This window comes from Carassius gibelio, chromosome A19, assembly GCF_023724105.1.
Source record: "Carassius gibelio isolate Cgi1373 ecotype wild population from Czech Republic chromosome A19, carGib1.2-hapl.c, whole genome shotgun sequence".
NCBI lineage: Eukaryota > Metazoa > Chordata > Actinopteri > Cypriniformes > Cyprinidae > Carassius > Carassius gibelio.
The window spans coordinates 9853334-9925422 of NC_068389.1; the positions used below are offsets into that span (position 1 = coordinate 9853334).

The window sequence follows — 72089 nt, forward strand, 5'->3', positions numbered from 1 at the left end:
CAGACATGAGTTCAGTGTGCAAGCTCATTTCGTGTTTAGAGGGTCTCGATTGGTGGTACCTGGGGAACTGCGTGAGGCATTGGTCCGCATTGCACATGAGGGCCATCAGGGAATTGTTAGAACAAAGCAACGCCTGCGTGAAATGTATTGGTGGCCCAAAATGGACACACTTATGGCAGAGAAAATTACTGCCTGTCAGTTATGCCTTTCTCTGGATAAAACTGCGAAAGCCACTGCTGTTCCACTCCAGCCTGTTCCTTTACCTTCTGCACCTTGGGAAAAACTGGCAATAGACATTATGGGCCCTTTCGAGACTGCTGATTGGGACTGTCGATATGCTCTGACACTCACTGATTATTATAGTAAATGGCCCGAGGTAGCCTTTACTTCATCTGTTGCAACGAAACAGGTGACTGCATTTCTTACCTCTGTCTTCAGTAGACACGGCAACCCGACCACTCTGGTCAGTGATAATGGGCCTCAGTTCACTTCCCCAGAGTTTGCTGCGTTCCTGAAAAAGAGAGACATTAAGCATATTCGCACATCAGTGTATCATCCTGCTGCAAATGGAGCTATTGAACGCTTCCACAGAGTTCTTAAAAGTACGATTCAGTCAGCAATCCTACAATCAGCTCCATGGAAAACAACAGTGACTGACTTCCTGCAAGTCTACCGCGCTACACCACATGCTGTGACAGGTGTTTCCCCCTTCGAATTACTTCATGGAAGGAAAATGCGTACCCGCCTCAATGTCTTGAAACCCTCACCTTCTGGTCAGGAGCCTAAACAATTGCAGAAGCATGTTTCATCACGTCAGGATGTCATGAAATCTCGCTTTGACCAAAAGCATCGTGTGCGTAATTTTTCTTTTCAGAAAGGGGATAAAGTGCGCATTAAAAAGTCAGCACATGTACCAAAAGCTCATCCAAAATTCACTCCTCCAGTTGAGGTAGGTAAAAAAGTTGGCCCTTACACTTACCTCTTGGATGATGGAAAAAATTGGCATGCATCGTGTCTTGCACCTATAATGGGCTGAATAATGGACTGACCACTAATGCTGAAAAATTAAATCCCCTATCAGGTTCCATTGTCTGGAAATTCAGTGTCTTCTGATGCTTGTCCACGGGAGAAACTGACATAGACTTTTGCAACATACATTACACACACTCACATGACAATTCAATACTGAATAGTAGTTGAGTAGTTTGGTTCATGCTGCTTATTATTTAAAATGATCTTTTGCATTAAGTTAATGTGTTTCTTAGTGCATAGTTCATAGAGATGTAAAATTGTTGATACATTACAGATCTAATGTTCTTTATTTCTATTTCATGCCAGTTGTTAGTTACAGAAAGAATTCATTTAACTAAGAGGGGAATATGTGATGTCCTTACATTAATGCACCACTAGATGGTACTCAAGCCCCTTGAGTTAGATATATACATAGTAAGTAAGTGAGATGAGTAAGAAAGACTGCTGAGCATGTGCATGCATGTTAACCTGCTTGTTCATAGTAGTTATTTATGGAAGCATATGGGTAGCATTATTCAATTCGGGATGTAATATGCAAAATGACAATGCAATATGTAAAATGGCAATGCATTTCTGTATTTACATTTACATTTACCAATACATTTGTGCAACGTTTGGTGCAAAATTAAAACTAAAATTAAATGACAATTTTAATTTACCATTTCCTACACCAGTTTTAATATGTAAAATTAATATTAATTTTAACGCTTTATAAGTTGCAAAATTAAAATGAAAATGTATTACAGAAATGATTAGATATGTCTAACATGTTCAAGCAAAAACTGTGGCAAAATGATAATTCAAATGCTATTTTTCTTAATTGCATTAACACTCACAGCACATAATTCGTGCTGCTGAGACCTGCAAATTATTTCTAGGTTGTAGTATTGTATGAATATTCTCCCACTGATAAATACAGTGCAAATAGTTCTCTCTCTTTGGATGAAAGTGAAGTGGAAATAAAAATCAATAATAGACTGAATAGTTCCATGTCTGTAACATTTACCACTCTCATCTTTTAAGTCACAAGGCACTAGGTATGTGTGTGTGTGTGACATTAATAAATAATTGTAAAAATGAATATGGTGGTTACATTTCTAAATAAAAATAGTAAAATTAGCTCAATGCTGCTCAGTGCTCCTGTAGCCTACCCCAGAGCGCCCTCTCGCGGCTGTAGACGGTAATGTTTTCTCTTGATTCTGAATAAATGCGACTTATAGTCCAGTGCGATTTATATATGTTTTTTTCCCTCGTCATGACGTATTTTTGGACTGATGCAACTTATACCGAAAAATACAGGTAACATTATTATTATTATTTATTATGAGAGTAATTGACACAGACTAGAACTTTAATGTTTCACCAAATTCAGCTCAGATCTTAAGACTCGTCTGACTTGTGTTGCTGTATAACTGGCCAGACTTACCATCCCAAAAAATCTTATTTAATTTTATTTCCTAAATTTAACTATATTTATTTCCACTTCACTCTTATCCAAAGAAACATAACTATTTACACTGTTTTTATCAGTGGGAGAATATTCATACAATACTACAACCTAGAAATAATTAGCAGGTCTCAGCAGCACGAATTATGTGCCCAGCTACATCTGATTCAAATATTATGCTAATTAACAGTGAGTGGTGGTTTCAGACATTACAGTGCTTCACTCGCACTGACTCTTATTCTGCCTGAAAGAATAAAAAGACCGAGCTGAAGGCGGAGCGATTCGACCAATCAGATGAAAGCAGAGTTTCAGCTCCACTCACAAGTGCGAATGAAATATTTAAGCCATAAACCGAAATGATCAAAACGTACACGGAACAACTGTCTTGTCCATGTTTTCTCTTGAATCCTCTTCTTGAGTATTGAGTCTCTTGACCTTCTGCAAGCCCCACCTTGTTCACACAATGATTGACGTGGCGCGAGGGCGGGGACACGTGATCGGCTTGGAATGCATTTTCAATGTGCACTTTGAATTTTGCTACATTCATTGCGGGACACTGAATGAAAATGCAATCGTAAGTGTTTTGACTGTGAGTGTTAATGCAATTAAGAAAAATAGCATTTGAATTATCATTTTGCCACAGTTTTTGCTTGAACATGTTAGACATATCTAATCATTTCTGTAATACATTTTCATTTTGCAACTTATAAAGCGTTAAAATTAATATTAATTTTACATATTAAAACTGGTGTAAGAAATGGCAAATGAAAATTATGACATTTAATTTTCATTTTCATTTTGCACCAACCGTTGCACAAATGTATTGGTAAATGTAAATGTAAATACAGAAATGCATTGCCATTTTACATATTGCATTGTCATTTTGCATATTACATCCCGAATTGAATAATGCTACCCATATGCTTCCATAGTTATTAACGTTTGCTAAGATAAATACACAGTCTTGTACTTCTTGTCTACATGAAGACATAACAAACAGATCACAGGTATGTCCTTTCATTATCATCACTGGCCAGTAGAAATAAAAGTTTCTCGATCTCTTCACTTTAAAATAATGAGGAGCAGCATATTTTCCTGAAATAAAGGGGAGACAAAAGTATATGCTTTGAAATGTAGTAAAGAAAATGAAAGACTGAAGAGCTCCTGTCTGCATCATGGGTCATTTATGTTGTTCAAAGCAGGAAACTAGTAATTGCAAAGTGAGCAGTTTCTCTCTGAAGTGTTTCGACATCTAAACTTTTGCTCATGCAAAACACATATGGACACACATTTCCTAAATGTTTCCCCCGTTTGGATCTAAAGGTTCCTCTCAGTTCCACTCCAAACATGAAATACAAAACACATTTGGCTGACTTGTTTTTTTTAATCTAATGCTGACGCATGCCTTTCATTATTTACTTACTCAGCGTGTGGAGCATGGATCAGCACACGTTTCGTCACAGGGCACTGATTTAGATGGGTGCTCACTAACACCATATATGAAATTTCAACAAAGGTAAAAGACATTTCAAGTTATTTCTCATGTTCAGTTGGTAACTCATTTAATGCACCATTACTGTTAATAATTGTCTTTCTGAATGGATGTGCCATGTACCATTTAATCTTATTTCATTAAATAATGAAAAAAAGAAAAAAAAGAAAAGCCATACACAAGAAACTGAACAGTATTTACATAACTGTTTACCTCTGATTCACGCAATGTCCGAGCTGTTTGAACTCCTAAAGAGAGTGGGCAACATCCCACATGATCTGCAAGGAACAATGCAGCTCAGCAGCCCACAAATCCCACCTCCTTTAATATAAAAATAATAAGTTTGTCCTTTATTTTTCTCTGTAGAAATTCTTGAGATAACGCCATCTAACAATTAGTATGCAATACCAACAAAGCTTATTGTGTACCAGGGGCCACGTTAAAATTAATCTTAAGGATGCATTGTTTTCATTAAAATCAAAGCATAAATACAAGTCGAAAACATATCCTTGTATCGCGCTGGCTTGACACAGAAGAGTGTAAGCTACCTGCATTAGGCTCATATTCTCCAAAATGATGATGAACCACTGATGAAAGATGCAGTATTCTGATGATGTCTTTCATACTTTTCTGGACTTTGACAGTGTAATTTAATTGGCAGTCAATGGGACATTCACAAGCCTCCCGGTTTTCATCTAAAATATCTTAAATTGTGTTCAGAAGACGAACAAAGCTTTTACGGGTTTAGAACGACATGGGGGTAAGTGATTAATGACAAATTTTTCATTTTAAGGTGGAGTATCCCTTTAACTGTAACCCTATAGTAGGCCTAATATAAAAGGGCTCACTGTAGTTTAGAGCACAAGCTGAGGTAGATTTGTATCGGTAAGAAAATTTTAATAAAACCGATTTTAATTAAAGAAAGCACAATTTGTCCAGTAAACCACCTGCTGTACTGAAACTGTATTAAACCGTGACATCATGTTACAGGATTCTGTTTCCCCTGCTATATCTTTATTGAGATTATCACAAAATAAACACATATTGCCCTCATCATAAAATAACACTTGAGCGCACATCTCAGAGATGATTTGCAGAGAATAAATGACTGAGCATAATGTGGAAAGCACTTATAATGAGGTGATTTGTGTCCATTATGCAAATTATTAACTATGTCAATAATCTAGGTTCATCAGCATTCATTAGAATTGCTGTAGGCCTACACAACATTTTTTGTAATAGTATGCAATTACACAACAACTAAACAAATGCACCCACTTTATCAGAGGTCATGTGATTTCTAATAACACAGGCACTATGGAAAGCCTTTTTAACATTTATTCTTTAAGCTGTACTAGTATCTTTTTTCAAGATACTAGTACTTATTTTTTAGATACTAGTATCTTTTCCATTAACTACTAGTACTTATTCATTAGGTACTAGTGTTTATTCATGAACTACTAGTGCTTATTCTTTAGGTACTAGTGTCTTTTGTAAAGTTACTAGTAGTTAATCATTAGATACTAGTGCTTAATCATTAGATACTAGTACTTATTCATTAGATACTAGTGCTTATTTACTAGGTACTAGTACTTATTCATTAGATACTAGTACTTATTTATTAGGTACTAGTATTTATTAATTAGATACTAGTACTTATTTATTAGATACTAGTACTTATTTATTAGATACTAGTATTTATTTATTAGGCACTAGTATTTATTCATTAGATACTAGTACTTAATTCAATAGTGACTAGTAACTTTTATATTGTTACTAGTAACAAATTTAAATTTTTTGCTATTGACTTCTATGGGGATCCGTCATTGAGATATCAACTATTGAGATTTGACTAGTATGTATTCCACTAGTGACTAGTACTTAATTTTTATGTACTAGTAGTTATTCATTAGGTACTAGTGTGTATTTTTTAGATACTAGTACTCATTCATTAGATACTAGTACCTATTAAATAGACACTAGTACTTATTCATTAGATACTAGTAATTATTATTAGATACTAGTACTTATCAATTAGATACTAGTACTTATTTTTTAGATACTAGTACTTATTCATTAGGTACTAGTGCTTATTTATTAAAAACTAGTTCTCATTCATTAGATACTAGTACCTATTAAATAAATACTAGTACTTATTTAATAGATACTAGTACACATTTATTAGATACTAGTACTTATTCTAAATGTTACTAGTATGATTTTTTATTTTACTAGTAATTTATTTTGTTGAACTCTACTGTAGCCATTTGGACTAGTCATAACATAAGACGAGTAAAAAAGCAGATCTGACTAGTAAGATAAGAATAGTTACTAGTATGGATTAAAAAAGGTACTAGTATCTAAAGAATAAGAACTAGTACCTAATGAATAACTACTAGTATCTATTAAATAAGCACTAGTACCTAATGAATAAGTACTAGTACTTAATGGAAAAGATACTAGTTACTAAAAAATAAGTACTAGTAACATGAAAAAAGATACTAGTACAGCGTATAGAATAAATATTAAAAAGGCTTTCCATACAGGCACTGCGTCTCTATAAAAGCGAGCAGAGACCGCTATTTGGACCACTGGACCGATGACACAGAGACAACACACTGCAGGTTTGACTTTATGCTTAATAAGATCATTTTTGTATGTTTGTTTTTATTTAGCGTCTTAATGTAGGCTATTATAAGGAACTAAACATAAATATGAATGACTTTATTTAGTATATAGACATACATATAATTAGTAAAATCTTTTAAATAACTTACTGTTACTGTAGCCTACATGGTTGTCCCATGGAAAATAGATAAAGATAATAGAACATAGAAACATATTATTGAGAGGTGTTTGCAGAAACTAACACACACACACACAAAACAAGTCCGACTCCTGCAGACTAATGTGTGATTTATGTCGATAGATAGCACTGCTGATGACAGTGCGTTAAAATACAGCATTCTGTGTAGAGTTCAAACGAGTCGGATTCGCGTTGTGGAGCATATGATTCTATTAATTAGGTTTATGGACTGTATTGCTTGGTTCTGACTTAGTTGGGATCATCACGGGGCATCGGTAAGAATGCACAAAAGTCCAAAGTCCAATCACAGTTTTAATAGAAGGATCAAGCCATCAACATCCTCAGGGTATTGCATGAACATTAAGGTTGTGTGAGTGTGGTTTCTATAATAAAACAGAAATATAAATAATCAGTTTACAGTAATAAATGATATACATTTTACTCAAAAGAATAGATGCGTGAGGATACATGACTATAAAATGTAACAATTGACTAAAAATAGACACGTGACTATCGTCTTATAACCATATCTTAATCGAGTGTAAACTTCACAATCCACATAAATATGGCTTAATAACATCTGTAAATTGTAGACACTAAAGTAAACATATGGAGAAATATGAATCGTTATGATTATTCACGTTACAGCGCGCATCGGAACACACGTGCAAAGATAATGCACACAGTCATACCGCTAACATTAGCCTCACGGCAATCCAAAAACACTCAACATCTGAACGTTTCAACACATAATACAAAAAATAGCAATATAACAAGATTAAAGACAGTATGAGTGGAAATTAAACTTACTTTCAAAGTTACGCACACTCATCTATGGCTTGAATACACGCGAGCCCTCCACAGCCTTCAAACGAAACATAAGTTGCGTCAGACTCTGGGGGCGGGACTAAGTTGCGACTGTCAATCATTCACAACGCACCAATAAGAATTAACCTAGAGCCTTTTCAACAGATTCCAAAGATCGGAAAACTACCTTATATTCTTTCTACAGAGGCTTAATACGCTAGGGGGAATTGCCCAGAAATGAAAGGGGGGGTGAAATGCTATTTCATGCATACTGAGTTTTTTACACTGTTAAAGAGTTGGATTCCCATGCTAAACATGGACAAAGTTTCAAAAATTAAGTTTTACGTTTGAAGGAGTATTTTTGTTCCCAAAATACTCCTTCCGGTTTGTCACAAGTTTCGGAAAGTTTTTTTTCCGAGTATGGCTCTGTGTGACGTTAGATGGAGCGGAATTTCCTTATATGGGTCCTAAGGCACTTCTGCCGGAAAAGCGCGCGCTCCCGTATAGCAAGGCTGAGCAGCACAGATATTTCACTGATCAGAGCGATTCACTGATCAGAGCGAGAGCGTCGCGAAAAGTCACAAAAGAAGTGTGTTTTTGGTTGCCAGGGCAAGACAACCCTGAACAGATTACAAAAAAAAAAAGCATTAAGGGACCAGTGGATGGAGTTTATTTTTACAGAGCATCTAAGGAGTTGTGCAAGTGTTTTTGTTTGTTCCCTGCATTTCGAAGATGCTTGTTCACAAGGCCCAGTTTGACGACGGATTTGCGTATCGTTTATTTCTTAAGGATGATGCAATCCCAACGAAAAAGGGTCACGATCGTGTGTTGGAACCGCAGGCGGTGAGTAAAACCATAGACAGTAAAAGAAATGGACACAGCGACCCCATTGGAACTCAATTGAGACAAATGAAGCCCAGTTTTAGCGTTTTTTAGCACTTCCGTTTCTGATGCGCAGACTCAAACGAAGCTTGACGACGTCAGCAACCTGTCTGACAGATGTAAATCTTCTAAGTGGCTGTGCGTGCAAACTGGCATCGTTAATCTTGCAGAGACGGCGAGCTTGAGCGGGGAGTTCTTTGTCGTGAGTGAGCAGGAGTAAGTATTCTGATTAATTATTTTGTATAGTATTTTAAAATGTAACGCCAGTACGCCATATTAAGTTAATTGCCTGCGAGCTTCTCCTCCTGTCTGTACGGTAATGCGACAGAGAGACGAGTGGTCATGACGCAATCGTTAGCCTATTTTTTACAAAAACTGTTTATACAGGGCCATAATGTAACATAGAAGGTAATGGAGCCCTTTATACATTGTTGTGTATCTTTAGAAATAAATAATGGACAAACAGAGTCTTTAAACGCCTCAGATGTAAAGTTATTCGCTGTCAAAGTGACGCCAAAATGAATGTGAGTCAATGGGAATGCTAACGCAAGTGAAGTTCTGCTAAAAGATGGCAGCCCCCACCCGACTTCAACTTCCGGTAGAGTTCCTTGCCCCTTGAGTAAAACAGCTTCAAATATCTCTGCCTCCTTGTTAGTGCTTCCGCCTCCCCGAGACACGGGTTCGAGCCCCGCTCGGAGCGAGTTGTTGCTGTTGCTGCTTTCGTTCAGTTTCAGCCTCTGGATCTGATTCTGGAGCATAAATAAACGGCTGAATCTGACTGTTAGCCATGGTTTGTTTTGAATGATGTTTTTTTTTCACAGCTTCCACATGCTCTCAACGCAAAAGCCTATTCGCGCTCGTGATTCTTTAGCCCCGCCCACACGTCACGCCTCCAGCCAGTCGTGTTTTTCCGGGAAAAATCGGTACAGACTATCTTTCTCTTATGAATATAATAAAACTAAAGACTTTTTGGAGTTATGAAGGATGCAGTACTACTCTATATGTACTCAAGATTAACAGGATATTGAGTGAAAACGAGCATTTCACCCCACCCGGCGTTTTTCAACTGCTTTACGATTTGTTGTAACCCACTGGTTTCTAGATTAAGCTTTTATGCAGTATGGTAAAGTGGATACTGATTGAAAAAATACATGATTTGTTCTGTATAAATACTTACTTCTCCTCCCTTCTGAAGTGCAGAATTATGTTATCAAAGATATTGATCCATATTAATGTAGGAGTTGAATTATAAATTCTGAAAGCATATATCCTCTAAAAGGAAATGTTGTGATTGTTTCGGAGCACACTCGGATATAGACATCTTTAAGGCTAACATTTTCATACTAACTGCCAAAAACTTCAGTTCTGTTACATTTGGGACTTTTGGGAACACTATAATGAAATTTGCTTTGGATATGTTAGCCTGAAGGTTATCTATTAGCTTGTGTGATCCATAACAATGAGATAAAAATTCATTTAGAAGATGCATTAAAAATGTACAATCTCTCTACCTCTCTTATTCATTTGGGTTGAATAAAGTCTGGTTTTATGTAAGTTCAACACAAACCATATCATGTACTATATCATTGGCTGTTCCTCATTTCACATCAAAACACACAGGGAATACAAATACCAAAATCTATATGCAAGTAAAAACATGGTGACTAAATAATCGAATGCATATTGCACATATTTGTGATGTACATGTGTCTTTTATATTGATTTACGATATAAATTCTGTAACTTATGTGTTGTAGATTGTTAACTTCTTACAACTGCAACCTGCAAAACAATCAAAATGACTGCACAAGAATGGGGCAATAACCTCTCCCCTCCAGAAAACTGTCAGATTGCAGCAATAACAGATGAACCAATCAATTGCAGATGGACAAAATCAAGTCCTGCATAATTTTTTTTTTCTCATTCTCATTAGTCTCATTTGAGATGTACCTCGCCTCATCTAAAATTTAGATGAGAATAGGCAGCTGCAGTGAGGGAAGGTGTGAAATAAGTGCAGTAAAGATGGACAGTTCCCTGTTCACTCGACTTTGCGTCAGTACCTGATGCCATGAGGAAACTCTGAGAAATATTGAAGCCTTATGGAAGCCAAAATTCGATCAGATACGCATAGAATATATATATATATATATATATATATATATATATATATATATATATATATATATATATATATATATATATACATTTATTTGCATAAAGATTTTTTTTTTAAATATGACAACAATAATATATCCCATACACCGTGCTGTCAGGGTATTTCCAAAAATTCACATAATTTCTACATAAAGAAACATGATATTAGAGGTGCAAAATCAAACATGTTAGAAGACTAATGTACAGTATGGTTGTGTGAACCAATGAACATTAAGCTGTGTCATCAGCCAGTCATTTCCCCCTGTGCTTCTGATCATTTCATGATGATGAACAGTCTGGGAGCAACTCCAAAGCTGATGGGCCTGCAGTCTGAGTGGAGCACCTGATTCGTTGCTGATTGTTGCTCTGTCTCTCAACAATATGGGTAAAAAAAAAACAAATCTATTTTTTTGTTACTGATATAATGTAAGACTTGTTCTTATTTTTTAGTGCATTGATGTGTTTTCAAGAACAATTATTTTGTTCATTTTAGATTGCAGATTTCCCAATCTAACCATTGTGACAACTGGAAACTGTGCAGCAGTCCAGTTTGGACAGGACAACATTCTCCTTGGAGAAGAACAACCAAATATTGAAAATGTACAAATATCCAGGATTGTTCCTCTACAGAGGAAAATATCAGAACACCACGTCACGGTGATCAACTTAACTGGCTTACATGAGACTGAACTTCACCTGGACCCTGCTAATGATATCATTGGTCAACTTGTGCATGAAAACAAAATCAACACTTTCATCTTTGTAGTGCGACTGGGTCAGTTAACAGATGCTGATAAGATGGGTCTTGAATGGCTTCAGAAAGTATTTGGTGAAGAAGTTCTTCAGTTTGCGATGATTCTCTTCACCTATGAAGCAGAAGAGGAGTGTGACACCATAACAGATGATCTGAAGAAAAACCCTTTATTAGAGCAACTGCTGGAGAAATGTGGAGGAAGATATCACACCTGTTCCAAGATCATGAACAACCAATATGAGATGAGAGAACTGATGAAGAAGATTGAGAATAAACGGCAGCACTACACTGAAGAGATGTACAACACAGCAAGAGAGAGAGAAGCCCTGCAAAATAATGAATGTCAAAGTGGTAAATTAGTAGATTTGTAGACTATAATCTAACCTTATGATTTAGTATGATGTTATAGATATATTTGTTTAAAAAGATTAGCCTTGATATATCAGTTAAATATTTTCCAATTAGAATGAAAAACTCGAAGCTTTTTGATGAAATGTATATAACTGCTATTATATAGCAAAAAAAAAAAAATCTAATAACTGTAGAATTCTTGAAAGTTAATCTGGGTTTTTGTTTGTTTGTTTCAAAAGATGAACCTGCAATCAATAAGGACATCATGGATCCCACCACAACAACAGAAACAGAAGAAAAACACAAAGTAAGAGCTGAGTTTTGTGTGCAAATATAATAGCTGATTATTATTATTTGCTTGATAGTTACATCCTCAAATTACTCAGTGGTTTTATTGGGATTATGTGAACATTATATTATCCTGATGACAAGGAAAGTTAAGACGCAATTTGGAACAAATTTACCTAAATACAGGGGAGCACAAGCCTAATTTCAGTCTCAGATCGTGAGTCAAAAGCTTTAAACTAGCTTCTGAGCAAATTTGGTCCCGAGTAAGTCAGTCTCCAGAAAATTGAATATTGAAGGATACAATACAACCTCAGTACCTGAAGTTGATAAAATTCAATCAAGCTGAACAGCTCTCTCTTCATGTTGTAAATAAAGGATCAACAAAAGCATTTGATAAAAAGCTGATGTTTTTAGTTTAATTAAAGGGTTAGTTCACCCAAAAAACGAAAATTAGGCTGCGTTTTACACATCCCCAAGGCATCCTAGGTGTATATGACTTTCTTCTTTCAGACGAATCCAGTCAAAGTTATACAAAAAAATTGTCTTTGATCTTTCAAACTCTATCATTGGAGTCAGCGGGGTAATGCATTGCATCAGACCAAAAGAAGATAAATAAAAAGTGCCATTAAAAAAAAAAATCGATCCGTTTTTGTAAGAAAAATATCCATATTCAAAACATAATAATCACTTTTATCTAGCTTGCGCTCTGAAAAACGGTGGTGGTGGTTGGGATTAAGATGCAACCTTATTTTCATTTTTGGGTGACTAGCCCTTTAAGACTTGTATTCTGTAATATGATTACATTCTTCCTGATTACACACTGTCAGAAAACACTGTCATTATATGTCATGTTCACATAGGGATATAACAATTACCTGTTTGACGATAAATCATGATACAATTTCCCACAGTTAGTATTACCGTTTCATATTTTTATTGTCATTAAAGCAGTATTAGATTACTGCGATTTGAACAACTGGCAATAAATGAATACTGTCGAGTAGGGTTGGGAATCGTAAGAAGTTTTGAGGTTCTGGTTCCACTTAACGGTTCTGGTTCTGATTCCGGTTCCAATAATGCTAGTCGAACAATCAGCATATGCATTAAAATAAATATTTTCTATCACTTGTTTATCACTCTTGAAATGACCTGTACACTAAATAATCTAACCCTCATAACAATAGCAGTCTATTTATTTAGTGGTCCAATTTTAAGCCAGTATGTATATTAATGACAATATGGGACAAATATAATGTAATTTAGTGACGGCAGGTGCAGCGCGCTGCCGTTAGATGTACAGTCAGACAAAACGATGTGCAGTTATTAAAGGCGCGAGTGCACATACAGTCTTCGGAAACAATGTGTTCGGGAATTAAATACGGGACAGCGCAACGAGTCTGTGGAATGCGCGTCATTGGAATCAGTGTGCTCAGTAATTAAAGAGGCAGGGAGGCGTGTCTGTTATTCGGTTCATGACATCCTTTGCGGGAAACGCAAAATACTCAGAACACCGGCACAGGCTGCTCACAGCGCTTGGTCACGTGTTGCACCAAAACCGTTTTCGGAACTTAGAAATTGCTCACGGTTTTCGGTTCCCAACCCTAGTGTCCAGCATAAAGCACAGTTTTCAGTAAGTCTCAGGTGCCCACAGCAGAGTAGTTTCGTTTTGAGTCAAAACAGCGCAGAAAAACAGGGAGGTTGTAAAATACTGCTAAGGGAATTATTCAAATGGATATATGAATTAATTATATGAATGTACCTCTGAAGGTTTTGACTGTCTTCAGAAATGATTTGATGGCATTTTCATCTTTTTCACATAAATGTAGCCTACAGATTGCACATTTACATTCAGGAATGAAGAAAAACTGAAGAAATACTCTCTCTGTTTCTGAAGTGATTCCTCAGCTTTGCCATAGTAGAGAGAGACGTCTTTGTGAACAGTCAATCATTTAATATGGACTTGGGCTAATTGTAGTTTTCCAATAAACCATGTTAAAACTATTCTTCCAGTATTATGCATGTATTTTTTATTTAATATAATTTCTGAACATAACTGATTTTTTCAAGCATAGTGAAATAATGAGCTGCTAGGGCTGGGACAACGCGTTGTTTTTATTTCTCTAAAAAACGTTTGTAAAACGTTTCCCTTATGTGTGCTGAATATACGCGATGGCCGGATCAACATTCTGTCCAATGTTATATAACCAATCCAGGGGTTTTTCTGCATTGATCTTTTTTTTGGCGGCTGTCAAATCCTTATTTGATTAGTGAGTGATGTAGAATAGAATGACTGCTGCGCCTGACAGGGCGCGTACGAGAGAGAGCCCCGATTGCGCGCGCACACTCACAGTCTTCAAACAACACGAACGTTGCACAAACAATACATTTCAGTTTCTAATCCCAGAGTTATTATTAGGTGGAAAGAATTATTATTATTATTTTTTTACTTTTAAACTTAAAATTGTCTCTTCTAATCTGTTTCTTTTTCAAAAGTGCATCACAGCATTTGCTACCGTATCAATACATAATCATCCATATCGACACGTGAATCGACAAGGAATGCATCACAATATATTGCTGTATTTATATTTTGAACCGCGCTATTTAAACCTTGTTCCATGTGCCCCTTTTATACTTTGAGCACCTGCCCCTCCAAAGGTCTCTGCACGGCCCTGTTGGTTACTGTATTCTTTTAAGCTCTAAACAAGACATTTTTTATTGAATGCTAGACATCAAGTTGATGTTATTTTCATCTATTTTCATTTTCATCTTTTTTTCAGTAAGCTAGGCCCTATGTGTTCAGTAAGCTTGTTTCAGTAAGCTATGTGTTTTCAAGGCTTCAAGGTTTTATTGAATGCTATCTTTATACAAGTGCAAAGTAATGCATTCTTAGTCAGTCTTTTATTTTGTAATTTTAAGAGCAATAAACATATATTGCAATGTTAAGGAATTCGTGTTTTTTTCATTCAGATATAAATCAACATGTATAAATTGTTAGTAGTCAATTAATGGGGAGATAATCGAAATCGAATCGGTCTGAAAAAATTAATCGTTAGATTAATCGATGCATCGAAAAAATAATCGCTAGATTAATCGTTTAAAAAATAATAGTTTATCCCAGCCCTAGTAGCTGCGGAGCTGTGTTTCTGATTAGTGGAGTGAGGTGCAGGAAATGGTGAACCAGGAGCGGAGTGATTTTTGAACAATTGGAGCGCAGCGGGGAGATTGTTGCCCCTTCACTCCGCTCACATACTCTGGTGTGAAATGTGAATTTAAATGTCCGTGTGTGAAGACGTTGCACAGCGCAAATTTGTGAATGAATGTTCCGAAGTGAGGTAAACTTCAACAGAGTAGGGAGCAAGGAATGCTGTATGTCAATATGAACACAGTTCATGCACAGAGCTCACTTCTAACGAGCTGATGATCTCAGGTGTGTTAACAAAGAGAGACCTTTGAAAAATGCAGAGCTTGGGGGCACGAAGACTGGAATTGAGAACTGCTGACCTAAAGAAAGTGCTCCAAATAGCAATTCTGTTCCCTTTCAGTCAGTCACTCTCGATGCAACGTCGGTGACCGACGAATATGGGATATCACTTCGATAGACCAATCTACTTCGAGTGTAAACTAAATGAGCCAATGCACATTGGCATGCAATTATTGCATCCAGCTGCCGCTGATCACTGCGTGAGTATAAGAGGGCAGCAGGTGCAATGCATACTAGCTTTTCGCTTCGGAGCCGAGCGTTAGTATCGATTTGCTCAACTGTGGCCGGGCCTGTAGGCACTCGTCTGGTCTGACCGGCAGTGCCTATGTGGCTTGCGGGGAAGCTGCTTCCGCCTTACACGCTATGGCGTTACTGCAGGTGCACCAGGCTAAGGCACTGAAAGACCTGCACGAGGGTGGTCACGATCCAGCGCTTCTGGAAGAGCTCCGAACTGCCACTGACTTTGCGCTTCGAGCGATGAAGGTCACCGCGAGTTCGCTGGGTCATGCGATTTCCACATTAGTGGTCCAGGAGCGCCATCTGTGGCTGGGTCTGGCAGACATGAGGGACATCAACAAGGTCCGGTTTCTCAATGCCCCTGTGTCCCAGACCGGCCTCTTCGGCAACGCAGTCGAGATCTTGGCCCAGCAAGTCTCGGCTGCCCAAAAGCAGACTGAGGCGATCCGACACATCCTGCCCTGGCGGGCAGCTGCTGCTATCTCCACCCACCCGCCGGCTGCAGTGCCCCAGCCTGCTCGTCGCCGAGGGCAGCCCCCTGCATCTTCTCCTACTCACGCGTCGCAACTGCAGCACCCTCCAAGTGGTGCCGTTGAGCTGGGTGCAGGCAGGCTGCCCCTCCCGTCCTGGCCCCCGTCAAACTTGGCGGTGAGCAGAAGAGCAAGAGGCCCTGGGACGGGTGACCCAGAGAGAGGTAGCTGCTTTCTGGGGGATGGTGAAGGCACCTCTCCCTCCCCTGGAGGAGGGCCAGGCGGAGAATCTGGAGATCTCGACAGGAGAGTAGTTTCCTCCCTCTCTGGGTCCCAGGAGGGCACGGAGAGTTGCGGACGGCCAAGCACCGGACCTCACTCAACCTCCTCCTTCGCCAGATGGCAGCAGCGGGCGGTTCAAGAGGGTCAACAAAGGCCCTACTCACGCACCCTCTGCCAACCCGTGGAACCAGGTGAGCCCTGCACCCCACACTCGCACCACACTCCGGCCTGCTCACAAGCCGCCCGAGTTGGGTCCCTGTGTTCCACCTCGCTGCCCCACTGCGGGTACGGCTGTGGTTCTGCTGGTCCCACTTGTACGGTTCTTAGGCGCCTGGTCAGCGCTACCCAGCCTGTCTCACTGGCTTCTGCGAACCATCATCCTCGGCTATGCGATTCAGATTGCCCGGCTTCCCACCAAGCTCTGCGGTGTCCGCTACACTACAGTGAAAGCGTCCGATGCCCCTGTCTTGCGGAGAGAGATCGCAGTCCTACTGGCGAAGGCCGCTATAGAGCCGGTCCCTCCAGCCGATATGATGACGGGGCTTTACAGCCCGTACCTCATTGTACCCAAGAAAAGCAGTGGGTTACGACCGATCTTGGATCTGCGAGTTTTGAATCGAGCCCTCCTTCGGCTACAGTTGAAAATGTTGACACAGAAACGCATTTTCAGGTGCGTCCGGCCCCAAGATTGGTTTACAGCGATCGACCTGAAGGACGTGTACTTTCATGTGTCCATACTTCCGCGCCACAGACCTTTTCTGCGGTTTGCGTCCGAAGGACTAGCATATCAGTACAAGTTCCTGCCCTTCCGGCAGTTCCTGATACTAGCACAGTCTCGAGATCAGTTGTGCGAGCACTGGGATGTGGTGCTCCGGCTCCTGAGCCTGTTGGGCCTTCAGGTCAGCTGGGAAAAGAGCAAACTCTCGCCATTGCAGAGGATCTCTTTTCTCGGTATGGAGTTGGATTCGGTCGAACAGACAGCACGCCTCACAGAGGAACGTGCGCGGTCGGTGCTAGCCTGCTTGAATACGTTCAAGAGCAGGACAGCGGTCACGCTGAAATTCTTTCAGAGGCTCCTGGGGCATATGGTGGCCACAGCGGCACTTACAACGCTCGGCCTATTACATATGAGACCGCTCCAGCACTGGCTTTATGGCCGAGTCCCGAGGTGGGCGTGGAAGCGCGGCACTCACCGGGTCCTAGTTACACCGGCCTGTCGCCAAACCCTCACTCCATGGTCAGATCTTGCGTTCCTCTGGGCAGGGGTGCCCCTAGAGCAGATCTCCCGGCATGCTGTGGTTTACACGCATGCCTCCACCACCGCCTGGGGGGCCACGTACAACGGGCATGGAGTCTCAGGGGTTTGGGTTGTTAGTTGTTAGCAACGCACCTTGCCTTGAACCGTCTCAAAGGTCTCTTACGAGGCAAGCCTGTGCTGGTCCGATTGGACAACACTGCGACTGTTGCGTACATCAACCGCCAAGGTGGTCTGCGCTCTCGTCGCAACTCGCCCGCCACCTCCTCCTTTGGAGTCAGAAGGTTCTGAGGCCACTTCGTGCTGTTCACATTCCAGGCCTGCTCAGTCGTACAGCCGACGAGCTGTCTTGAGCAATGCTCGCGGGAGAATGGCAACTCCATCCACTGACGGTCCAGCTGATTTGGAGGCGGTTCAGAGCCGCTCAGGTAGACCTGTTTGCTGCTCCAGAGACCTCTCACTGCCAGGTTTTCTACTCCCTGACCGAGGGTACTCTCGGCATGGGTGCACTGGCACACAGCTTTGCCGCGGGACCTACGCAAGTATGCGTTTGTCCCAGTGAGCCTTCTCGCACAGACATTGTGCAAAGTCCGGGAGGACGAGGAGCAAGTCTTGCTAGTAGCGCCATATTGGCCTACTCGGACCGGGTTTCCCGAACTAGTGCTCCTCTCGACAGCCCCTCCTTGGCCGGTTCCTCTGAGGAGGGATTTACTAACTCAGAGACGGGGCACCATTTGGCACCCGCGTCCAGACCTTTGGAAACTCCATGTTTGGTCCCTGGACGGGACGCGGAGGTTCTAGGTGACCTACCCCAAGAGGTAGTTAACACCATCACTTCGGCAAGAGCACCGTCTAAGAGACACACCTATGCCTTGAAGTGGAACCTGTTCGTTGAGTGGTGTTGTTCTCGCCGAGAAGACCCCCGAAGATGCCCGATTGCGGTCGTGCTATCCTTTCTGCAGCAAGGGTTGGAGCGAAGGCTGTCTCCCTCCACCCTCAAAGTCCAGGTTGCCGCTATTGCTGCGTACCATGACCCCGTGAATGGGAAGTCTTTGGGTAAGCATGACCTCATCATCAGGTTCCTTAGAGGAGGAGGTAAAATCCATCCCGGCCCCCCTGTATACCCTCTTGGGACCTGTCTCTAGTGCTTAAATCACTAAAGCAGGGCCCATTCAAGCCTTTGCATTCAGTTGAGCTAAAGTTTCTTTCATTGAAAACTCTGCTCCTGCTTGCACTGGCCTCCATCAAGAGGGTAGGGGACCTGCATGCATTTTCGGTCGAAGATTCGTGCCTAGAGTTCGGGCCAGCTGACTCCCAGGTAATCCTGAGGCCCCGGCCTGGCTACGTGCCCAAGGTTCCCACTACACCCTTCAAAGACCAAGTGGTGAACCTGCAAGTGCTGCCCCTGGAGGAGGCAGACCCAGCCCTGGCTTTGTCCCGTCCGAGCATTAAGGTGCTACGTGGACCGGACGCAAAGCTTCAGGACCTCAGACCAGCTCTTTGTCTGTTACGGAGGCCGGCAGAAGGGGAATGCGTCTCTAAGCAGAGGATGGCCCACTGGATTGTGGATGCCATAACCCTGGCTTATCAGGCTCAGGATGTGCCCTGCCCGTTCAGGTTGCGAACTCACTCAACTAGAAGTGTTGCGTCCTCCTGGGCGCTGGCTCGTGGCGCCTCGCTGACAGATATTTGTAGAGCTGCGGGCTGGGCGACCCCTAACACATTTGCTAGGTTCTATAGCCTTCGTGTAGAGCCGGTATCCTCCTGTGTTCTCACCTCAAACGGGTAGTGGCACTGAGAGGCCCCGGTTAGTGTCGGCTTGCTAAAACTGCTCCAGAGTGTCCGTACTGTAGACCCTGTTGAGATCCTCCATCACCCTAGGCAGCTGGACACGGCGGAACGTCCGGCCAGGCCTTCCTGATGAATCTGTGAGAACCATGGAAGGCTGGGTTCCATATTGAGACCTAAGCGGTACTCGTATGTGTATAGTCCACGGTATAGCCTTAGACCCCGTGTTTCCCCGGCAGACTTCTGCCTTCCCAGAGGGTTTTAATCACCTCAAATTTCTCTGTATACTCCTAAACGGATGCTTTATGTTTATTTGCCTCCGAGACCTCCTTCGGGAAGGATGGGGCTTCCGCAGCGTCCCGGCTCCAAGCGGACCGGGTACGTTTTCCCAGTGTTATCCAATCTCACCCAGTGAGGTAGTGCTTTGACAATGTTGAGTGGAGCTACTTGTTCTGAGTCCGGGCCTACACCTAATAGGGGCGCAGGCGGCTCGCACAGGGCACTGGAAGGGGCAGCACCCATGGCGCTTTGATAGGGATCCCATATTCGTCGGTCACCGACGTGGCGTCGAGAGTGACCGACTGAAAGGGAACGTCTCGGTTACGTATGGTAACCCTCGTTCCCTGAAGGAGGGAACGGAGACGCCACGTCCCGTCGCCATGGTTGCTGTACCGCCGGGTTCCCGGCTCGGCTCCTCAGCGAAAAACTGGTATGCATTGCACCTGCTGCCCTCTTATACTCACGCAGTGATCAGCGGCAGCTGGATGCAATAATTGCATGCCAATGTGCATTGGCTCGTTTAGTTTACACTCGAAGTAGATTGGTCTATCGAAGCGATATCCCATATTCGTCAGTCACCGACGTGGCGTCTCCGTTCCCTCCTTCAGGGAACGAGGGTTACCATACGTAACCGAGACGTTATTAAGCAATTATAATTTTGACTTATATTTTATCTTTATTTAAAGGCTAAAATGTGAGGTTTACATTTTTATTAAACTTTTTCAAAGCTTTATTTGAACATTTACATTAGATATCTCAATCGCTATTAAACTGTTGTCATTCAAGTTGTCATTTAAAATCCGGACATCATTGGTAATGTTATTGTTTTAGTGATTATGCAAACAAAAAATGTGTTGATTTTTAAATATAAAACTTGGTTAAGTGATTTATGTGTATGTACTTTTTTAACATCTCTAACAATACTGTGATAATACTGATAACCTTGATAATTTTGGTCACTTAATTTTAATCATGATAAGAAATTTTAATATTGTTACATTCCTATTCATATATAATTAAAGTTAGAAAGAAATTCGAGTTAAATGACTAACATTTTTAACAAGAACAAAATTATATGCCCAAAATGGAAGACTCAAAGTAAAAGATTTAATTTAGCATTAATGTATTTTTCCTGGTCTTGCATGAAATAATGACATATATATGAACTTTTTTTCAGTGTTGGTTTTCAGAAGGGATAATGAAAAATGAAACCTAAAAGCTGTGAATTCTACTTTTTAGAGTATTTTCTATAGAGCAGGCACAGATGATATACAGCTTGTAACATAGCAGTGTATTTTAAAGCAAACACTCTGCAAATTATCTTGCATATAAATAATTTAAAACAACATTGTGCCTTTTATTTCACAGATAACTGCTGAAGAGCAGACAACTGAAATTGAGGGACCATATGAGCATGGAGAAAAAGAAAAGCTTACAAGGTCAAAAGCACTCTTTCTCAGACTTCACCTTGACAAGCATGACTACAAACTGACAGCCGCAGATGTTCTTCAGTTATCTGCACATTCGTTACAGTCCAATGAGTCTTGTGCTGAAGAGGACCTGATTCAGATGTTCATACACAAACTGCTGATGATGGACTATAAAGCAAGATGTATTAATGTTAAGACTGATGAGGAAGGTCACAGTGATTCATTTAAACAAGAAGCTGATTTTGATGATTTTTTTTCCGAATCAATTTCAGACCACAAATCGAGTAAAACTGATCCTATCCATCCAATGGATGTTCAGATGGCTGCGTTTTATTGTGCTGATAGTTTCCTGAAGCAGCTGATGGTGACTAAACTGTCTCAGTGTCAGTATGCTCTGCCTCTCCTTGTTCCTGATCCATTTACACAAGAGATTGAGTTTCCTCTCTGGACATTCAGACAAATCAACAAGAGCTGGAAAATGAAGGATGCAGACAATGAGATCATCAGTCATATCCAGCCGGTCTTCAAGGCACAAACTCCAATGGTGTCTTTCTTCAGGTTTGGCTCTGTTTCCTCATCCAAGTCTCAGCTGATGAGCAGTCTGATCAATGAGAAACACAACACGTTCTTCCACAGGAACTGCCCAGGAAGCAGCAGAGCCAGAGTCCTGATGGATGGAGTGGTGGAGATCACCTGGTTCTGCCCTGCTGGGAAAAACACGGATAAATTCAATGAATGCGTTGCATTCTGTAACCTCCACGGTGATGCAGCAGACAATGAGAAACAGCTACGGATTCTCACTGAAATGGCCTCAGTCAATGTTGTTCTTCTACCACAACTTCCTAGGAATGACAAAAGAATGAAACAAGTTGAAAAGCTCTTTAATGACTTAAAACCACTCATTTGTCTTTTTGATGAGAGGGATTCAGCTCTCACGGAGACACGGAGAGGAAAATACAAAATTGGTTTGAAAAACAGAAGCCAGTCAGATATATCTGAAGAACTCAGAAGAGCTATAAATTATTGTTTCTCATTATCATCTTCCACTTTCATTCTTGAAGATGTGTCCAAACTCTCAGACATCATAGTAGATGAGAAAAATAATGACGACTGCAGGAGCGGAAAAGAAGCAGCGCAGAAGATGATGGGATTACTCCGGAATAAAAAACTGTCTGAAATCAAAGAATCAGTTCTGCCCCATCAGGGGAAACTGTGGCATCAGTGGTGTCAGAAGAACAAAGAACTACATCGACCTCAACCTAATGAATTAGACACAGAGCAGAGTAAAAAAAAACGAGAACTGATGAAAATCCGTGAACAGCAGCATGAGTATGACATCAGTGAGTTTATAAAGATCTTCATTAAAGAAACAAACTCAGGTTCTGCAAAAAAGATGTTTTTCCTTAAATGGCTTGGAATCCTCATGGATGAAAATACCTCAGCTGACCTTTTTGGTCTTCATCAGAAGTATAATGAACAGTGGTCAGCAGTATTAAAACTGAAAGAGAACAATGATAAATCTGAACAGTTTAAGACTGAACAAACTAAATTTGAGGGAATATCTGAGGAACTTCAAGCTGCAGCGTTTGGCTTGGAGCACATCATGAGGGAGATTGGCCAGATATATGAATCATGTATATCTGTGCAGAAGATCAAGGAAGGCCTGGAGTTTGAGATCTCTTCTATGCCGAGTCTTGCAGCAGAGATGATGATCTCTGGATTTCCACTGGAGCTGATGGATGGAGATGCTGGTCACGTTCCTGTGATCTGGATTACTGCTGTTCTAGATGAACTTATCAAGAAACTTGGAGACATGAGAGTCTTTGTGATATCAATTTTAGGGGTTCAGAGCTCTGGTAAATCCACCATGCTGAACGCCATGTTTGGACTGCAGTTTGCGGTCAGCGCTGGAAGGACCACCAGAGGAGCTTTTATGCAGCTGGTCAGAGTGTCAGACGAAATGAAAGCACATCTTAACATGGACTATATTCTGGTTGTAGATACTGAAGGTCTTCGTAGTTCTGAAATGGCTGTAAGATCAACAAGACATCGTGACAATGAAATGGCCACATTTGTTGTTGGTCTTGCAAATTTAACACTGATCAACATCTTTGGAGAAAACCCAGCTGAGATGCAGGACATTCTTCAGATTGTTGTTCAGGCCTTCCTGAGGATGAAGAAGGTCACACTGAATCCCAGCTGTGTGTTTGTGCATCAGAACGTTTCAGACGTCACAGCTGGAGAGAAAAACATGGAAGGAAGGAGACGACTGCAGGAGACACTGGATAAGATGACCAAACTCGCTGCTAAAGAGGAAGTCTATGATGCAGAATGTTTCAGTGATGTCATTGAATTTGATATAAGGAATGATGTGAAGTACTTTGCTCAGCTCTGGGAGGGCAACCCACCCATGGCCCCAACAAACCCCAACTACTGTGAGAATATTCAAGAACTGAAGGAAACTATTATGTCTCATGCTCCTAAATCAGACAGAATGAAGCTGATAGACTTAAAAGATCGCATTCGAGATCTTTGGGAGGCATTACTGGATGAACGATTTGTGTTCAGCTTTCAGAATTCTCTGGAGATCGCAGCATACAGGAAACTGGAGACAGAATACAACCAGTGGTCCTGGAAGCTTCGGAGTGCCATGCTGGAAATTGAGTACAAACTACACAACAAAATAGAAAATGAAGAAGTTGATGAGGTCAAGGAAAGTGATCTTAAAGTAGAACTAAAAGAGAAAAGTGAGGCAGTGAAAAGCTCAATGTCAGAATTCTTTGAGAAAGACACAGATGCTGGAATACTGATTCAATGGAAAAATAATTTTGAGATAAAGATCCAAGAGCTTCAAGAAACCATCATAAGAGAAACAAATAGGAAATTAAATGGGATGCTTCAGCGGCGAGACTTGAAGAAGAAGATTGATTCTCAGAGGACACATTATGAAAACACTCTCTTTGAAAAGAGCAAAGAACTTGCATTAAAACTCAAAGACGAAGCAAAAGATGAAGAAACACTGAAGAAAGAGTTTGATTTGTTTTGGACAGAGTGTGTGAAGAAGATCATCACAGACACTCCAATCAAAGACATTGACATACTGAGAGAAGTGAAACTACTCCTCGGTGACATCTATAAAAGTGCTCCTGTAGACCCCTGGAGGGAGGGCAGTGAGTGCAGGGATGTTTTTTCTCTGCAAAGTTATTCAGATTATGTACAATTAAAGAAATCCAGTGGATATACAAGACATTTAAAAAATGTCATTAATGCCGCTAAAGAGAAGTTTGGTAAGACTCTCTCTAAAGAGGATGAAATTCAAATAACAATCTTTGTCACAGATGTTGCCCAGCAAATAGACAAAAGGATCATGTCATTTAACATAGCAAAAATGGGCTTCAACGTCAGCTGCATTCAACAACTCGTAGATTATATCAAGGCAAGAGTAAGAGAACACCAAGAAGGGTCAGTCAACTATGTGTTCAAGAATGAATTTTCCATCGACTTTATTTGCTCCATCTTTAAGAGAGCAAACAAAACATTCACTCAGCAACACAGACTGTTTAGAGAAGCCAATGACCCGGTTCTCTTTTTGGAGAAGAAGAAAGAAGAGTATTACAGTATTTTCCAGAAACACCTCCAAGGAGCTGCATCATCTGTCATTTTTGGTGAGATCTTGTGTCAGAAACTTAAAGAGCGCATTGAGCAGAGTGTCTACACAAAGTCTGCAAGAGATTTGATAGATGATATTATAAGAAAATGTAGATCATTAAATGGAAGCAGAATAAATCTGGAGAAACACATCCTGAAGTTTCTAGCAGAAAAGGAGAATTTTTCTGCATACATGGACTACATTAATTATCCAAGAGAGCACTTTGAGAATTTCATCAGAGATGAAGTCAGTGAATACATGACTCATAATTTCAGTGACAGTGTTTTGCCCAAGATGCAGAAGAACATTGAACTCCTGCAGAAGATGATCATGGATGCAGTACACAAATCTACTGAACATGTTCAAACAAACAGTGGAAATGTTGATTTGTGGTTGAAGACTTTCACACAGCAGCTCTCAGATGTTCTGATATTCTCTAAAAAAGACCTCATTGGAGTCAAACATGATGATGTCGATGATTTCAACCTTCTCAAAGAAGTGATAACAACAAAACTTCCTGCTCTAATGCCTGACATGAGCAAAGAGTCCAACACAGATACATTTTATGAAAAACTGGACCTCAAAGACAGACCGGATGAGATTCTGATTGACCAGTTCTGTCAGTGCTGTTGGGTTCAGTGTCCGTTCTGTAAAGCCACCTGCACTCAAACTGAAAACCATGATGGAGATCACAGTGTTCTTTCACACAGAATAACTGGAATCAATGGGCACTATTACTATGGAACTGATGAACTGTGTAGAGATTTTTGCTTCAAAGCAGTGGCAAGTAATAAAAGTTTTAAATCATCAGGTAAGTGGATACCATATAGAGAATACAAAATAGCAAGAGAAGTTCATGATGACTGGATTTTGAGGCAGGTATTATTAGGACCTTTTCCTATTAGGGTGTACTGGAGGTGGTTTGTGCGCAGATTCCAAAAAGATCTGGAAAATTACTACGAGAAATCCTTTGTGGAGCAGAGTTGGCTCCCAACAATGCTGAATACCCACTCAAAAAATCTGGCAATTGGTAGTTTATGCATATAGGCCTTTTGGATATATTCGTTAGAAACACCCTGTTATATTTTTTTGGAAAAAAGGCCAAAACCTTCCAGAAATAGCAGGGTATAGAATTGTACTGCTTATTATACTGCTTTTCTTTTATGTTTTATTCTCCCACTATTGATTAATGTTACTCATCCAAATGGTGTGGCTATAAAAATAGTTTTGAGATGAGAGAATGATGCTATGACCGTGGATGTGATCCAAGATGGCAGCGCCACTGCTGTAAACATCGGAAAAAAATCAAACATAAATGCATAATTACATGCAAGACAAACTTTTCTTCAGCTCCTCATCTTTTTTATTGTGAATCAAAACACAATGGACTCACAGCAACTGTGGAGAGCATCGAAGACCTTAAATGATTCTTAAAACATAACTTTTATGGACATAACATCACGCCCCACACTGGTGTCAGGAGGATTCTGCTGAAACAGAAGAAAGCACCACAACAGTAGATATTAGCTTACTGATATGGTATGTATCAACAATAAACTGGCTATTCTCACATCAGGACTTTAAGGAAATGAAGTCAAGTCTCAAATTTAGCCAGCCTCAAACAGAAACGTTTCAAACACAAAACAATGATTTACAAACAAAGATATTGGCTCTAACAACACAAATCAATTATCTTACCTCGGAGAATATCCATGAAAGAAACCATCCTAGACCTCCAATGTTAAAGTATGCAAGGAAATTAAATTTTCATGGAAGTACCTGAGATACCACAAGAATACCCAGAAGATGCTATCAAATGATTTTAGCACTCCTCTCTGAAACTCCTCATGACAACCATCAACACAATTACCTTCCACCGTTTCCCATTGGCCAAATTTTTTTTTTAACATTACAAAGATAAAGAACTAGTGAAAACCAAAAGAAAAGAACTACAAGGTATCAAAATTCAGGATGAATGACCAGTTTACCCGAGAGATACAAGAACAATGAAAAAGACTAATCCCAATAATGGGATTGAACAGTTGAACGAAGGAAAACGAACGAGTCTCAAAATACAATATCGACAAACTGTATGTTAATGGGCAGCTTTACAGCGTAACTCTATAAATAAATGATTCTTGTATACTCTACTAACTTCATCTTTTCAACTTTTAAATTCCAAATCATTAAACTACATGAACAAATTCCATGCAAACATTTGTGTGTTATAGGAAACTCACCTATCAGAGTCGGAACATAAGAAACTCCAAACGGCACAATTTACACAGATTGTTTTTTCCATCTCACAATTCAAAGAAGAGGAGTAACCATTATAAAAAATATACCAGTTGTCACTAATAAGATGATAACTGACACAGAAGGACAGCATGTTATTGTTAATATTACAATTAGTAATAAAGATAACAAGCTAATGTTTATGGACCAAAAAATGACAATGGGAAATTTTTCCATACATTTATCTCTTGTATCTAACTTATAACAATCTGCAGTAATTATAGGAGGAGACTTTAATTACAGTCATCAATCATGTATCAGACAAAATTAATAAACAAGATTAAACAAAAACATGGCACTCTTCATAAATCATATAATAATATATAATAGGTCATGGACTTGGCGATAACTAGAGACAGAAAAATCTATAAACCTATTCATGCAACAAGCAACTCCATTAACTCAGTCATACTGCATGACACAATTGAATCTATTATCATCTCAGACCATGCACCACTTACTCTTAGCATTAACCTAAATATCGAAAGAACCATACACAGATGGCGTATGAACATATCATTACCAAAAGAGCAAGAATTCTATTTCAGAAAAGAATGGGAATCTTTCCTTGAATTAAATGATACACTATATATCTGCAACAACACTCTGGGAGACAGCAAAGGTATTAATGAGATGAAAGATAATATCTCACTCCACATATAAGCAAAGGAAAGAAAAAAAAGAATTAAAAAGGGAACTTGAGAAGTTGAAAAAAATACACCGTAAGTGCACTCAAAAACAAGATGGACAGATAATAACAGAGATAAACCAAATAAACAATCAACGTGACAATGTTTTATCCCCAAAAAATTGAATTTCAAAAACAACGCTTCATGTAAAAATATTTTGAGCATAACGATAAAACCGAAAATTATTTAGCTAATCTGCTTAAAAGAAATAAGGAAAAAAACATTATAACTGTCATTTACAGGTCAAAAAATTAGCATATTGTGATAAAAGTTCATTATTTTCCATAATGTAATGATAAAACTTAAACTTTCATATATTTTAGATTCATTGCACACCAACTGAAATATTTCAGGTCTTTTATTGTTTTAATACTGATGATTTTGGCATCATTACATTATGGTAAATAATGAACTTTTATCACAATATGCTAATTTTTTGAGAAGGACCCCTATAGAATTCTAAAAACAAGATAGTTCACACATCACAATAAATAAATGAAACTTTTAGAATATTTGAGAACAATTTGTGTAGTAATATCAACAAAAATAACATCACGGATATTCATCAATTTTTAAATAATCAGAACCTATATGTACCTAAAAGTCAAACTAAAAAAGAAGGATTGGAAAAGTAACAATGATTTTAAGCAAGCTCTATTCTCCCAATCAAACAATAAAGCCCCAGGTATAGATGGATACCCACCCGAGTTTTATAAACATTTTTGGTCACATTTTTTTTTTCAATTATTGTATCATTGGGCGCAGAAAAAGCTAAAGCCCCCCCCCAAAAAAAACCCAAGCGACACCCATGATTCCTATACAACCAACCAGAAATTGGTTCCAGTCATTAAATGTTAAGATAAATAAATTTCAAAATAAGTATAAACACTATACAAAAAAGTACGGAAATGTTAGGTTTAAGGGCACCTTGTTTTTATTTTTACTATCATGCAGCACAACAATACCTTTGTAAATGGATAAATGGCAACTACTCTCACAATCCATGGTTACAATTGGAACAGTCCGAATGTGAAAATATTTCATCACCAGATCTGCCTTTTATTACCAACCCAATTAAGCAACAAAATCTAAACAATAATACAGTAATTTGCAAAACTGTAAGTGCATGGTGTGATGTAAATAAGATAACTAAAAATCAACCAACACCACACCTTCTATTTCCCATATGGCATTATCCTGATTTTACTGTTAATAATAGTCAGATAAAAAATAAAAAAAAAACATAGGAAAAACACAGGAATCGCACACCTGAATCACCTTGTGACAGACAATAAACTTGCCAACTTCCCAGTACTGATGCAGATACAGCCTAGGTGAAGATCAATGTTTTTTTTTTCTTTACCTGCAAATAAAAAATTATCAAAACAAACTACGAGCTCTCAAGGAAAAGCTAATTAAGATTAGTACTTCAAGACAATTACTGACTAAACTATATACCTTAATATTATCTTCAGATTCTTTATATTCAAGTCCAGTTAAGCAATGGGAAAAAGACCATAACATAACTACAGATAACAATTTTTGGAAACAAATTTTTATAAATACACTTAGTTTGGGTAGTAACACCAACATACAACTAATCCAGTATAAAATCTTGTATAGAATACATTTAACACAGTACAAAGTTTAAAATTGGTATGGCAGATTCTGACAGATGTATTCACTGCACATTGAATTTTTCAGATGATTACCTTCATGCATATTGGCTCTTTCCATCAACTACCCCATTTTGGAGAAATGTTACTGCTAAACTGTCGCTTTACATGTGAGATCTCCATTAGAATGTCTAAAAGGTGACCATTCATTCACTAATGAAACTTACACCTGATTGTGTAGAACCTATGCTTCTGTCTCTAGTCATCTCAAAAGAAGGCAATTTTAATCAACTGGGAAAATTAAATCAAAGTTTCTGTCTCACAGTGGCTACAATTACTAACAGATTAATAACGAAAGACAGATAGCCATATGTAAACATAAGATATCTGAATTCAATCAATTTGGCTACATTGGGGGTTCTGCAGTATAACATTTCCAATAGACCTTTTCAGATTATTATTATTACATATTCTTTTACCTTCTCTTCAATCTTTTTACTTAATTTTTGTGTTTAATTATACATTTATTTATATTTTCCTCTATGTATGTATACAACTGCATGAATGATGAATGATGAGAATGATGCCACATAAGTGCATATGATCTCATAAGTGCATATAATCTGCAATTGTACATGTATGTGCATGTGTATGTAATTTTTTAGCAGTGACTAATACTAATAATACTTATGAATAATAATATTCTTTGCATGTGGAAAATAATGTTGAAGCCACTATTCAAAACTTGGTTGTCAGAACTCTCCTCCACCCTGCATGTCGAAAAACTTAGATATAATATTTCTGGAAATATAGATTAGTTTGATGCTTCTTCGAGGCCTCTTTTCAGTCTTGTGTTAAAAACCTCTAATAATGGCTATACTATTTGAAATTTTATTTTATTTTCTTGTAATTGCTTGCTGTCTTCTTTAACTTCTGTGTCAATATTAATATGCTCCGTTTTCTCTCTCTAAATTTAATTTCAATATTATTTTTTTTCTTTTTCTTAGTTATTTATCAAAACTAATGGCAATGCAACACTTTTGCAGTTCTATTTGATGTCTGTTACTATGGTCATTTTCCTTAAGTAATGCCCTTGTGAGGTCTAGGTTGTTACCTATTATTATTTTATAATTGTTATTATTAAAATATTATTTCACCTTGTCATGTTGTGCAAAAAGTTGCTTTGATCCCCTTTGCCTTTACTTGTTGATGTGGTTATCTGCTAAATTGAAGTTTCCCCCCCTTGTTTGTGTAGTTGTGTTTTGTCCTGTCTTGTGGCTGTAACTGTGTATGTATCTGTAAATTCAAAAATACGACAATAAATAACATATATATATAAGAAAATTAATAATATTATTTATCCAGTTGCTTACAAAGAAAATATAAGAAAAGGAGGAAAAAGAGAAAAAATATATTTTTCATCATCAGTGTTACAAGAAATGTGTCGCTACACTATATCCAAATACATTATATACACAACTGTATATTATTATTAGTAGTAGTAATAGAAGTAGTAGTATACACAACAGTTCATTAATATTTATTATTATTATCTCTCTATCATATAGGCTATTGAAAGGCTGTGGAATATATCTACACAATATATTCCATGTTTACTCATATATCGGTCTTTGGTTTCGGTACCTTTTTTTCTTATTTGTTGGTGGTGTTTGTTCACTTTTCTGTACTCTTGTCTGGTCTACTGTCATTTTTTTCAATCTACCATATGAGAGAGAGAGAGAGAGAGTTAGTTGTCCTCCTCTATGATAATTAAGCCCTTTGGGGTAATTGTAAACAAATTTAGTTGTGTGAGTGGAATTAAGCTTTTATGGCAGGATGGAATTTTTTAGAGATGTATTTGAAGATTAAAGTACTGTACATGAGCTCGAACATGAACAAACCATTAAGACAGAAACAAATAGGCAATTTTTAAGAAGTGAGACCTGAAGAAAAAAACTGACACTCAGAAAACACATCATGAAAACACTCAAGAACTTGCCTTAAAAAGATGAAGAAACAGGAAAGAAAGAGTTTAAAAAATTGGAAATAGTGTGATGTATCTGAAGTAGAGGATGCTAATGCTGCAGTATATGACACTCAAGACATTCTGATGACCTGAGTGCTTTGGGGCCGTTCTCTGTTTAGCCTCTTCAGGGCGTGTGGCACATGGAGCCAGCACTAGAGAGAGAGATGTAGGAGATGGATGATGACCATTGTTGCCCGTCCACCCAGCTGCAAAGGTACTACCTCTATTCAGACCCCCTACATCCATATATTTATTTACTCCGTTTTCAAATGAGAACGTACTTTACAAATTACTACTACTACTACGAATAGCAAAAACGACAACAAAATTTCAGCTAAACAATGGTCCCAAAAAGTATTTGGACATGTAAACCTCAACTGAAAATGTATGAATGTAGCTTTTTTGGATTGTAATGCAAGATATCAAAATAAATGCAGTTTAGTTGGGAGGAAAAAAAAAAACCTTTGAGCCCAACACACTCAAGTCATGTTTTTTTTTTTTTTTCAATTATGAAGCAATACAAATTGTTCAAAATCAAAAGTAGAAGGAATTTTATAAAACTAACAGTGCAGCCATGCGAGAAGTTCTACCTTACTAATTATTTCTCAATTTCAACTTTACATAAATATTATGTATAATCTGAATGTATAATTTATATTATTCTTTTCAGTATTTTGTTTTTAACATTAGAGATTTGTCAATCCATGGAAACCTGCTACCATCTACTGGCTATTGTCAGAAAATGCCATTTTCATTCTTTTTTTTCCCCCTAACAGAGGTCACCATTTAACCACCCACAGCCCCCCCTCCCCCCCAATGTGTGGACAAATCTTTGTATTTTTTTTTTTTTATTTAGCTTTAGATGAAAAAAAGAACACTTAATTTATATAAAAATGTAATTATTCATTTTGAGGTTACAAAAAAAAAAAAAAAATAATATATATATATATACACGTATACGTTTATTTTATTTTCTTAATTTTGGATTTTTATTATTGGACAAAGTGATATAAAAATTTTGGGGGTTGTGGGAAAGGGCCCTCCAACACACATTTTTAATTCTACACTGAACAAAGTATTTTTATATAATTGAATTTAAGTTTTACAATTTTAATTATTTTGCTTTACTGCTAAGCAAAACGATAACTAGATAAACGGGATGATTAAACAATAAAAAAAAAAAAAAAAATCAGATTCTACAACCTCAGACAAGCCTGTATGCCGCTGTATTTCTACATTTCTCTAAAGTTAATACTTAGATAGTAGACAGGTGTGGTAAGACTAGTTTCGAAATTATTTTTTTTAAAATATGGAGATAAGACAGAATTAATTTAACCAATTAATGAAAGCCATCTTCACTTAAATATTTATTTTCAAAATGAGCAACTTGATCAAGTTTCTATTTTTTTCTAAAATGAATCAGCCCATCAAGTGACTTCAATCACTGTTCGCTGTAAAGGTCAATTTTGACAAAGGAGATTGACTCAAAATAGTCTTTTTGGCCTTTCTCAAAGATGACATAGATGTATTTATGATCCTCAGTTTGATTGCCTTTAAGTGACGTGATACAAGAGTATCCACTTGGCCCAGCCCAGATCTTCAGAGTATCGTTCACCCATGAATTACCACGATTCAGAGACCAGCGAAGGGTGAGGTTCACTCCTGAAGAAAACAACAAAAGAAAAGGAACACACATTATGTATAAGTATGAACTAAGTATTGTTCAATCTAGCTCCGATTTAACAGCCTTGTATTAAAATATTAGAATAGGTACTTTTCATGCATAATTTCCTGAAAAAAAAAAAAAAAAAAAACCGAACTGGCTTTTTATTTTTTTTATTTTTTTGGTACCGTCTTTTCTTAATCCTACCATTTCCTCATATCATCATACTCACTGTAATTAGCGTTGGCTGGGTTAGTGAAGTAAAGCACTCCTTCCTTCTCTAAAGCTCCAGCCGCAACCGCAGGATCCTCCAGTGTGTGATCAAACACCAGCTCCTCCACCGGCAGAGACTCTCCTCCATCCAGACTGAGTGCAACCATGCGACAGTGACAGTGGTAGTGTTTATTGTTGCGCACATTAATCATGATGCTACCGTCATCCAGCTCCACTGGCTTTAAAGAAACACAAGACAAGACTTCACAAACTCTTCTGATCCATATTTTTGTCACACAACCACCAATACAATTACTTCTGTGAAAGCTGATCATCTTCATACCTGACACTCATCTGGGTCAAAGTCAAGGATGCTTTTACGCTGGTTGTAGGGAATGCTCTTCAGTTCAGCTCCGTATCTCCAAGTGTTTCCATGATCATCACTCAGGATGCAAAACACTCCATCTCCAATGATGCTGCCGTGGCCACACACCACCAGACGCCCAACAGCAGGCGGATGACGTTTCTGTAAGCACCATTACATGAACACATGGTCTGACATCATGAAGAATCATTTCATGAAATGAGTGTTTTGCACAGTCTGTGGAATCAGTCATTTTAGACAAAACCAATGCTAAAATGGCGCAAAAAAAAAAAAAAAAGGATAATTGCATTTTGTCACTCAAGTTTGGTAGGTAATGACAAATCAATACAATTTATTAACCGAAAGTGAAAGTAGTGACATTTGCCAAGTATGGTAACCCATACTCTGAATTGGTGCTCTGCATTTAACCCATCCGTAATGAGAAGCGTGGCCAAGAGCCATGGGAACGGAGCGAGGCTGGTGGAGTGATTTGGAAATGAGTGACACCTGTGCCACTCAGCGGTCTGGAGTCCCATGGAGGAGATCTGTGAGTGGAGCAGGGGTCACTCATTTCCAAATCACTCCACTGGCCTCGCTCTATTCCCACGGCTCTCTGCCCCGCTCTACTCGTCACACCATCCAATCCACACGCACACACACACACACACACACACAGCAGTGAGAAGTGAACACCTATAGATCCAGTGCCCGGGGAGCAACTGGGGGTTCATTGCCTTGCTCAAGGGCACTTCAGCCATGGGTATTGAGGGTGGAAGAGAGAGCTGTCATTCACTCCTCCCGCAACTCCTGCCATCACCGAAAATCAAACCAGCAACCTTCGGGTAACTATACCAAATCACTAACCATTAGGCCACTGCTGCCCAGAGCATATAAAACTAATAATCCTGTACTGATAAACAAATGATCATCACAAACTGTTTCCATATGAAAATTCCACAACAAACATATTTCATCAGAGCTACTGTTGCAAGAATTCACATATAATCCGAGACAACCTCTCTTTATGATAATCAGTTTCGTCTAGGTTTCTGTGTTCAAGGGCTTTTATTTTGATTTTAACTTGACTGTGTGGTCTGTGTTCTTTTCTTGTTTGCTTTGTTCTCTTGTTTTCAAAGTATGTGCTCAATTCTTTTACATAGTTAATAATTTTGTTTGTAGTTTAGTTCTTGTATACTGGGGACATGTATCCCTCAGTTTCAGTTCAGTATTTGTCTTGCCAAGATAAAATGCTGGTTTGCTATTCTCAGTTCCCTTGTGCTCACAAGTGTTTTGTTTGTTAATGAATACACTGTAATAGATCCTCGCCTCAACTCTCTCCCTGACACAACTAGTAAATTCTTTGATTAATGCATTAAATTCAGGTCTCAAATACATTTTTTTTTAAACCATACACCTTGAGAAAAATGGCAAAGCAGCTAGATTTACTGTATCAGGGTTATGTTTGTGTTTTTGAGTTGGTTTTCTGTTCCCGTTTTCTTTGTTCCCTCTTCTAGTTGTTCTAGTTTACTCATTGGAGCACAAAGAAGGCTCACACTTCAAACCAAATAGCTTTCTTTTGGGGAATTGCCATCTTGAACCTGATGAAAATCTGCATAGATAACGGTTTTGCACTCACATTAAATTCGGTGCATATTGCTATTGAAAAGATTGGATTTCATCCATGAAATTTTTTTTTATTTTTTATTATTAAACAAACACAAAACAAAGTAACAAGTCGCCAGACACACAACAAAGATAAACACAAAAATATACATAAAATAAAAACAAGGCAGTGTACTATGAACAGAAATGTACAACAGGCCCAGCAGAGAACAAGGAAGAGAAAAAAAACAAAAGACAAATAGACCCTCTGGAGGCACTATGTCATACCAAACCTCAGAATATCACAAATAGAAGCATTTATGTTGTCCAAATAAGGTGACCAAATACGAGTAAAAGTATCAGTTGTAGAGTGAATGAAACATGTTAGGAGTTCCAAAGGAATAGTCTCTCTGATGACTGAATGCCATCCCTTCATAGAGGGAGGTTTATCGCTGATCCACGACAAAAGTAAATTCTTCCTGGCAGCGAAAGTTAACAGGTCAAAAAGACGTCTTTCATGCTTATTAGAAATAGCCTTACATGGGAAACCCAGGAGGAGAGACAAAGGGTCAGGATCTAAGGTCAAACCTAAAATATTATTCATTTGAGCTATGACTCTGGACCAGTAAGTCTGGATTACATGACAATCCCATACACAGTGAATATAATCTCCTATGTTAGATTTACATTTGGGGCAGAGTGGTGAATGAGCAGAGTTGTACTTGTGTCTTAGAAGAGGCGTAATGTGTATTCTGTGGAGAATCCTAAGCTGAATGGCTCTTGTTCTATTGCAAACTGAAAGCCTATTGGCTAGAGACCAAACCATCTCCCATTCATTCTCCGAGATATCCACCTCAAGATCTCTTTCCCAAGTTAATCTGAGGTGCGAATTATTAACTGTACAATAGGAGCACAGGGCTTTGTAGAAGAAGGAAATCAACTTTTGTGTAGGAGGGTTTAAAAGTATCCTCTCAATTACTGAAAATGAATATTTGGAAGTAAGTGTAGTATTTCTGAATATATAATCTCTAATTTGCAAGAATCTAAAAAAAATGTTGCCTAGGTAAATTATATTTCGAGGTTATAATATCAAAAGACAATAGTGATCCCTCCTCAAATAGATCAGCAATCCTATGTATACCATTAGTCAACCAAAGGTTAAAACCAGGGTCCATAGTACTTGGCAAAAACTCTGGATTGTTCAGGATTGGCAACAGAGGAGAGGTTGTGTCGATCCTATCTTCTAGTCTTTGAATAGCGCGCCATGCCTTGAGAGTGTTACGTACTAAAGGATTATCACACATAGCTCTCCTCAGCTTAGAATTACGGACAAATAGTAAGTTTTGCAAAGGGCATTTAGACTGTGAAGATTCAAGATCAAGCCAAACTGATTTAGGATCTTCATTAAGCCACTCAACAATAAATCGAAGCTGGCAAGCCAACTGATACAGTTTAAAATTTGGGAGATCCAGACCGCCCTTTGTACCCGGGAGCTGAAGCTTGGATAATTTCAACCTGGGTTTTCTTTTGCTCCAGATAAATGAACTTAACCACCCATTCAGCTCTTTTATAACCTTATTAGACAGTAAAATAGGAATCATCTGCATAGGGTACAGTAAGCGAGGTAGGACATTCATCTTGATCATGGCAACCTGTCCCAGCCAAGACCATAGACAGTAAAAGAAATGGACACAGCGACCCCATTGGAACTCAATTGAGATGAATGAAGCCCAGTTTTAGCGTTTTTTAGCACTTCCGTTTCTGACACGCAGACTCAAACGAAGCTTGACGACGTCAGCAACCTGTCTGCCAGATGTAAATCTTCTAAGTAGCTGTGCGTGCAAACTGCCATCGTTAATCTTGCAGAGACGGCGAGCTTGAGCGGGGAGTTCTTTGTCGTGAGTGAGCAGGAGTAAGTATTCTGATTAATTATTTTGTATAGTATTTTAAAATGTAACGCCAGTACGCCATATTAAGTTAATTGCCTGCGAGCTTCTCCTCCTGTCTGTACGGTAATGCGACAGAGAGTTGAGTGGTTATGACGCAATCGTTAGCCTATTTTTACAAAAACTGTTTATACGGGGCCATAATGTAACATAGAAGGTAATGGAGCCCTTTATATATTGTCGTGTATCTTTAGAAATAAATAATGGACAAACAGAGTCTTTAAACGCCTCAGATGTAAAGTTATTCGCTGTCAAAGTGACGCCAAAATGAATGGGAGTCAATGGGAATGCTAACGCAAGTGAAGTTCTGCTAAAAGATGGCAGCCCCCACCCGACTTCAACTTCCGGTCGAGTTCCTTGCCCCTTGGCCAAGACAAAGGGAGAGTCATGCACCTGGTCAAATCGTCTCTGATTTTTTCAAGCACTGGTGTAAAATTAGCTTTGAATAAATTCCTAAAAGTAGGGGTTATATTTATACCTAAATAAGTAAAACCTTCCTCTGAATATTTAAAAGGAAAAGAGGGAGGTTGATTTATGGACTTCTTATTCCCTATAACTAAGGCGACTGATTTAGAAAAATTAATCTATCCATGAAATTTTATATTCAATGCTAAATATAATCATTTTGTTATTTAACATGAAAGTCTATGGGAGTTGTACAGTAAATTAGATGCAAGTCAAACACTCAGACATGAAATCAGGCATGGAAGTGAAATACCTGTATACCGAAGCCAGGTCCAGGAGCAAAACTCTTGAGCCCCAGTTGAGGGTTAAGGTTTCGTGGGGCGCTCCAGGTGAACCCGTCATCTAGACTCTGCACCATCATGGTGCTGGAGGGCTTGCAGCGGTAACGGTGAAAACACGACGAGTAGATCAGGATCACAGCACCAGTCTCTTCATCCACAACAACCGAACCTAGATTCAGCCCATCTGCTAGAGCACCATCATCCACTATGAAGGAGGTAGGAGACCAGGTGACTCCTGGAACGTGGAAGTAGTAAGAGATGATTGGAGAAGGAAACAGGAATGAAAACCGAATGTTTACTCTTTCAGCAGGTGAGCTATTGAAACATGACGACTCAGTCTGACACACCTCTGTCTGTGGAGCGTCTCAAAGCGATGAACTTGGCTCCCTTGTCTTTGAAGGACAGTTTCCGGGCCTCTGCAAAAGCCAGCAGACTTCCGTGAGTAGTGAAGGTGAGCAGGGGAATTCTGTAGGTATGAACTTCTCCGACCTGACCACCGACCCAGAGCAGCTCCTCTACAGCGATAGCTGGACTGAGCTGTACATGTAAAATGTGGAGATAAAAAGGATAAAAGGTCAAAACTATGCAATAAATAAACAAGCTGAGATGAGGCTAGTTGTGTTTACTCTTTAAAGACAAGTTCTGTGTAGCCACATAGCAATGAGTCTTGACTACAGATAAACTGAACATTAGCTCAATTTTAGCCCACAGACACTAGTATCTTCATTTAAGTCAGTTTTAACAGTGCTATACACCATAACTAACTGCTAGAGAAAACACATTGTGTATTTGTGTGGGTTTTTTTTTATGCCATTACATTAGTTGGAGCATTTTAAAAATATATACATTTTATTCCACATCCTTTTTAGAGTACGCCAAGACAAGGTTATTCAAATAATAATAATAATAATAAAATAGATATGAGCGAAGGCATGTGCAGGCAAAAACAATCAGTTTTTAGGCTTCAGGCTGTTTTTAACCAAACTTTGTAAAAAGATGATTCTCAACTATGTTATGAAAGATAACAATGATTTGATATACTACTGCAGTTTATGCAATGTGTGCATAAAAAGTCCATAAATTGGTATTCTCATTCTATACAATGTATCTTTACGTTGAATCTACAGTAATTTACATATTAAAGTGTTCTTGAGGCAGCAAACCACGGTGAAATATTAAGTGTTATAATGAGAGTAATAACTTTGCAACATTTTCATAAGAATATCTCACACAGGAATATTGATTTAGAATTTATTTCCCTATTGACTTGTGTTTACCAAAAATGCCTGTTTGTCCTGCGGTCCTCTCCAAAAAGACATTAAAAAATTATACCGTTTCATAACACAACGTGGAAATCCCATAAAATGTTTATGAGAGGTTTCAAACTTTTTGGAAAATTGGTCTAATTTAAAATAATAATTACAAAACATTTTCATATTTCCCTAAGGGTGTTAAATTTGACCATTCTGTCAAAATCAGTCATATTTAAAGACCAAGGAAGGAGAAGTTATGATCAAACCTCCAAACATTTTTGATAGATCTCTGGAACAACCCTGAACGTGCTCTGTGCAGGACATCCAGACTAAAACTGGCATGTAGGATCTCAGAGAAATGAATGAACTAAAACATAAATAAATTTAAAAGGTCTATCCCACTGAGAGGTCTTTGCATATTAAACAGAATCGTCAAGCCTACCGTTTCATTTCGGGCAAACGTACACAGCACTGGCAGAAGCAAAATCCGCAAAGCGTTCCGATTCATGACGGCAAGTGTTGTCAGGTCACAAACTGTTGAGATTTTCCCTTAAGTCTATTTAAACCCACAAAGCGCTCAACAGAGTCAGCCGAACAATGACACAAGAAATTATGTTTTAGTATTCAGGAGGAACGCGTCAGATACTTAGCCTAATCAAGACAGGTGGACCACAATCAAGTAATCAGTATAAATATCGCTGACTTAACTCTATCCATTGACGGTATTTCAGCATTAGGTTCGCTCTATCTGTCATCTAATGACAGACCCAATTTTCCTCCCAATGGGATTTTTTCTTCAGATCTGCCGCTTTTTGCCGACCCATGATCACTCCTGAACATTATATTATCTTGATGACAGGGCAAGTTAAGTTGCGATTTGGCCTAATTTCAGTCTGAGATCATGCATCAAAAGCTTTAAACTAGCTTCTGAGCAAAGTCGGTCATGGGTAGGTCAGTCTGCTGCTGAACATTGTTGTATTGAACAATACAACACAACCTCATAACCTGAAGTGGACAAAAATGTAATCAAGTTAAACAGCTCTCACTTTTTTTTTTTATTGTAGATAAAGGATCTACAAAAGCATTTGACAACAGGGCATTTAAAAAGCTGCTTTTATGTTTTAAGTGTAATTAAAGGGTAAGTTCACTCAAACATGAAAATTGGCTGTTTTACTCACCCGCTAGGCATCCTAGGTGTATATGACTTTCTTCTTTCAGACGAATCCAGTTGGAGTTATATAAAAAGTGGTCTTTGATCTTTCAAGCTATTTAATGACATGCTTCGGTCTAAAAGAAGTTAAAGGGGGGGTGAAATGCTATTTCATGCATACTGAGTTTTTTACACTGTTAAAAGAGTTGGATTCCCATGCTAAACATGGACAAAGTTTCAAAAATTAAGTTGTACGTTTGAAGGAGTATTTTTGTTCCCAAAATACTCCTTCCGGTTTGTCACAAGTTTCGGAAAGTTTTTTTAGAGTATGGCTCTGTGTGACGTTAGATGGAGCGGAATTTCCTTATATGGGTCCTGAGGCACTTCTCCCGGAAGAGCGCGCGCTCCCGTATAGCAGAGCACTGAGAGCACAGACATTCACTGATCAGAGCGAGAGCGTCGCGAAATGTCACAAAAGAAGTGTGTTTTTGGTTGCCAGGGAAAGACAACCCTGCACAGATTACCAAAAAAAAAAAATACAGCATTAAGGGACCAGTGGATGGAGTTTATTTTTACAGAGCATCAACGGAGTTGTGCAAGTGTTTTTGTTTGTTCCCTGCATTTCGAAAATGCTTGTTTTACAAACAAGGCCCAGTTTGACGACGGATTTGCATATCGTTTATTTCTTAAGGATGATGCAATCCCAACGAAAAAGGGTCACGATCGTATGTTGGAACCGCAGGCGTTGAGTAAAACTGCTTCAAATATCTCTGCCTCGGAGCGAGTCGTTGCTGCTGCTGCTCTCGTTCAGTTTCAGCCTCTGGATCTGATTCTGGATCATAAATAAATGGCTGAATCTGACTGTTAGCCATGGTTTGTTTTGGATGATGTTTTTTTTTCCTCACGGTAATGTCACAACTTCCAAATGCTCTCAACGCAAAAGCCTACTGGCGCTCGTGATTCTTTAGCTCCGCCCACACATCACGCCTCCAACCGGTCGTGTTTTTCCGGGAAAAATCGGTACAGACAATCTTTCTCTTATGAATATAATAAAACTAAAGACTTTTTGGAGTTATGAAGGATGCAGTACTACTCTATAGGTACTCAAAATTAACAGGATATTGAGTGAAAACGAGCATCTCCCCCCCCCCCCCCCCACAAATAAAAAGCACCCTTCCATAAAAAAAAGTGTCTCACTCAGCTCCAGGGGGTACATAAAAAAAAGCTGTTAATTATTCAAGAATATTTTTTATAGAGTAGGTAGAGATGATATACATCTTGTACTATAAAGTAAACACTCTGCAAAATACCTTGCATACATAATGTTGGACTCCCAATCGAAGGGTTGTGAGTTCTAGTCTCGGGCCGGATGGAATTGTGGGTGGGGGGAGTGCATGAACAGTTCTCTCTCCACCTTCAATACCACGACTTAGGTGCCCTTGAGCAAGGCATCGAACCCCCAACTGCTCCCCGGGCGCCGCAGCCACCATGCCTGCCCACTGCTCCGGGTGTGTGCTCACAGTGTGTGTGTGTTCACTGCTCTGTGTGTGTGCATTTCGGATGGGTTAAATGCAGAGCACAAATTCTGAGTATGGGTCACCATACTTGGCTGAATGTCACTTCACTCACTTCACTTAAAACAACATTGTGCCTTTTATTTCACAGATAAATGCTTAAGAGCAGACAACTGAAAGAGAAGGACCATATGAGCATGTAGAAAAAGAAAAGCTTACAAGGTCAAAAGCACTCTTTCGCAGACTTCACCTTGACAAGCATGACTATAAACTGACAGTTATCTGCACATTCGTTAAAGTCCAATGAGTCTCGTGCTGAAGAGGACCTGATTCAGATGTTCATACACAAACTGCTGATGATGGACTATAAAGCAAGATGTATTAATGTTAAGACTGATGAGGAAGGTCACATTGATTCATTTAAACAAGAAGCTGATTTTGATGATTTTTTTCCGAATCAATTTCAGACCACAAATCGAGTAAAACTGATCCATCCAATGGATGTTCAGATGTCTGCGTTTCATTGTGCTGATAGTTTCCGGAAGCAGCTGATGGTGACTAAACTGTCTCAGTGTCAGTATGCTCTGCCTCTCCTTGTTCCAAGAGATTGAGTTTCTTCTTATACATAATTTATGTATATTTTCCTCTATGTATGTATACAACTGCATGAATGATGCCACATAAGTGCATGATCTGCAATTGTACACGTGCATGTGTATGTATTGAGTGTACAGTACATGCATGTAAATTCTTTGGTTATTCACTAAACTAAACTAAACTTTTTAGCAGTGACTAATAGTATTGACCCAATTTTTATGAATAGTTTACATTTTAAAACAGCCATAAATAGCTTTATATCTCGTGGAGTATTCACAAAATTTAATTACTTTACAATTCAGTTGGATATATCTACTAATCATGTGAAATACGATTGGGAAAATTAATTGGATATTCAGGTTTCTGAGGAGGACTGGGCAAAATGTCTTGACTACATCTGATCTAATGTCAGACCCCAGCTTATTCAGTACAAGGTGCTGCATAGATTACATTATTCAAGGGTCAAACTGAACACTTGTTATCCTATTTCCCCTCTGCAGGCTCTCTAGGTCATCTTTTCTGGGCATGTCCAAAACTCTGTGAACTTAGTTTTTTCAATTACTCTCTGATGCATGTAAGCTTTAGATCCTGCGACTGCTGTTCTTGGATGGTCTGCTTCCTTGCAGTGTCTTAGCCTTGCTTTCTGACTGTCTAAACAGTATGGTATGATGATTGCAAAAAAAAAAAAATACAAATACATTATATTCTTTGCATGTGGAAAATAATGTTGAAGCCACAATTCAAAACTTAGTGGTCAGAACTCTCCTTCACCCTTCATGTGGAAAGACTTAGATATAATATTTCTGGAAATACAAATTAAGTTGATGCTTCTTCGAGGCCTATTTTCAGTCTCCTGTTAAAAACTTCTAATAATGGCTATACTATTTGAAATTAATTTTCTTGTTATTGCTATCCTCTTTAACTTCTGTGTCAATATTAATATGCTCAGTTTTTCTCTCTCTAAATTTAATTTCAATATTATTTTTTTTATTTTTCTTAGTTATCAAAACTAATGATAATGCAACACTTTTGCAGTTCTATTTGATCTCTGTTACTATGGTCATTTTCCTTAAGTAATGCCCTTATGAGGTCTAGGTTGTTACCTATTATTATTATTTTATAATTGTTATTATTACAATATTATTTCACCTTGTCATATTGTGCAAAAAGTTGCTTTGATCCCCTTTGCCTTAACTTGTTGATGTGGTTATCTGCTAAATTGAGGTTTTTCCCCCCTTGTTTGTGTAGTTGTGTCTTGTCCTGTCTTGTGGTTGTGTTTTTGTGGGTGTAATGTTTATGTGTCTTCAAAAATACCACGATAAATATAATATATATATAAAAAAGAAAATTAATAATATTATTTATTTAGTTAATTACAAAGAAAAAAACTAATTTACAAATTTAGTTGTGGGTGGAATTAACCTTTTATGGCAGGATGGAATTTTTTAGAGATGTATTTGAAGATTAAAGTACTGTACATGAGCTTGAACATGAACAAACCATTAAGACAGAAACAAATTCTTAAGCAAATTCTTAAGCAGTGAGACCTGAAGATGACACTCAGAAAACACATCATAAAAACACTCAAGAACTTGCCTTAAACGGATGAAGAAACACAAAAGAAAGAGTTTTAAAAAAAATTGGAAATAGTGTGATGTATCTGAAGTAGAGGATAATGCTGCAGTATATGACACTCGGAAGATACCCTGATTCGAGTGCTTTGGGGCCGTTCTCTGTTTAGACTTGCAAACACATATGCTTTCCCCTGCTGTACAGATTAAGAACAGGTTTGATTAATTAATTAAGTGATTTTGAACAATTTATATCGCTATATATTTTGAAACTTAAAAAAAAAAGAAGAAAAAAAAAGACTTAAAAGTGTGCTTGGGCTATGTTTCTTTAAACTAAACTGGATTTTATTTTGATATTTTGCAATATAATATAAAAAAATGCTACATTTATGCATTTTCAATTGAGGTTTACATGTCCCAATACTTATTGGGGCCATTGTTTAGCTGTAATTTTGTTGTCGTTTTTGCTATTAGTAGTAGTAGTAATTTGTAAGTCATCTTTGAAAACTGAGAACTAAGAAATATGTAGTATATATGATAGATTCCATCTGCGCTGCCTGAGGAGGATCCTGGGCATCACCTGGCAGGACCGTGTCTGAAGTGCTAGAGAGGGAAAAACATTCAGCATGCACGCACTCCTTTCACAAAGATGCCTCTGACTCGGCCATGTCTGCTGAATGCAGGATGGCATCCTAAGGACATCATGTATGACGAGCTCGCTTCCAGCTACAGACCAACAGGCAGACCAGAGCTCTGGTACAAAGCACATATATACGTGCCAAAAAAAAAAAACATTTGGACAAATCTTTGTATTTTGTTATTTAAGTTTTGATGAAAAAAAAATGACACTTATTTTATATAAACATTTAATTATTCATTTTGAGATTAGAAAATAAAAACATCACTCAATTTCAAAATAAATATATATTTTTATTATTTTTATTTATTTTGGATTTTTATTATTGAGGAAAGTGATATTTAATTTTTGTGGGTGGTGGGGAAGGGCCCTCCAAAACACATTTTTTATTCTCCACTGAACAGAGTATTTTTATATAATTTATTTTAAGTTTTAACTGCTATATAAACTATAACTAGATAAAAGGCATGACCAAACAATATTTAAAAAAATCAGATTCTACAACCTCAGACAAGCTTGCATGCCAATGTATTTCTATATTTCTCTAAAGTTAATACTAATTTCAAAATTATTTGTAAAAACAATATGGAGATAAAGCAGACAATTAATTTAACCAATTAATGAAAGCCATCTTCACTTAAATATTTATTTTCAAAATTGAGCAACTTGATCAAGCTTCTTTTTTATTTATAATATGAATCAGTGACTTTATTCACTGTTCGCTGTAAAGGTCAATTTTGACAAAGGAGACTGACTCAAAATAGTCTTTTTGGCCTTTCTCAAAGATGACATAGATGTATTTATGATCCTCAGTTTCATTGCCTTTAAGTGACGTGATACAAGAGTATCCACTTGGCCCAGCCCAGATCTTCAGAGTATTTTTCACCCATGATTTACCACGATTCAGAGACCAGCGAAGGGTGAGGTTCACTCCTGAGGAAAACAACAAAAGAAAAGTAAGTCAAATTATGTATAAGTATGAATCATGTGACATCAGAGGGTCAGTTAGAATTTTTTGAAGCATCGAAAATACATTTTGGTCCACAAATAGCAAAACGATGACTTTATTCAGCATTGTCTTCTCTTCCGTGTCTGTTGTGAGAGAGAGTTCAAATCCAAGCATTCTGGATATCCGGTTCGCAAACAAATCATTCAGTTCACCAAATCGAACTGAATCGTTTTAAACGGTTCACATCTCTAATACGCATTAATCCACAAATAACTTAAGATGTTAACTTTTTTAATGTGGCTGACACTCCCTCTGAGTACAAACAAACCAATATCCCGGAGTAATTCATGCACTCAAACAGTACACTGACTGAACTGCTGTGAAGATAAACACCGAGCCGAGCCAGATAACGAACAATAGACTGACTCGTTCACGAGTCAAGAACCGGTTGCATCGGTGTTCGGATCACCAGTAGTTCTTTCGGACAGTTCGATTCAATAAAACGGTTGAAGAAAATGGTTCACCGGTTCTTTTGCACTCAACTGAATGGCGTCATTTGAGATGATTGCCCTTGATTTAAGCCTGCGGTTTACCCGCGCTCATAACACTAGCACGGAATCAGTTCAGAATCAATCACAAAAAGAATCAGTTCTGTTCAGACGCTCTGTGTGTCGGTCGGCTTCACGCAGAATCACACGTGCGCAGTATCATCAGCTCCTCAGTTCTCGAAGCGGACGCGTCTGACAGAAACGGTTCTTGACTCGTAAACGAGTCAATGTTTTGTTCGTTATCTGCCTCGGCTTGGTGTTCATCTTCAGTTCTCTCTTCACAGCAGTTCAGTCAGTGTACTGTTTGAGTACATAAATTACTCCGGGATATTGGTTTGTTTGAACTCAGAAGGAGTGTCAGCCACATTAAAAAAGTTAACAGCTTAAGTCATTTGTGGATTAATGCGTATTAAAGATGCCAACCGTTTAAAACGATTTCAGTTCGATTTGGTGAACTGGATGATTCGTTCGCGAACCGGAAATCCAGAATGCTTTGATTTGAACTCTCTCTCACAACAGACACGGAAGAGAAGACAATGCTGAATAAAGTCGTAGTTTTTGCTATTTTTGGACCAAAATGTATTTTTGATGCTTTAAAAAATTCTAACTGACCCTCTGATGTCACATGGACTACTTTGATGATGTTTTTCTTACCTTTCTGGACATGGACAGTATACCGTACACACAGCTTCAATGGAGGGACTGAGAGCTCACGGACTAAATCTAAAATATCTTAAACTGTGTTCCAAAGATAAAGGGAGATCTTACGGGTTTGGAACAACATTAGGGTAAGTTATTAATTACATAAATTTGCTATCTGGGTGAACTAACCCTTTAACTATTGTTCATGCTGCTCTCTCAAAACACAAAATTGTACAAGAGACACAGTGTATATCAAAAGCATAATATGGGTTCAAGATATTTGCAAATATGTATGAAAGAGACTGTAGACTGTGTAAAGTGAAAAATGTACAATAAAAAGTAGTGACTGGCCAGGCTGATATTTGGCCATTAAACTTTTAACCTCTTTCATGGAGCAAAGTCTTGTAGGCAACATAAGACAAACAAATTAAAAAATATCATACACAAGATGCAAAATTCCATTAGAAAAAGTGAAAAATCTAGGCCATACTTCTTCAAATCCCATAAATTTTGGACACAATTTTATCTTGAGTAATATATCAGTATGGAAACTGCTGGAATGCAATATCATCGTACAGTACGAAAGTACACCAGGCAATCTATCTCTGATTTAACAGCCTTATATTAAAATACAAACCCCATTCCAAAAAAGTTGGGATACTGTACAAATTGTGAATAAAAAAGGAATGTAATGATGTGGAAGTTTCAAATGTCGATATTTTATTCAGAATGCAACATAGATGACATATCAAATGTTTAAATTGAGAAAATTTATAATTTTAAGGGAAAAATAAGTTGATTTTTAATTTCATAACATCAACACATCTCAAAAAAGTTGGGACAAGGCCATGTTTACCACTGTGTGGCATCCCCTCTTCTTTTTATAACATTCTGCAAACGTCTGGGGACTGAGTTTAGGAATAGGAATGTTGTCCCATTCTTGTCTAATACAGGCTTCTAGTTGCTCAACTGCCTTAGGTCTTCTTTGTCGCATCTTCCTCTTTATGATGCACCAAATGTTTTCTATGGGTGAAAGATCTGGACTGCAGGCTGGCCATTTCAGTACCCGGATCCTTCTTCTACGCAGCCATGATGTTATAATTTATGCAGTATTTGGTCTGGCATTGGCATGTTGGAAAATGCAAGGTATTCCCTAAAAGAGACGACGTCTGGATGGGAGCATATGTTGTCCTAGAACTTGGATATAGCTTTCAGCATTGATGGTGCCTTTCCAGATGTGTAAGCTGCCCATGTCACAAGCACTCATGCAACCCCATACCATCAGAGATGCAGGCTTCTGAACTGATTTGTTATCTATATACTATTGTGAATAAAATATAAGTTTATGAGATTTGTAAATTATTCCATTTCTTTTTTACTCACAATTTGTTCAGTGTCCCAACTTTGTCGGGTTTGTATTAGAATATGTACTTCCGATGCATAGTTTACTGAAAAAAATAATTTAATACTGTTTTTTTCTTAAACCTACCATTGCAAAACTGCTGCACTGAACATTTTATCTGACACACCTATATCAGATTCTAGAGTATATGATATTAACAAAGTGTATTAAATATGTGGTACTCCAAGACCAGGACTGAGAAACACTAAATTCATTTCCTCATATCATCATACTCACTGTTATTAGCATTGGCTGGGTTGGTGAAGTAAAGCACTCCTTCCTTCTCTAAAGCTCCAGCCGCAACCGCAGGATCCTCCAGTGTGTGATCAAACACCAGCTCCTCCACCGGCAGAGACTCTCCTCCATCCAGACTACGTGCAACCATGCGACAGTGGCAGTGGTAGTGTTTATCGTTGCGCACATTAATCACGATGCTACCGTCATCCAGCTCCACTGGCTTTGAGGAAACACAAGACAGAAGATTTTGTAAACTATTCTGATCCATATTTTTGTCACACAACCACCAATACAATTACTTCTGTGAAAGCTGATCATCTTCATACCTGACACTCATCTGGGTCAAAGTCAAGGTTGTTTTTACGCTGGTTGTAGGGAATGCTCTTCAGTTCAGCTCCGTATCTCCAAGTGTTTCCATTATCATCACTCAGGATGCAAAACACTCCGTCTCCAATGATGCTGCCGTGGCCACACACCACCAGACGCCCAACAGCAGGCGGATGACGTTTCTGTAAGCACAATTACATGAACACATGGTCTGACATCATGAAGAATAATTTAATGAAATGAGTGTTTTGCACAGTCTGTGGAATCAGTTATTTTAGACAAAACCAATGCTAAGTGGCAAGAAAAAATAGGATGATAATAGGATGCTTTTTATGTCACTCAGACAAGGTTTAGTAGGTAATGACAGAAATCACTACAATTTATTAACAGCATATAAAACTAATAATCATGTATTGATAAATCAATGATAATCACAAACTAGCGTCACAATCACAAGTTTCCATATGAATATCCCAGAAAATAAACATATTTCATCTGAGGTACTGTTGGAAGAATTCACATATAATCTGAGACAGCCTCTCTTTAATGATAATCAACTTCTGTTTTGTCTAGGATTCTGTGTTCAAGGACTTTTATTTTGAAATTAATTTGACTGTGTGTTGTTTATGTTCTTTTCTTGTTTGCTTTGTTTGCTTGTTTTCAAAGTATAGTTAATCATTTTGTTTGTCGTTTAGTTCTTGTATACTGTGTATATGAATCCCAGTGTTTCAGTTCAGTATTTGTCTTGCCAAGATAAAATGCTGGTTTTCTATTCTCCGTTCCCTTGTGCTCACAAGTGTTTTGTTTGTTAATGAATATACTGTCATAGATCCTCGCCTCAACTCTCTCCCTGACACAACTATTAAATTATTTGATCAATACATTAAATTCAGGTCTCAAATACAAACATTTTAAACCATACACCTTAAAAAATGGCAAAGCAGCTAGATTTACTGTATCAGGGTTATGTTTGTGTTTTTGAGTTGGTTTTCTGTTCCTGTTTTCTTTGTTCCCTCTTCTAGTTGTTCTAGTTTACTCATTGGAGCACAAAAGACAGCTCACACTTCAAACCAAATAGCTTTCTTTTGGTGAATTGCCATCTTGAACCTGATGCAATATCTGCATAGATAACTGTTTTGCACTCACATTAAATACTGTGCTTGTTGCTATTGAAATTATTGGATTTCATCCATGAAATTTTATATTCAATGCTAAATTAAATCATAATCATATTTTTACATCTGGCCACTAATTGTGTGTTCTTTAACGTGAAAGTCTATGGGAGTTGTACAGTAAGTAAGGTGTAAGTCAAACACACAGACATGAAATCAGGCATGGAAGTGAAATACCTGTATACCGAAGCCAGGTCCAGGAGCAAAACTCATGAGCCCCAGTTGAGGGTTAAGGTTTCGTGGGGCGCTCCAGGTGAACCCGTCATCTAGACTCTGCACCATCATGGTGCTGGAGGGCTTGCAGCGGTAACGGTGAAAACACACAGAGTAGATGAGTATCACAGCACCAGTCTCTTCATCCACAACAACCGAACCTAGATTCAGCCCATCTGCTAGAGCACCATCATCCACTATGAAGGAGGTAGGAGACCAGGTGACTCCTGGAACGTGGAAGTAGTAAGAGATGATTGGAGAAGGAAACAGGAATGAAAACAGAATGTTTGCTCTTTCAGCAGGTGAGCTATTGAAACATGACGACTCAGTCTGACACACCTCTGTCTGTGGAGCGTCTCAAAGCGATGAACTTGGCTCCCTTGTCTTTGAAAGACAGTTTCCGGGCCTCTGCAAAAGCCAGCAGACTTCCGTGAGTAGTGAAGGTGAGCAGGGGAATTCTGTAGGTATGAACTTCTCCGACTTGCCCACCGACCCAGAGCAGCTGCTCATCAGCAATAGCTGGATTGAGCTGTACATGTAAAAAAACATAGATAAAATGATAAAGGTCAAGCTGAGACGAGGCTAGTTGTGCTTACTCTTTAAAGACAAGTTCTGTGTAGCCACATAGCAATGAGTCTCGCCTGTTACAGTACATTAGGGACCGGAGACAGAGAATGACAGGGAATTATGTTTATTCGACACAAACAGAGGTGATGGTGAACAATGGAGAGTCAAACTGAAGGTGCAGGGTGAGCAATGGGTGAGGATACTGTTCTGATGTCTTAGGAGGAGAGATGATCTGAGAGGTAGAAGCTTGAGACGAAGGAGGATGATGACACACACACACACACACAATGGGAACAGGAGGTCACAGGAGATTGCTGGAGAGAGGTAAGGTATACGGTTTGTCCTTAGAGTTAGCAAGTAGGTTTGACCTAGTAGCCAACGAGACCGGACAGTGACTGCGTGTGTGTGCATGTCTTTTAAGTGTTGGGGAGATTTCAGGTTGATGAGGGGCAGATGAGTGTGATCAGTACTCTGGTGATGGCGTGCGCTGTGATTGGGTGGTGTTGGAGCCTGGCGTGTCTGTGACAGTACCCCTTTCCCCATGGCCTGCTCCTGAGGGCCAAGGACCCCGATGTTGTGGTGGTCTTCCTCTTCCCCATGGGGCAGGTCTGTTCTGGTGATTAGCATGGAAGGTGTCCAGAATGTTATTGCGTGGGACCCATGAGCGTTCCTCTGGAACGTAACCTTCCCAGTCCACTAGATACTCAAATTGTCCACCACGGCGTCGGGAGTCCAAGATCTCGCAAACCTTGTAGGCAGCACCATCGTCCAGGATGAGTGGAAGGGGGGCTTCTGCTCTGTGATGGTGAATGGGCCAATGAATCTGGGACTCACATGGTAGATGCAAGTGGATGTCTCCGGTTGACAGCCAGACCTTCTGTCCTGGTTGGTAGGCTGGAGCTTCAGAGCAGTGAAGGTCTGCAGTCATCCTGCGTCTACGTAGGGCCCATTGTAGCTGATGGTGGGCCGTGTCCCAGACCCTCTCGCTCTCTTGGAACCAGTAATTGGCAGATGGTACGTCTGAGGGTTCTCCTGACCAGGGAAAGAGCAGGGGCTGGTAGCCGAGCTCGCACTGGAATCGAGTGAGTCCAGTGGAAGGTTGGCACAGGGAGTTCTGTGTGTACTCTGCCCACCCCAGGAACTGGTTCCAAGAGTCCTGGTGGCCATGACAGAAGGTACGGAGGAAGCGACCAATCTCATGGATTTTCCTCTCTGTCTGCCCATTCGACTGAGGGTGGTATCCAGATGACCGGCTGACGGCCACACCTAAGGGGAATGAAAGGCCTTCCAGACTCTGGAGATGAACTGGGGACCTCTGTTGGAAACGATATCCTCAGGGATGCCAAAGTACCAGAAGATTTGGTTGAACATGGTTTTCAGTTTTCCATGGCCGTGGGTTGTCCCTCTAGAGGAATCAGACTGCATGATTTAAAGAATCTATCAACAATTACCAGAATACATGTACAGTCTTTCGAAAGCGGTAGGTCCGTGATGAAATCCACCCCTAGGTGTGACCATGGAAGGCTAGGAATGGGCAGTGGAAGGAGTTTGCTGGATGGTAGATGACGGGGACTCTTCGAGATGGCGCATTCCCTACATCCTGTCGGATGCCATGTTGGGCCACCAGAAGCGTTCCCTCAGCAACGAGAGGGTTTCATTGACCCATTTGAGCAGAGTGGATGAGTGGAGTGCGCCGTTTCCTGGTGATGTATTGCAAGCCCGGTGGAAAACCCGGTGGAGAGCCCGACGTTGACTAGGCCATACGGCATCACAAGATACTCATAGTGTCCAGTAGGGGTGATAAAGGCTGTCTTCCACTCATGGTTATATGCGCTGCGGAGGTCCAGCTTGGTGAAGACAGTGGCACCAAAGGTGTTCTAGGGTTGCTGGGATGAAAAGAAGAGGGTATCGGAATTTCACTGTGATATTGTTGAGGGGGCAATAATCCTCCTTGATGTATTCCTACTTGGCCTTCTCTTCCGAGATGGAGAAGGGGTAGATCCTTCTCCTTGGCACTGGTTCACCCAGAAGTAGATCTATGGTGCAGTCCCATGGTCGGTGTGGAGGCAGCAGGGAGGCTCGTTTGGGGCAGAAGATATCACTGAAGGGGGTGTAGCATGATGGGATATTCACCGATCATTTTTCAACTGGACTCTCAATGGAGGTGGTACAGACACGTAGTGGTTTTGAGAGAGGAGTGGATAGAACCGGGAACCCAGACAGACAGCTTTGGAAACAGGAGTCGCCCCACTTCAGCACTTCACCGGTCTTCCACGAGATGACCGGGTTACGCTGCTCTAACCACGGGTGCACAAGAATCACGTCAGCAGTGGATTCCTCCAGAACCAGCAGATGTATCTTCTCCACATGAAGCAGCCCGATTTGTAGGGTCAGAGGGCCAACACCACGGCACACTTGTCTCCTGCTTAGCGGTTTTCCAGTTATTGAATGGATCTGGTAGGCTGACGGCATTGCCGTGTTAGTGAGGTTGAGCTGACCCAGAATCGAGGAGTGCATGGACTGGAAGGGAAACATCAGCAGCAGTAAGTGTCACAACAGTGGTGATTGGCTTCATCTGATACTTGGAAGGGAAAATGGCACTCACCATGGGACGAGGAGGACGGACGGGGCATAGGGAAATCATATGCCCCAGTGATCCACAGTATAAGCAGAGATTCTGGGCCAGCTGTCTTTGCCGTTCAATTACTGTGAGACGAGTGGTATCGACTTGTATGGGTTCATGGGCTGGTCCTTGGGAGCTGACAGTCTCTGGACAGCAGAGGGGTGAGTTGGCATGTGACTGGCCCTGGTGCTCTTACTCTGTGCGTTCACACCACCGGCGTCGAGAGCATCAAAGTGGCCAGAAGTCATTCATTTTCAATCTAAGCCGGCATCGAGCAGCGGCGAGGAGTGGCGCAGCACGACTTGGCCGTTGAGAGCGTCGAGGGGAGTTGAAATCAAGGCAACTTTATGGTAATGAGCTATGACGCGATTGGGCAGCAACCAATCGGAACGTAGAAGTCCACCACTTGAGAGGATTCCAGAGAACGCAGCTCCGACCACATTAGTTCCCAAGCAGAATAAAGGACAGGTTGATTATTGCTATTTCGTGTTTGTATTAATCTATTATGTGTCCCTGTTTGCGTACAGGGATATAAAAAATTAATTAAAAGTGATACGTGGCCAAGGTGTCTGAGATTTGATATTTTAAGTAAAGGATCCTAATATTTCGTCCACAACAATATTTAATGAGGTTAACTTATAACGTTACTCTCCTTGTGGTTAGTCTGCACGAGATCAACATTTTGTTTGCTTTGCGGCCGCTTTAAATACAAAATAAGCATTCGATCTATGTAAGAGCGTCTGAGCGCTCACAAATCTTTCTGCAGCGTCATGAGCAGAGCGGCAAGAGCGATTTTTGACGCTCTCGACGCCGGCGGTGTGAACGCACAGTTAGAGGCACGACTGCATACGAGTGGCAAAGTGGATGGACAGTTAAATGAAGCCTTCAAGCCCGATGGTGTCCTCGTATGGAGCGAGATGCCACCGCACTCGTGGATCCAATCCCTGATGGTAGGTGGTCAGTAAGGCTTGCTCATTCCATCCACTTGTGGCTGCGAGAGTCCTGAACTTAAGAGCATATTCATTTACAGTCATCTTTCCTTGTTTTAGATTATAAAGTTTCTCACCAATGGATGAATCCCAGGCGTGTCTACCAAAAACTTCTCTGAAGTGGTCAACAAAGCTAGAATATGACTGGATGACAGAGTTATTTTGGGTCCAAATGGAATCGGCCCATTGCAGTGCTTTACCTTGTAACTGGGATATTAGGAATGCTATTTTCGATCGTTCGGTGGGGTACAGATGTGGTTGCATCTCCAGGACCAGTGAGCAATGGAGGAGAAATCCGCTGCAGTTCTCCGCTGAACCAGAGAAGGGCGCTAGTTTGGCCATGGTGCTGGCGTGCACGGAAGGATGGGGAGAGGTGGTGTTGTTTCCAGAAGTGCTCGCAAGGGGTCTGGGAGGCTCATACTTGTGTCGATCGGTCTTGTTCCAGTCTTCTGTTACAGTACATAGGGACCTGAGACAGAGAATGACAGGGAATGATGTTTATTCGACACAAGCAGAGGTGATGGTGAACAACGGTAAGTCAAACTGAAGGTGTAGGGTGAGCAATGGGTGAGGATACTGTTCTGATGTCTTGGGAGGAGAGATTATCCGAGAGGTAGAAGCTTAAGACGATGGAGGATAATGACACACACACACACACACACACACACACACATACCTACTTAACCACAATGCGAGGACGTATGACTGGAAACCCTACCTTTAGGGACACCCCTTTCTGAAGGGTCTAGAGACTAAAGAAAGATATGACTGCACTTCTGGAGAATCTGTCATCACAAATATCACTTGATTTGATCAATAAAAGCCTTCCTTAAAGACCTGACATTTTACCTTCACTTTAGGGACATTATTTTATATGTCGCTTTTGGGGACATTAAACACAAACTCTGATCAAGTCATACTTTGAGGACCATGGTGATACACAAACTCTGGTTAAGTTATACTTTCAGGACATTGTTGAGATGGTATATATTATTTATCCTAAGAAGACAGAAGTAGAATATTACAATTCAAAGTTCCAATACTGGACAGTGAAATCAAGCTAGTGCAAAGATACAGGTGTGAGAGAGTAAACTGGGTTTCTTCTTTTCAGCAAGATCACTGTAAATGGGTAGCCTACATGTTTTGTCCGATTTGTAGCTTGAGATCAAGTGCCTTTGGCTGCTCAGTTGGGGAATGACAATTAACATTCAGAAATATTATTGACTTGACTGATTGACTATCAGAAGCAAAAGATGAACAGAATTGAGATGAATAATAACACTAATTTCTTTAATTTCAACTGCAAAACAGCTCTACATAAGTCATTTCATAATTGTTGACATTTGCAAGTTATTTTATGTGTGTGAAGCTCCTTTGAAACCATCTGTATTGTATCATGCGCTATAGAAATAAAACTGACTTCACTTCATGGCAGAGAACCTTTCACTGACCGAATCTGCATCCCTCTAGTTAATTTAGCATCGACTGTAAACTAATCATTATCACAAAAACATCTTAAGGAGATTTCCTCACCAGAGTCATCTTTGGCTACACACTGGGGTTTTAAGACATTAGGCATGTTCCTCTGTAAAGTGTAGTAATTGTCAAAAAAACTCTATACAAATAAAAATAGTGATACACACTCCGATTAAATGACCCTTTGGGGACTCTAGCAACACACACACATTCCGATTAAATGACCGTTTGGGGACTCGAGTGACACACACACTCCGATTAAATGACTCTTTGGGGACTCGAGTGACACACACACTCCGATTAAATGACCCTTTGGGGACTCGAGTGACACACACACTCCGATTAAATGACCCTTTGGGGACTCTAGTGACACACACACACTCCGATTAAATGACTCTTTGGGGACTCGAGTGACACACACACTCCGATTAAATGACTCTTTGGGGACTCGAGTGACACACACACTCCGATTAAATGACTCTTTGGGGACTCGAGTGACACACACACTCCGATTAAATGACTCTTTGGGGACTCGAGTGACACACACACTCCGATTAAATGACTCTTTGGGGACTCGAGTGACACACACACTCCGATTAAATGACTCTTTGGGGACTCTGATTAAATGACTCTTTAATATTAACAGTCTTGGACACATTGTGTTGAAAGTGCACATTGCAGTTAATGACAGAACTTCAAAAAAAATTTTTTTAAAGAACAACAATGAAAAATCAATTAACTTGGAGGTGGGAATGATTCTCAGTGCCCAACTATCCTCTGTACTTCCTCCATCCACCCTTCTTCAAAATCTCTCTACTTCCTCCTTTACATTCTCTCCTCCCTCTTTAACTCTACTCCTCCCTCTTCACTCCTCCCTCTCTCTATCCTCTTTAACTCTACTCCTCCCTCTTTTTACCCTCTTTACTCCTCCCTCTCTATCCTCTTTAACTCTACTCCTCCCTCTTCACTCCTCCCTCTCTTTATCCTCTTTAACTCTACTCCTCACTCTTTTTACCCGCTTTACTCCTCCCTCTTTTCATCCTCTTTACATTTACTGCCTCTAATCCTCCCTTATATTAGCTGTGCTGGACATGGGCTGTGGCTGGATGTAACCGATTGGTGAGAGTTGCCGTGTGCAGATGAGAGAAGCTGAAAACTGAGATGTGATGTCAGACACTTTCTGCTTCCTGTAGTGACGCTCAGGCTAAGTTTGCATACTTTACTACAGCTGAAGTGGAATAAACGCATTATTTTCCAAATACAGATAATTCAGAGACATTTTCATTCAATACATGCACTAATGTTTGTACAAGAATAAAGTTCAAAATAAGCCTAAATACCAGTGAAGTGGGGTCTATCGCAACTACATGAAAAGAGCTTTTACTGTTATAAAGAACAGATGTGATCCTTAGTGGAACTGAAGGTGTGAGAAGAAAAATGAAACACACGTGATCATTGTCAAGCAGTGTACTCTGCCAATCGTGGATTAGCTGTGTCATCATCAGAGCTCGTGAGTCGCGCTAGAGAATCTGCTCTGGCTGAGTCCTCCTGCTCTCCAATCACTCTAGTTGTACTCTGTTGCCTTATGGCACAGTCACGGGCGTCGCTGTCTGAAGTCAGACACAAGTTCTAACCGTCAAGAACTGCTCAGAACTGATCGTTCTGTGCAGCGCTGCATGAAGTCCAACAAGCCTAATGCTCTCCTCCCCTCCCTCTTTACGTCCCCTTTACATTCTCTCCTCCCTCTTTACATTCTCTCCTCCCTCTTTACATTCTCTCCTCCCTCTTTACATTCTCTCCTCCCTCTTTACGTCCCCCTTACATTCTCTCCTCCCTCTTTACATTCTCTCCTCCCTCTTTACGTCCCCCTTACATTCTCTCCTCCCTCTTTACGTCCCCTTTACATTCTCTCCTCCCTCTTTACGTCCCCGTTACATTCTCTCCTCCCTCTTTACGTCCCCGTTACATTCTCTCCTCCCTCTTTACATTCTCTCCTCCCTCTTTACGTCCCCTTTACATTCTCTCCTCCCTCTTTACATTCTCTCCTCCCTCTTTACGTCCCCTTTACATTCTCTCCTCCCTCTTTACATTCTCTCCTCCCTCTTTACGTCCTCTTTACATTCTCTCCTCCCTCTTTACGTCCTCTTTACATTCTCTCCTCCCTCTTTACGTCCCCTTTACATTCTCTCCTCCCTCTTTACATTCTCTCCTCCCTCTTTACGTCCCCTTTACATTCTCTCCTCCCTCTTTACATTCTCTCCTCCCTCTTTACGTCCCCTTTACATTCTCTCCTCCCTCTTTACATTCTCTCCTCCCTCTTTACGTCCTCTTTACATTCTCTCCTCCCTCTTTACGTCCCCTTTACATTCTCTCCTCCCTCTTTACATTCTCTCCTCCCTCTTTACGTCCCCTTTATATTCTCTCCTCCCTCTTTACGTACCCGTTACATTCTCTCCTCCCTCTTTACGTCCCCTTTACATTCTCTCTTCCCTCTTTACATTCTCTCCTCCCTCTTTACGTCCCCTTTACATTCTCTCCTCCCTCTTTACATTCTCTCCTCCCTCTTTACGTCCCCTTTACATTCTCTCCTCCCTCTTTACGTCCCCGTTACATTCTCTCCTCCCTCTTTACATTATCTCCTCCCTCTTTACGTCCCCTTTACATTCTCTCCTCCCTCTTTACATTCTCTCCTCCCTCTTTACGTCCCCGTTACATTCTCTCCTCCCTCTTTACGTCCCCTTTACATTCTCTCCTCCCTCTTTACGTCCCCGTTACATTCTCTCATCCCTCTTTACATTATCTCCTCTCTCTTTACGTCCCCTTTACATTCTCTCCTCCCTCTTTACGTCCCCTTTACATTCTCTCCTCCCTCTTTACATTCTCTCCTCCCTCTTTACATTCTCTCCTCCCTCTTTACGTCCCAGTTACATTCTCTCCTCCCTCTTTACATTATCTCCTCCCTCTTTACGTCCCCTTTACATTCTCTCCTCCCTCTTTACGTCCCCTTTACATTCTCTCCTCCCTCTTTACATTCTCTCCTCCCTCTTTACATTCTCTCCTCCCTCTTTACGTCCCAGTTACATTCTCTCCTCCCTCTTTACATTATCTCCTCTCTCTTTACGTCCCCTTTACATTCTCTCCTCCCTCTTTACGTCCCCTTTACATTCTCTCCTCCCTCTTTACATTCTCTCCTCCCTCTTTACATTCTCTCCTCCCTCTTTACGTCCCAGTTACATTCTCTCCTCCCTCTTTACATTATCTCCTCCCTCTTTACGTCCCCTTTACATTCTCTCCTCCCTCTTTACGTCCCCTTTACATGCTCTTCTACTTTACGTCCTTTAACGTCCCCCTTTACATTCTCTCCTCCCTCTTTACATTATCTCCTCTCTCTTTACGTCCCCTTTACATTCTCTCCTCCCTCTTTACGTCCCCTTTACATTCTCTCCTCCCTCTTTACATTCTCTCCTCCCTCTTTACATTCTCTCCTCCCTCTTTACGTCCCAGTTACATTCTCTCCTCCCTCTTTACATTATCTCCTCCCTCTTTACGTCCCCTTTACATTCTCTCCTCCCTCTTTACGTCCCCTTTACATGCTCTTCTACTTTACGTCCTTTAACGTCCCCCTTTACATTCTCTCCTCCCTCTTTACGTTTGTATTTAGGCTTATGTTGAACTTTATTCTTGTACAAACAGACACTGTATCAAGCAGTGCATGTATTGAATGAAAATGTCTCCGAAATATCTGTGTATTTGGAAAATAATGCATTTTTTCTACTTCAGCTGTGGTAAAGTATGCAAACAGCGCGAGCGTCTCTTAATTTTAATGTCTACACCTTTATCTTAATTTCTTTTAATTTAGCTCCATTTCTTACAAAAAGAGCATAATGTGCAAAGTGTTGAAGTGTTTGTGCCTCCCTACAAACCACCCTTTCTTTTAGGAGTCGTGATCCTGTTCCGCACATAATTTTTCACACCAGTCCATGTTCCCTGCTTCAAAGCTTCTGGCTCTGCATCACTACAGGAAGCAGAAAGTGTCTGACATCACATCTCAGTTTTCAGCTTCTCTAGTCTGCACACAGCAACTCTCACCAATCAGTTACATCCAGCCACAGCCCATGTCCAGCACAGCTATTCACTCTTCCCTTTTTTATCATCTTTACATTCTCCCCTCCCTCTATGACAGAAATATCAAAAAGTTTAACATGACATTTCATCCAACTATATTGTAACTGAACAAAGAAAATTGACTCTTACTATCCTCTACTTCTTCATTAACCTTCTTATACTCTAACTTTTCACTTTATATTCTGTTTCATTCCATCCACAAAATATTTCTACACCTTTATCCTCATTTCTTTTAATTTAGCTCCATTTCCTACAAAAAGAGCATAATGTGCAAAGTGTTGAAGTGTTTGTCCCTCCCTACAAACCACCCTTTCTTTTAAGAGTCGTGATCCTGTTCCGCACATAATTTTTCACACCAGTCCATGTTCGCTGCTTCAAAGCTTCTGACTCTGCGTGAATGCATCTTTCACAGTCTTGCTTACCAGGAACTTTGCATGTCTTGATGAAACTCATCATGTGTCTCTCTACTGCTTTTACCTCACTGTCCTCCCATTTCTTTTTTGGAGCATTTGAAGAACCTATGAAATAATTAAAAAGTAAATTCTCATTACACAATCTCATTACAACTAAATCGGTGAGTAAAGAGCAAATCAAGACTGTGTTCCCAATGCATATTTTTTTTTTGAATTTGTCTGGATATTGCTGCATGGAGCCAATTCATGTTTATTTGATTATTGTTGTTTGTGCAATGTAGAGATTTTTCTTACCTTGATCCTCCTGTGAAACAGCTTGTTCAGATTGAACAGGTTGATAAGTCTGTACTGGTGCTGTCGTCTGAGAGAGGTCACTGGAATCCTCCTCATCACTTGACATGGAATCACCTTGGGCCTCAAGTTGCTCTTAATAATTAATTAACGAAAAATGAACACTTTATTGCTTATACCTAGTATCTGTGACATGAATATATACATTGTTTTGCAAATATGTACAGCACAGATACACACAGAGCATGTATACTCATACCATTTGGGTCGATTTCAATGTCATCAAGTTTCTTTCCTTTGTAGTCAGACAGTGTTCCTTTCTCCATGGCCATTAGGACTTTACTCATTTTTGCCAGCTGCAGTGTTCCCTCTGGTAACCGATAATACTGTCTGTGGATTCGGATATCGTGACCAAGGAAATCAGCCAGTTGGTCTGCTTCATTCTCATTAAGGTTAAGAATTTTAGACATGGTTGCTATGTGTTTCCTGAGCCTAGTTGATGACAGTGCTTCAGGGTTCTTTATGCCACATTCACAAGCAGCTTTGTTGATGCACTCTCCTCCTCTGTAGGCAGGCGAGGATGATGAGGGCTGCACAGGCGAGGTTGAAGGTGACGTGGGTGACTTGGACTTTGGAGTGGCTACAGAAAAAAAGAGACTGGCCGCCTGGCCCACACGAAAACAAGGATAAATATCTGAAGGGCCTTAAATGTAGTCACACAATGCTGATGTTGTTAACATTAACAATTTGAGAACAAAGTATAGTTTGCACGGTTTGATGTGATATGATAATTGATAAGCGATTGTTAGATTTAAAGGTGGGGTATGTAATTCTCTTTTTTGTCCATTTTTTCAAAATCACTTGAAATCCCATTCCTAACCCACTTACAGCCACTGAGTTAGAAGCACTGAAATGAAAAGTAAGCAATTTAATCATCTGTGGAACAGGCAGGACTCGGAAAAACTCCAGCCAATCATTTCCAAAACTACCTAGAATCATTAGACAGTAACTGCGTCAATCAAACGGTCGTACCATACCCCCTCCCCATCGTGTCCATGTTCTTCGAATGGGTGGAGTCAAAGGAAAGAAGGTAAGACCATAGGAGTTGTGTATTTTCAAAATCTGCCGGCCGTTTTGCAAATCACATACCCCACCTTTCATCAGCGCGATTTACTGCAATGCTTTTTTTCCCCTTAGTTGGTCAGAACAAAAGTGGATGTTACTTGTTCAGGTGTCATTTTCCGGTGAACATTCTTCTGTTGGTCATGACTCATACTTCCAAAAAGTATAATCTGTCATTGCAAATGACAGTATCCACACCGACGCGATGTGATTGACAGCAGCACGTTCTCCTCAAAACATTGGATTCATTCGCGCTGTGCCGTGTTAAAGCACAACCCATGTAAAGTTGATAGTTCCACGAATGACTGCAATTGCAGATTTCGAACAGAAATGGCGACAAAGACGAAAAACTAGGACTGCAGCGTTAAATAATTTCTTGTTTGTTTTTTTTAATTGTGAGTACATAAATACATTTCAAATGACACGGGTGCTTGATGAAGTCGATATGCACCTACAAATAAACTAAAACCAAACCATTCTATGGTTTGCCAGCAATAAAGATATTTTCTATTTGAACACCTGAGCACCAGCTAATAGTGGTTGACTGTGCTGCGTGTTCATTTTTTGGGGGCGGAGCAATGAAGGGAGGGGTGTGTTTGTTTGGGTGTCGATTTCAAATATTAAGTGTTTCTCAGAAACCACTTATTGCATTTTTAACTAGCTGGCAGTAAACATCAGTAGATAGTTGCTGCATGTTTAAGATGGTTACCGTTTTATTCCTTGATGTTCTTGCTTTGCCTGACTGCTTATGAGGACCATTGCTGTTTACCTTGTCCAGTTCAGGAGAGGAAACAGAAGCTGCACAATGGGGCTAGATGTCAGAAAAGAAACCAGTGAATATCAAAATATCAGAATATTTGTAAAGGACAAAAAAACTTGTTAATGTTCATTCCTCTAGCTGTCCTATACTTTATATATCATTCCACACACAACTCTATGCTGAGAGAGTCAATAATATAGAATAATGATACAGATGTTTTAAAGTGGACTTACGGATTTATGCAGGCGCAAACTGCTGGCTGGCTTTTTATCAGTGGATTCTGCTGATGCTTTATTCAAAGTCTTGAGAAATATGAGACCACAATCACATGGTAACTAATCAGAATTAGAGTAAAAAATTATCATGAATTACTGATCAATCTCTTTAGCATTTTATTGATAATACCTTGACTCGCCATGGCCAATCGGAGTCTCCATAATTGTAAGTGATTTCCTCTCCTGGTAGAATGTCTCGTACAGCAAACAGACACAGGTGAGGTTTTCTGCTCACTTCAACGGTTCTCATTTTGCAAGTAGGATTTCTGGTCTCATCGTTTGCAAGTCTTCCCAAAGACGAGTCTTCTTTAGATGCATCCATGCTATAAAAACATAAAATGAACACTCAATACTTATAATCTTAATATATATGCTAGACATGTACAGTTATTTTTACAAGTGGTTTTGAACCCCATTCCAGGGAAACCCACCGCTCTGCATATGCTGTATGTCTGGTGTTTTAATCCACCTGATTGAGATGAGGAGTTCATCATCAGAACATGGCTCTATGAACTCATCTGAGTGCATCAGGTGAAGGAGACATACAGAACCTGCAGAGGAGGGTTCTCAGAACCACTGATCTATATGATAGTGTACTGCAATGTATGGTAATGTACAGCTCTCAGATAAAAGCATCTAAAAGTTACCATGTTGTTCTCTTTAGGGAATACAGGGGGAATTTTTTTTGATGACTCAAAGAAACTACACTCCGTACTCTATGTCAGTTCATGGTGAATTTGAAGTATTAGGGTGTGTTCACATGTGGCATGTTTTTTTAGACTGTTAATGTGGTTCATCTGAATAAATGTGAAAGCTGCTATTTGAAACCTGGTGCGACCAAACAAGCGGACCGAGACGCTGAAAAGAAGGGTTTCAGTTGGCTTCCAAATGAACTCTGGTGCAGTTCAAATGAAATATGAACATAACATGGACCAGAGACATGTAAATAAACCAAAAACAGGAATATGTGACCCTAAAAAGGACAGACTGGTCAATCATAACTTAGGTTCAACGATAGAAATGCCAATCTGAACACTAAGCGTATCTGGACCAAAAGAAACGAGCGAACAGAACTACAGGCATGAACTAAGTATCTTACAGTTCCAGATATTTTAGCATACCTACTACATCAATCCAACAGTTCTGTACTCACCACCAATTTTTGCCATGCCACTGAAAATCAAACAGGAACGTGTTCTCAGCTTCAGTGTAGTGTCCAGTTCGGTCCAGACTCTCCTGTGAACTCAGAAGTTCACCTCTGTATTCAAGAACAAAATCACCTCTGAAAAAAGCTCCAGTGGTGAAAACTCCACGCCCTGAAGAGGAGAAATACATTAGCTTCAGTTTCTTTAATGTCAAATGTTATTTTGATTCTTACTAAAAGTTGTCTACCATATGATGTACATTATATGATGTAGAAGGGAAATTACTGAAGGAAAATAGTCAGCCAGGCTAATCTCAAAGCATGCTTTGCTTTTCATACTTTTAAGTCTTAAAATTATACAGTTAAAATTACATACATTTTCTTACACAAACAATATGATCATGGCTATATATTGTTTAGAACAGAGTGCCGCAGTGATGACGTATTTTTGCTGGCCAACCCGGTAGTTCACCTCACCTAGTTCCCTCCACAAAAACCTTATAGGATTTTAGAACCCTATAGAAAATCCATATCCTTGTGTAATATATATAATGTTTCTACATTCTTGTAATGTATGTTTGACTGATTGTGTGCCTTTATAAGTAAATCAGGTTAATGACGTCAAAAGCAAACCATATGTGTATCTGACTTTGTGTATTTCATATGTCATGTCACTTGTGATGTTAAATAAAGCCCAAGAGTATTCCAGAATATCAGTGGGAATCTTACAGACTCATATTCTCCTCTCATCCAGTATCGGATGCAGGATTTTGACTGTACCACCTCTGCATGAGATGAGAACACATATTAAGAGTTTCTTGGGTAGAGAAAACGCTTGCTCTCTCTGGATGTGCTTAAATCCACAATAAGGACACTTTCATGTCACACATCACACATGCTCACTTCAATAAGCCACAGAACACAGGTTAAAGGGATAGTTTACCCAAAAATGAAATTTCTTTCAGTAATTACTCACCCTCATGTTGTTCCAAACCCGTAAAACCTTCGTTCATTTTCGGAACACAAATTAAGATATTTTTGATGAAATCTGAGAGCTGGATCACTCCTCCATAGACTTCCAAGGGACTGAAACTTGTTGGCCCAGAAAAGTTATTAAAGAGATCATTAATATAGTCCAAGTGACTACAGTGGCTCAGTCTTAAGTTTATCAAGCGACGAGAATACTTTTTGTGCGCAAAAAATAAATAAAAATAACGACTTTATTCTACTATTCATTTCCTTCTCTCTGGGCCTCGAGTGAGTTCACGTAGTAAAACTGTGCAGTGCGTCTGTGTTGCACATCACACACATGACCAGCGTCGGCCAATAGTGAGCCTACGTGGTGACGTGTAACACAGACGCACTGCACAGTTTTACTACGTGAAAAAACTCGTGGCCCAGAGAGAAGGAAATGAATAGTAGAATAAAGTCATTATTTTTGTTGTTTTTTGCACACAAAAAGTATTCTCGTCGCTTGATATACTTAAGACTGAGCCACTGTAGTCACTTGGACTATATTAACGATCTCTTTTATAACTTTTCTGGGCCAACAAGTTTCAGTCCCTTGGAAGCCTATGGAGGAGTGATCCAGCTCTCAGATTTCATCAAAAATATCTTAATTTGTGTTCCGAAGATGAACGAAGGTTTTACGGGTTTGGAACAACATAGACAAAATCTAGCTGTGTCGATTGGTTTATGCTTATGCCGTTTATGATTACCTTAGTCTGCGTTTACATGACCACCAGAACTGTTGGCTTATTATGCATAATTGGGTTATGTATGTGCAAATAAACATTGACTTTGGGTTGATGGAACCAGAAGTGCAAAAATGCAACTGCTTTGTTTTACTGTACGACGTACACACCTCCGCCGACTTGAGCTTCCAAAGTTACCGGAAGTCATTCATTTTCAATGGAAGCTGGCTTCTCTCAGCTGCAAGGAGCGTCAAATTCCTTGGCATGGCGTTTTGAGCGACTAGAGCGTCAATCTGAAAGTTGAAGTAGCTCAACTTTATGGTAATGAGCTATGTTCAGCGGCAAGCAGCAGCAAAACGGCAGCAACCAATCGGAATATAGACGTCCTTCGCGCTGGCTGATTCCGGAGAAACATACGATGTAAACTTTCGTTCCTACCAAAACATTAGTTCTATCAACACGCTATCAAACTGTGTCCAGCCTGAAGTTCTGCTGGACGTACCTCTCGTCATCGAGCCGCAGCTGCTGCACCAGCCGGTGATACTCTCTGAATTTATAACGGCCCTGGAGGGTTTCATGAACCCAAAATCTCCGAATCCGATGTCTTCTCAAGCAGCACCAAACACAACAACTTCACGATTATCCGACAGTGATACACATTTGAGAATGAGCTCAACTTATTTGAAATATTTACGAGCGCTCGTTTTAAGCGGGAATGCAATTAATTTGCTCACGGTAACACCAATTTGACCAATAACATTAAAGTAAATATAATATTAATATAACAATAATAGCTAATTATTATTTTCTTCCCAAACAAATGTGACCAAAACGGTTATAATAATTCTGTCATTATAAAAGGTTTCTTCAGTGTATTGCTTGTTTTTTCTGTTTATTACATTTTATGTTGTGACACTTCTCTTCTCCATGCCATGTCAGAGCGGCCAAAGCGTCAACAAGCTTCCCCGTACTTTTTGACAAGCGTCCTTGACAGGGCGGCCAGAGCTTCTTTGCAGCTCAAGTCGCCGGCTGTGTGTACGTACAGTTAGGGCTCATGCCAGCAGAACTCTATTCAGGAATCTGGACTGCACAATAAAAAATATATATATTTATAAAGTACTGTTTAACTTGTGGCCTAACAACCATATGACTTGCCTTACATTAAATTCTCAGTTTTGTAGATTAACATTATTACTAGGGCTGGGCGATAAAATGATAATGATAATTATCACGATATAATTTCTCGATAAAACGATATCCAGAGTTCGATAAATGTTCGATAATGTTTATGCGCCAAAAGCGGAACCGAACTCATTTGACCCGCGCGCCACACGGACCGTTTATCCGCTCGGCTCAAAGTCCAAACGGCAGCGCAGCATGACTCGCGAGCTCACTAGAGCAGATGAGTTTACTCTGATCGGTCTCTGTCATCAGATCCAGTGAGAAGCGCTTGACTTCAGCCAAGAACACACGTTTCAGTGATTTAAACCAGTTTAAAGGCCGATTAAACCGCGCTGACAAACAGGAGAAACACTGTGGTCAGTCAGAAGGCTTCTTTGTCTACAAATTCCCACCATTTACTACGGATTTACTGTAACGTTAGCCTAATAATATTAACTGCACCATGAAATGTGGGATATACATATTGGATTGTTTTATATTATTACAGTTGTTTTCAGTCGCAAACAAGCATTTGTCCAAGCAGTTGTCATATTTTCAAAACTCTAAACACAATTAGCACAGCATCTATCTATTGTGGCCATACCATTCACACATTTCATGTCGTTTTTACACAATATGGAGTCATTGAACACATTTCCACAATGCTTACATTTTCTGAACAGACAAGCTATACCTCCCAACAAAATTATGGATCGTTTTTGTAGTATTTACAAATGTTAACACACAACATCCCACAATAGCAAAAACAATGTTCCAAACCTTAGATACAGTATAAAAAAATCTGCTTCTGCAATGATATCAGTTCAAAAACAATTTATCTTAGCTGATTTATGTTGTGTAAATTGGGCCAACCACAGCTGATTCCAATCTGGCTTAGACTCAATCGCAGGGGTTATTTTTTTCTATTACACTGACACTTATACAATACAGTAAAAGGAGGACTATGATGAGTGATATTTTTGGAAACAGAAACAGAAAAAGACAAACACTAATGTATGGACGAGGAAGAGTAAGAGCAAGGGCCCAGTGAGAGGAGCAGGAGCAGTGAACAGTGAGAGGAGCAGTGAGAGGAGCAGTGAGAGATGCAGTGAGAGATGCAGTGAGAGATGCAGTGAGAGGAGCAGTGAGAGGAGCCGGAGCAGTGAGAGATGCAGTGAGAGGAGCAGGAGCAGTGAGGAGTAGTGAGAGATGCAGTGAGAGATGCAGTGAGAGATGCAGTGAGAGGAGCAGGAGCAGTGAGAGGAGCAGGAGCAGTGAGAGATGCAGTGAGAGATGCAGTGAGAGGAGCAGTGAGAGGAGCAGTGAGAGGAGCAGGAGCAGTGAGAGATGCAGTGAGGGGAGCAGGAGCAGTGAGAGGAGCGGGAGCAGTGAGAGATGCAGTGAGAGGAGCAGGAGCAGTGAGAGATGCAGTTAGGGGAGCAGGAGCAGTGAGAGGAGCGGGAGCAGTGAGAGATGCAGTGAGAGGAGCAGGAGCAGTGAGAGGAGCAGGAGCAGTGAGAGATACACTGAGAGGAGCAGGAGCAGTGAGAGGAGCGGGAGCAGTGAGAGATGCAGTGAGAGGAGCAGGAGCAGTGAGAGGAGCGGGAGCGGGAGCAGGAGCAGTGAGAGGAGCAGTGAGGGGAGCAGGAGCAGTGAGAGGAGCAGGAGCAGTGAGAGGAGCAGGAGCAGTGAGAGGAGCAGGAGCAGTGAGAGGAGCAGTGAGAGGAGCAGGAGCAGTGAGAGGAGCAGGAGTAGTGAGAGGAGCGGGAGCAGTGAGAGATGCAGTGAGAGGAGCAGGAGCAGTGAGAGGAGCGGGAGCAGTGAGAGGAGCAGTGAGGGGAGCAGGAGCAGTGAGAGGAGCAGGAGCAGTGAGAGGAGCAGGAGTAGTGAGAGGAGCAGTGAGAGGAGCAGGAGCAGTGAGAGGAGCAGTGAGAGGAGCAGGAGCAGTGAGAGGAGCAGTGAGAGGAGCAGGAGCAGTGAGAGGAGCAGGAGCAGTGAGAGGATCAGTGAGAGGAGCAGGAGCAGTGAGAGGATCAGTGAGAGGAGCAGGAGCAGTGAGAGATGCAGTGAGAGGAGCAGGAGCAGTGAGAGGAGCAGTGAGGGGAGCAGGAGCAGTGAGAGGAGCAGTGAGAGATTGTTTTTATTTTACCCCCCCCCCCTCCTTTTTTTATTCTGGGCTTTTTTCTGTTGTTGTTTTTTTGTTCAGAATGCTCTTATGTGTTTCATGGATATTTTGTTCACTGTAAGCAATACTGTCAAACCTTTTCTGTTCTATCATACCGTGTTAATACTGTACCTCCTGCAGTAAACAGTAAAGGAAAAATAGCTTTTTACTGGAATGCTTTTGAATGTGAACATTACTGTACATTTGGACATACAGTTCCTAACCAAGAAATTTAGTGTAAAACAGTGAATTGCATGTTTTGCATGCAAATACCTGTAAAACTGAGACTGAAAAGTCCAGTTTTTGTAATGTCAACAATAGCCAGTATTTTGAAACCTGGTGTACTTTGATTGACTGCATGTACTTTTTGAGGTGAAAACAAGTGTTATTCTTTGACAGAATAATTTAATTTTGAGTCAGATTTCCAGTGTTTTGGTAAAGTTGGTGTGTGCAGAGAAAGATGTGTTCTATTTCGAAATGAAGATTTAGTATAAATTTAACAAAATGTGTTTTTGAGAAAAAAATTATCCATTTGGCTAATTGTGTTTTGTAAGTGTTAGTCTGTGTTAAGAGTTTAGAAAAAGTATCTGAAGTATGGTTAAGCGCTTGTCTACATTACAGTTTTTTTCAATCGCTAACAATGTATTAAAGGATTAATAAAATAGTTACAGTATTTGGTTTTGTGGTTATCATGATCTAAATGCATGATACTGGATGACCAATGGTTAATTTTAAAAAAACTCAAACAGTCAGAATATTAAATTTTACCAAATAAAATTGAGGTCGTTTTAAAAGATGTTACTGTTTTTGTTAATGAACATAAATTTTACATAGTAAATCTGCTCCTAACTGAATCTAATACTGCTGCAAATCATTGTCAAATATGCATTTTGAGACAAAATATATCTAATATTAATATTGCTGCCTGCACTGTAAACTGTGCTGAAGATCCGTGCCATCAAAGTCAGGCAACACAAACCTGTTTCAAGACTTGAAACAATATCCCCCATTAGCACATCCAGGAACTAAGAAATACATTTTCCAATAAATATATTTATTTTGTTAAGGAAAAATAACAAATGTTTGAATGTTCTACCTCAGATTTGTGAAATGTTCACCTGTTTGGCAAGTGTTTGTCATGATATGTTCTGACAATAAAGAGTAGTTTAAAACCACAATTAATGCTCTGGTTTCTACAACTTTCACTTAGGAGCAAATATCTGCCTTTAAATTTGAAAGAAATAAAGATTTGACATTTATTGTGATAATTATCGATATCGACTAATATAAAACAATTATCGTGATAACTTTTTTGCCATATCCCCCAGCCCTAGTTATTAGTTACTAAACTGCTTAGTCACTTGCCTTTATATTTGCTGATGAACTGCTCTCGAAGCCCAGGCTTGTCAGTTTTACAGGTAATGTGATGATGCTCAGCGTCCTGCAGAGGTTTCCTACGTCTTTTATTTCCCAGCATGGCGACTTTCTTTCTTGAAATGACTGGAAAAAATAAATACAAATAAATATAAGATGAATGAAATAAACAAGCATATTTTAAAAAATCCTGTTGATCTTACTGGAATTGTTCACCAAAAACACACATAATTAACATACTAACCCTCATATCCAAACCGGTGTTGTGTTTTTCTGTGGAACAAATCTTTATATTATATATATTTTTTTTTTAATGGAAATGTCATTAATGCCAAAAACCATTGGTTCTTGTGTGTCTTGTAACCACAATTGATGTCAATCTATATTTGATTTAAGAGCTAAAGTATATGGGAGATTTTCAGTCAATAACCAGCTAGATTTATATGGACTATTTTTAATGTGCTTTTTGTCTGCTTTGGAGCTTGAAACAAAATACAAATATTATAAAGTATCAATTCATGGTCATTTCATCTCAGTGAAGATAAATTATTAAAATAAAACATTCCACTAAAAAAACAATTCGGGGGCAAATAATGTAATAATGTATTACATAAAATATAATATATAAAATAATGATATTAAAAAATGAGAATGAATTATTTCAAATTACTGTTGATATTTTACAACACTTTTGAGAAAAACAATGATTTAGTAAACTACCCCTGACTCGGTTGTCTTGATTACTTTGTAGAACCTAAAGTACTATTATATGAAAAATAACAAAATTATATTTAATAGTCAATTTTATATATACAATTTGTTTTCATTATTGCAACAAATCATCAAATGACACAGGCTTAGAAGCAAACTCAAATACAATCGAGAAGTAAATAAAACCCTATTACAAAAAAATAATTAAACCACTAAAATAAACATACATCGTACTATATTTCATATTACACAATGTATTTAGTTATCATGCATTTTCAGGACAAGTCTTGATCTCACCTTTCCTCCTGGTGGGTTGTTTGTCGTCTGTTTCGCGCGTTCCATCGTCACGTGTCTGCATTTCCCGGGAAAACACCACCGTCGCTGACTTGCGTAAATGACGTAGTTACGTATTTGGATTTCACGTTGAAATTGTGACTACATTTATTTGGCCTAATAGAAAATTATCTGGTGGCAATGATATTTGTTTTAACCACAGTACTGTTTCTTCAAACTTAAAAAAAAAATGTGATGAAGTTAGTCTTTCTAGTGGACAGAGCACATGATCACTTTTTAACCGAGCACCCACCTCAAACTATGAACCAGTGCGCATGTCCGTACAAGCACTGGTTTAAAAGAGCAAAAAGTACCCGGTGTGCACTTATTTTTATAAAATAACACCACATCATAAAGTTTTTAAGAGAATTACAAATAAGAATATTCAAAACGTGCAGGTCTGCTGTAAACTAGAGCTCACAAGACTTTTGTTAGTTCATTCATTCATCTCATCTGCAGCGAGTCAGTCAGAGTGCTGTGGGGGAAGGGCGCGCGCGCGATCAGAGAGTGCTGTGGGGGAAGGGCGGCTGATCACAGTATGAGCAGCAGAAGCAGATCTCAGCTAGGGCTAGGGCTATAGTTGAAAATCAAAGTAAGAACTAATAAAT

General features: G+C 39.6%; 3 protein-coding genes and 1 long non-coding RNA gene across 4 annotated transcripts in view; 1 reads left to right on the forward strand and 3 right to left on the reverse strand.

The window, feature by feature from the left end:
- The first annotated feature begins 6557 nt into the window (after positions 1–6557).
- On the forward strand, positions 6558–30648 carry LOC127935514 (interferon-induced very large GTPase 1). Its single transcript, XM_052533446.1, has 5 exons — positions 6558–6595; positions 10916–11005; positions 11114–11725; positions 11965–12032; positions 21177–30648. The coding sequence occupies exons 2-5, from the start codon at positions 11002–11004 to the stop codon at positions 25932–25934; spliced, it is 5442 nt and encodes a 1813-aa protein (XP_052389406.1). The 5' UTR covers positions 6558–6595; positions 10916–11001; the 3' UTR covers positions 25935–30648.
- On the reverse strand, positions 7072–7755 carry LOC127935520 (uncharacterized). Its single transcript, XR_008148105.1, has 2 exons — positions 7588–7755; positions 7072–7160 (listed from the first exon to the last, which is right to left on the reverse strand). It is a non-coding gene; the product is annotated as an uncharacterized LOC127935520 (long non-coding RNA).
- Positions 30649–32867: 2219 nt separating the features above from the next.
- On the reverse strand, positions 32868–39923 carry LOC127935517 (sialidase-1-like). The gene is made up of 6 exons (XM_052533450.1): positions 39743–39923; positions 38395–38584; positions 38020–38282; positions 33733–33915; positions 33409–33628; positions 32868–33175 (listed from the first exon to the last, which is right to left on the reverse strand). Exons 1-6 carry the CDS (start codon positions 39806–39808, stop codon positions 32955–32957), a joined length of 1143 nt encoding a protein of 380 aa, XP_052389410.1. The 5' UTR covers positions 39809–39923; the 3' UTR covers positions 32868–32954.
- A 5118-nt stretch (positions 39924–45041) lies between these two features.
- The window catches only part of LOC127935518 (sialidase-1-like), a 35493-nt gene continuing 8445 nt past the window's right edge, over positions 45042–72089 (reverse strand). The window contains exons 2-6 of the mRNA XM_052533452.1: positions 50599–50788; positions 50224–50486; positions 48874–49056; positions 48548–48767; positions 45042–45702 (exon numbers count right to left, since the gene is read on the reverse strand). Of these exons, the coding sequence (XP_052389412.1) occupies positions 45482–45702; positions 48548–48767; positions 48874–49056; positions 50224–50486; positions 50599–50788 (1077 nt within the window). The 3' untranslated portion in view covers positions 45042–45481. The remainder of the gene's footprint in view (positions 45703–48547; positions 48768–48873; positions 49057–50223; positions 50487–50598; positions 50789–72089) is intronic.

What these genes read in the sequence shown, in the direction of transcription:
- LOC127935514 (XM_052533446.1), top strand. An exon ending in AAATAATGAATGTCAAAGTG is followed by an intron (nt 11,726 to 11,964) that starts GTAAATTAGTAG and finishes TTGTTTCAAAAG; the next exon opens with ATGAACCTGCAATCAATAAG. An exon ending in AAACAGAAGAAAAACACAAA is followed by an intron (nt 12,033 to 21,176) that starts GTAAGAGCTGAG and finishes TTTATTTCACAG; the next exon opens with ATAACTGCTGAAGAGCAGAC.
- LOC127935517 (XM_052533450.1), bottom strand. Translation starts at nt 39,808, where the DNA reads ATGAATCGGAACGCTTTGCGGATTTTGCTTCTGCCAGTGCTGTGTACG. An exon ending in CGTTTGCCCGAAATGAAACG is followed by an intron (nt 38,585 to 39,742) that starts GTAGGCTTGACG and finishes TTACATGTACAG; the next exon opens with CTCAGTCCAGCTATCGCTGT. An exon ending in GAGACGCTCCACAGACAGAG is followed by an intron (nt 38,283 to 38,394) that starts GTGTGTCAGACT and finishes TCCACGTTCCAG; the next exon opens with GAGTCACCTGGTCTCCTACC.